Source organism: Macaca fascicularis, chromosome 19, assembly GCF_037993035.2.
Source record: "Macaca fascicularis isolate 582-1 chromosome 19, T2T-MFA8v1.1".
Taxonomy (NCBI): domain Eukaryota; kingdom Metazoa; phylum Chordata; class Mammalia; order Primates; family Cercopithecidae; genus Macaca; species Macaca fascicularis.
The window spans coordinates 55,879,188-55,951,029 of record NC_088393.1 but is presented as its reverse complement, the minus strand read 5'-3'; the positions used below and the strand labels follow the sequence as shown (position 1 = coordinate 55,951,029).

At 46.6% G+C, this 71,842-nt stretch overlaps 1 protein-coding gene and 1 long non-coding RNA gene across 2 annotated transcripts; both read left to right on the top strand.

The window, feature by feature from the left end:
* The first annotated feature begins 13,571 nt into the window (after nucleotides 1-13,571).
* On the top strand, nucleotides 13,572-20,674 carry LOC102130726 (uncharacterized). The gene is made up of 4 exons (XR_006694503.2): nucleotides 13,572-13,719; nucleotides 14,578-14,610; nucleotides 17,896-18,036; nucleotides 20,533-20,674. It is a non-coding gene; the product is annotated as an uncharacterized lncRNA (long non-coding RNA).
* Nucleotides 20,675-53,823: 33,149 nt separating this feature from the next.
* On the top strand, nucleotides 53,824-70,331 carry SULT2A1 (sulfotransferase family 2A member 1). Its single transcript, NM_001319603.2, is given in 6 exon segments — nucleotides 53,824-54,087; nucleotides 56,262-56,470; nucleotides 58,393-58,519; nucleotides 61,243-61,337; nucleotides 66,408-66,585; nucleotides 69,364-70,331. Coding segments are annotated over 6 exon segments (858 nt in total). The 5' UTR covers nucleotides 53,824-53,951; the 3' UTR covers nucleotides 69,477-70,331.
* The last annotated feature ends 1,511 nt before the right edge of the window (nucleotides 70,332-71,842 follow it).

Sequence of the window (71,842 nt, the reverse complement as noted above, 5' to 3'; positions counted from 1 at the left end):
TCTTAATCTTTCACAAAGAATAGGAAATCTTTTGTAAAGAGTAAGGCTGACTTGTTTTTTCGGTCTAGGAATGCTAGCAGAAAGCAATGCTTTTTGAACTGGGCTTCAGGGTTTCAGTGGAGACACGCAGAGCCTGGTGGGATTGAGCCCAGGTGGTGGCAATGAATCCCTAAGAAGCAAAGTGATGCTGGTTATTATGCCAGGCAGCAGGGTGTCATTACTAATCAGATCGTAGGGAATGGCTGGTGCAAGAGCGACATCTGGTGGTGGTAAATTAATCACAGGTTTTTCAGAAATGAATTCAACGGGCAGCTCGCTTAAAGACATTCATTGTGGCTGGGTGCAATGGTTCACACCTGTAATCCCAGCAATTTGGGAGGCCGAGGCGGGCGGATCACGAGGTCAGGAGATCGAGACCATCCTGGCCAACATAGTGAAACCCCGTCTCTACTAAAATACAAAAAATTAGCCGGGCATGGTGGCACACACCAGTAGCCCCAGCAACTTGGGAGGCTGAGGCAGGGGAATAGCTTGAACCCGGGAAGGGACGGTTTGAGTGAGCTGAGATCACACCACTGCACTCCAGCCTAGCGACAGAGCAAGACTCTGTGTCAAAAAAAAAAAAAAAAGACATTCATTGCACAGAAGATCCACAGTATAACGGCCAGACTGGAATCATCACGTTGGAGTCATGGCTTTTGTCCCAGTTCCAGGCATGAGTCAGTTCACCAGCTCAATGCCCCTTGAGTGAAGGCAAGGCTGTGTAACCAGGCACTGCTATAAGGCCATAGGTAGACACAGTAAGAAAATGCAAAGGAAAGGCCGGGTGCAGTGGCTCACGCCTGTAATCCCAACATTTTGGGAGGCCGAGGGGGATGGATCACCTGGGGTCAGGAGTTTGAGACCAGCCTGGCCAACATGGTGAAACCCCATCTCTACTAAAAATACAAAAATTAGCTGAGCATGGTGGTGCATTCCTGTAATCCCAGCTACTCCGGAGGCTGAGGCATGCCTGGCCTAGACCCATAAATCCTATCTTATACCCATTAGGTATCCTAATTCTTACCTATGTGGGGTCCAATTTGAGATGTCTTGCACTGAGAGTGTTGTGTTAAAATTTCCTATTGTTGGAATGTTTCTGTGTCTCCTTACATCCTCTGTAGTTTTTGCTTTACAAAATGATCACTCTGGGCCGGGCATGGTGGCTCACGCCTGTAATCCCAGCACTTTGGGAGGCCGAGGCGGGTGGATCACCTGAGGTCGGGAGTTGGAGACCAGCCTGATCAATACAGAGAAACCCTGTCTCTACTAAAAATACAAAATGACCCAGGTGTGTTGGCACATGCCTGTAATCCCAACTACTCGGGAGGCCGAGGCAGGAGAATTGCTTCAACCCAGAAGGTGGAGGTTGCAGTGAGCTGAGATCGTGCCATTACACTCCAGCCTGGGCAACAAGAGCGAAACTCCATCTCGAAAAACAAAAATCACTCTGTAATTTGATAATTTGATGCAGAGATGCATATAGCTCATACCTTCATTGTGAACAGCAACTCCTGTCATTGAAAAGTGACCCTCTTTGTCGTGCTTAATGCTTTTTGGCTTGAATTCAACTTTGATGCCAAAATTGCAAGCCCTGCTTTCTTTGTTTTTATTTGTCTTGTATTCTTTCTCCTAGCCTTTATTTTTTTAATTGGCAACTTAAAATTGTATGTGTTTATGGAGTACAACCTGATTTTTGATGCATGTATACATTGTATAATGGCTAGATCAATATTTGTTTACAGTTTTAGTTTCTTCAAACTGCTACATTATTCTTGCCTTGCTTTTGAGGAGTTTGAGGCCAGCCTGATTATCTTGTTCCTTTAAAGTATGCTTTATTTTTGTTTTGAGGCCCTGAAGACTTTTTTCTTTACTTTTGAAGTCTAATAATTATATTAGTTCTATGACTAGGAGTTGTAATTCCCAGGTAAAATTTTCAAAGTAATTGGTGGGTCTTTTTAAGATATAGACTCAGTCTTCTTTTATTTTTGGAAAGTTTTCTTTGATTACAGTTTCAAATATTATGTTTCTTCCTTTGTTTGATCTTCTTTCTCAGGAACACACATGATGTATGCAATCTCCCATTGCAGCTACAGTGTCTATGACTCTTTCTGTTCTTTTCCTTATTGCCTTATCTTTGTTGTTTTGGTGCCTTTCTTAAATGCACCTTCTTAGCCAGATGCAGTGACTCATGCCTGTAATCCCAGCACTTTGAGAGGCCCAGGCAGGTGGATCACCCAAGGTCAGGAGTTTGAGACCAGCCTGGTCAACATGGTGAAACCCTGTCTCTACTAAAAGTACAAAAATTAGCCGGGCGTCATGGCAGGTGCCTATAATCCCAACCACTTGGGAGGCTGAGGCAGGAGAATCGCTTGAATCCAGGAGGCAGAGGTTTCAGTGAGCCAAGATTGCGCCACTGCACTCCAGCCTGGGCGACAGAGGGAAGCTATGTCTAAAAAAAAAACTCTTTTTTAATTTAGTCTTCACTTCTGATATGACTTTCTATTTTTTATTCATTTTCTGCCTGAGTTTATTATTGTTCCTTTTTTAACTTAAAAAAAATACATTTCTGGCCGGGCACGGTGGCTCAAGCCTGTAATCCCAGCACTTTGGGAGGCCGAGGTGGGCAGATCACGAGGTCAGGAAATCGAGACCATCCTGGCTAACACGGTGAAACCCCGTCTCTATTAAAAATACAAAAAATTAGCTGGGCGTGGTGGCGGGCGCCTGTAGTTCCAGCTACTCGGGAGGCTGAGGCAGGAGAATGGCGTGAACCCGGGAGGTGGAGCTTGCAGTGAGCCAAGATCGCGCCACTACACTCCAGCCTGGGCAACAGAGCAAGACTCCGTCTTAAAAAAAATTTATAGGCCGGGCGCGGTGGCTCACGCCTGTAATCCCAGCACTTTGGGAGGCCGAGGCGGGCGGATCACAAGGTCAGGAGATCGAGACCACGGTGAAACCCCGTCTCTACTAAAAATACAAAAAAATTAGCCGGGCGCGGTTGTGGGCGCCTGTAGTCCCAGCTACTCGGGAGGCTGAGGCAGGAGAATGGCGTGAACCCGGGAGGCGGAGCTTGCAGTGAGCCGAGATCGCGCCACTGCACTCCAGCCTGGGCGACAGAGCGAGACTCCGTCTCAAAAAAAAAAAAAAAAAAAAAAAAAAAAAAAAAATTTATAGATATATATACACACACACATTTCTGTACTTTTTGAATTTCTGTTTCAAGGTGTTTTTCCTATCTCCAAATGCTTATTTGAGGATATTTCATTTCCCCTTGGTTCATTTCTTCTGGGGTGTGTGTGTGTGTGTGTGTGTGTGTGCGCGCGCGCGCGCCGGTGCACGTGTGTACCTGGGTCTCATTTTCTACTTTCTTCCTGCAGTACCTTGTTTATAGGAGATCGACTTCGCTACAGAGGCGAATGGGTTGAGTAGTTTCCGAGATTCGTAGCTCAAGCGCGCCCTCTTCTGTCTATGCAGTGAAGGGCAGCTTTTTGCATGCATGGCTTTTTGTTGGCAAGGAGGAATATGCAGTGGCCGATTTGTTCCTTCCTTGTTGTTGTTGTTGTTCTATTTTATTTTGTAGCATCCTAAAGTGTCCCCTCCTTCTATTTCTCATCCTTATCCAAGTAGGGTTTAGAAAAGCTAACTTAAGGGGCAAGGGAGAGAGAGAAAGAGAGGAAGAGAAAAGGAGAATGAATGACAATACATAAACCCATGGGTCAACCTTTATTTCAAGGCAGCCCAAAAGGGCAGCTCTCCCGTCTCTTTTACCCTCTCCTCTAGGTGTGAAGCTGATGCAGCACAGGCGAGCCCCAAAACTGAAGATTGCCCCGGGAGGGTTTTTGGCTTCTCCTAGAAAATAATTCAAGGGGCCAGGCGCAGTGGCGCACGCCTGTAGTCCCAGCACTTTGGGAGGCCAAGGTGGGTGAATCACCTGAGGTCAGGAGTTCCAGACCAGCCTGACCAACATGGTGAAACCCCGTCTCTACTAAATATACAAAAATTGGCCAGGCATGGGGACAGGTCCCTGTAATCCCAGCTACTCAGGAGGCTGAGGCAGGAGAGTCACTTGAACCCGGGAGGCGGAGGTTGTAGTGAGCAGAGATCGTGTCACTGCACTCCAGCCTGGGTGATAGAGTGAGACTGTGTCTCCAAAAAAATAATAGTAATAATAATTCAAGGGCAGGTCAGTGGTGTCAGACAGCAACTTTTACTGAAGCCTCGGTGCACAGCCACAGCAGAGGAACACACACCTCTATCTTTTCTAAGACTGGGAGAATTTTACAATTGCTCGAAGAATTGAACAGGGGCTCGAGGATGTTAGAGTAGGTTATAAATAAATTCCTGCCGTGTTTAGCTGAGGCATGAACGCAGTGCCCACTCACCACTCCCACTTTCCTCGAGGGCCATTCTTTATAAAGGGCTGTAGGAGTTCCACGGCATTGTTGATTCCTGGATTCTCCAACTCTCTAGAACTCAAGAACTACTTAAGTTCAGAGTTGCTAATGTCCATTTTATACTACTACAAAATGGTACTATGTATACTTTATTTATGGTACTATTTACACTTTATTTTATACAGACTCTGTCTCCACAAAAATGTTACGAAATTAGCCAGGAGCAGTGGTGCATATCTGTGGCCCCAGCTACTCAGGAGGCTGAGGCAGAAGGATTGCTTGAGCTCAGAAGGTCAAGGCTGCGGTGAGCTGTGATCACACATCACACCACTGCACTCCAGCCTGGGCAACAGAGTGAGATCCTGTCTCTAAAAGAATAGGAGAGGCCGGGCGTGGTGGCTCACGCCTGTCATCCCAGCACTTTGGGAGAACGAGGAGGGTGGATCACTTGAGGCCAGGAGTTCAAGACCCACCTGGTCAACATGGTGAAACCCCATCTCTATGAAAAATACAAAAATTAGCTGGGCCTGGTGGCGGGCGCCTATAATCCCAGCTACTCAGGATGCTGAGGCAGGAGAATCACATGAACCCAGGAGGTGGAGGTTGCAGTGAGCTGAGATCGCACCACTGCACTCCAGCCTGGGTGACAGAGCGAGACTCCGTCTAAAAAAAAAAAAAAAAAAAAAAAAAAAATGGAAGAGATAAGAACGAAATGCCCATCCACTTCCTCTTTCCAGCTTCTCCATGTGCCAGTGATTGCCCCATCGCAATTTGTCTCCTGAAACTCTCAATTCCATGAGAGCTATAGGTGAAAATTAACGCCAGTCATCTACATGGGGACACGCTTCAACTCTCCCGTGAATTGAAACATCTCTACTTTCTATGTTGACTTCACTTTTCATGTTTCATCTTTACTTTTCATGTTGCTTTTTATGTTCACTCTCATGCCCAAGCTCTCAGCTTTTCCAATGACATAAGCAAGGCTGAGACCAAAATCTCATTTTGCAGAGATACATCAGCGTGTTACCGACTGAACCGGGTCTTCTCAAAACTTACATGTTAAAGCCCTAACCCCCATTGTGGCTATATTTGGAGACAGGTTCTATAACAAGGTAGCAAAGGTTAAGTAAGGGCCAGGCGGGGTGGCTCATGCCTGTAATCCCAGCACTTTGGGAGGCTGAGGTGGGAGGATCTCTTGAGCCCAGGAGTTTGAGACCAGCCTAGGCAATATAGTGAGACTCCATCTCTACAAAATAAAAAATAAATAATTAGACAGGCATGGTGGTGCTCACCTGTAGTCCCAGCTACTCAGAAGGCTGAGGCTAGAGGATTGCTTGAGACAGCGGGGGTTCAGGTTGCAGTGAGCCATGATCGTACCACTACACTCCAGCCTGGGTGACAGAGTGAAATGTGAGATACTCTGAAAGGAAGAGAGGAAGAAAGAAAAAGAGAAAGAGAGAGAGAGAGAGAGAGAAAGAGAGAGAGGGAGAGAGAGAGAAGGAAGGAAGGAAGGAAAAGGAAAAGAAAAGAAAGGAAGGAAGGAAGGAAGGAAGGAAGGAAGGGAAGGAAGGAAGGAAGGGAAAGGAAAAGAAAGAAAATAAAGGAAGGGAGGAAGGAAGGAAGGAAGCAAGGAAGGAAGGAAGAAAGAAAGAGAAAGAAAGGAAGGAAGGAAAAGAAAAGAAAAGAACTGCCAATGCTCTGGGAGGGGAGGGAGGGAGGAGGAAAGAAGGAAGGAAGGAAGGAAGGAAGGAAAAGGAAAAGAAAGAAAAGAAAGGAAGGAAGGAAGGGAAAGGAAAAGAAAGAAAATAAAGGAAGGGAGGAAGGAAGGAAGGAAGCAAGAAAGGAAGGAAGAAAGAAAGAGAAAGAAAGGAAGGAAGGAAGGAAAAGAAAAGAAAAGAACAGAACTGCCAATGCTCTGGGAGGGGAGGGAGGAGGAAAGAAGGAAGGAAGGAAGGAAAGAAAGAAAGAAAGAAAGAAAGAAAGAAAGAAAGAAAGAAAGAAAGAAAGAAAGAAAGAAAGAGAAAGAAAGAAAGAAAGAAAAGGTTAAGTGAGATCACAAAGGCAAGGCCTTAATCCCATAGGGATGGTGTCCTTTTAAGAAGAGACGGAGTTATTAGATCTCTCTCACCCTTGTAATTACTCCTGCAATCCCAGCACTTTGAGAGGCCAAGGCAGGAGGATTGTTTGAGCCCAGAAGTTCGAGACCAGCCTGAGCAACATAGTCAGACCTTGTCTCTATTAAATATATATATATATATTTAAAATTAATTTTTTTGAGATGGAGTCTCGCTCTGTTTCCCAGGCTGGAATGCAGTGGCAGTTTCGGCTCACTGCAACCTCTACCTCCTGGGTTCAGTCGGTTCTCCTGTCTCAGCCTCCCGAGTATCTGGGATTACGGATACTCTCTTTCTCTTGCCCCCCTCTCTCCATGCACACAGAGAAAATGCCTCATGAGAACACAGTGGAAAGGCAGAAGCCAGGAAGAGAGTCCTCACCCGAAACTGAGCTTGCCAGCACCTTGACCATGGAGTCCCAGCCTTCAGAACTATGAGAAAACATCCCCAGCCTGTGGCATTTTATGGCAACCCTTGCAGATGCACCGGGTTCAGGAAGATCTGTGTCTCTTCACTACAATTATTCAACTCTTTTTTTTTCCCTGAAGATAGAGTCTCGCTCTGTTGCCCAGGCTGGAGTGCAATGGCACGATCTCGGCTCACTGCAACCTCCACCTCCTGGGTTCAAGCGATTCTCCCCTCTCACCCTCCCGAGTAGCTGGGATTACGGGTACCCACCACCACGCCTGGCTAATTTTTGTATTTTTAGTAGAAACAGGGTTTCACCATGTTGGCCAGGTTGGCCTCGAACTCCTGACCTCAAGTGATCCGCCCACCTCGGCCTCCCAAAGTGCTGGGATTACAGGCCTGAGCCGCCACGCCCGGCCTTATTCAACTCTTAAAAACAACAAATACTCGTGAAGCTTGAATACCTGCCACTGGTCTTGTGCCATGCCTCTGTGAAAAAGGACATTCAACAACCGCTGTCACAGATAGAGGTCAAGGCATTTAGGTAACGTCCCCAACTAATAAGTGGAAAATCCAGGATTTGAACGTGAGTCTATCTGATGTGAATGCTCCTCTATTTTCCTCTAGTCCTAAAGCCGGCATTGCAGCTAGCTGTTCTGAATCCAAACCCAATGCCATCCCTCTTCATGTTTGTGGAAGATAACAACGGAGGGCCTGAGTGATGTCCTCTCTCTTAGAATCATCGGGAATTTCTGTGTGCCTGTGAGGAGCGGCAATCCCAGGGAAGCTCTAGAATCCAGATACCATCCTGACACTTCATGACCTCGGGAAAGATTTTTCTTTTGTCCCCGCCCCTACCCACCCAGTACCGTTGGCTAGATACCAACTGTGGTTCTGAAAAAATGTTTCATCACATTTTTTATCCAGTGCCTTGGGGTATAGTGACTCTTCCGTTGAGCAGGAAAAGAATAACGAGTTCTCTCTGGTGTTCACGTCAGTCCTTCCAGAGGGTACGGTGTTCTGGCTCCGGCTCAGCGTCCTGAGCGTGCCTTTGATGTGCGGTGAGGGGTGAATCTCCAGAATGTTCCCCACCAGCTCTGTATGGATTTATCATAGCCTCTATAACCTCACCAATATTCAGCAATATCACTGCCCATTGTCTTTAAGAGAAGTTACGACTAGAATTAAGAGTGTTAAAAGAGTGTTCAAAGAAAGCAAGAAAGAAAAGAAAATCAAAGTCAAAGGTGCATTATCAGCCAGATGCAGTGGCTCATGCCTGTAATCCCAGCATTTTGGGAGGATGAGACAGAAGGATTGCTTAAGGCCAGGAGTTCAAGACCAGCCTGGGCAACATAGCGAGATCTTGTCTCTACGAAAACAAAACAAAACAAAAATTAAATCAGCCAGGGTCTGGACATGGTGGCTCAAGCCTGTAATCCCAGCACTTTGGGAGGCCGAGGTGGGCAGATCACATGAGGTCAGGAGTTCGAGACCAGCCTGGCCAGCATGGCGAAACCCTCTCTATACTAAAAATACAAAAATTAGCCGGGCATGGTGGTGGGTGCCTGTAGTCCCAGCTACTCAGGAGGCTGAGGCAGGAGAATGGCTTGAACCCTGGAGATGGAAGTTGCAGTGAGCCAAGATCACGCCATGGCACTCCAGCCTGGGCAACAGAGCAAGACTCTGTCTCAAAGAAAAAACCAAAACGACATTCCCAGGTGGATGCTGCCAGTTTTTCTGAGCACCTTGAGATTGAAAGCAGGGGAGAAAATGCTGTCAAGTACATCTGTGAGAGCAGCTGGGGTGGGAGGGGCAGAAATGGGAGAGTATAAAATCAGAGGTGACGCTGGCTGCGGTGCATGACACTTGCAGCAGTTGGAGGTGATGCAGAACCTGGTGGGATGGGTGTCGCTGGCTGGCTGCATGTGTGGGCTGAACGCAGGTGAGGCAGCAAGGTGGGCGAGCGACGGGAGGAGCAGGGGACAGAGCAGGGTTTGAGACAGGCAGGAAACAGATTCTGTTCATTGTCCATGATCTGTTTTGAACACAGCACAGTGTTCTGTGCAGAAGAGAGGACTTGGGGAGTCCCGGGTTCCACCCCTAGTTCTTCCTCTTGTTAGTTGGAAGATCATGTGTGATCGTGCCTCTCTCTAAGCCTTGGCTGTCTCATCTATGGAATAGTAATAATCATCTTTAAGAAAGAAAGAGCTGGGTGGGGTGTGGTGGCTCACTCCTGTAATCCCAGCACTTTGGGAGGCCAAGGTGGGTGGATCACCTAAGATCAAGAGTTCAACACCAGCCTGGCCAACATAGTACAATCCTGTCTGTACCAAAAATGCAAAAATTAGCTGAACATGGTGGTACGCGCCTGTAATCCCAGCTACACGGAAGGCTGAGGCAGGAGAATCACTTGAACCCAGGAGGTAGAGGCTGTAGTGAGCTGAGATTGCGCCACTGCACTCCAGCCTGGGTGACAGAGTAAGACTCTCGAAAGAGAGAAAGAGAGAAGGAAGGAAGGAAGGAAGGAAGGAAGGAAGGAAGGAAGGAAGGAAGGAGGAAAGAAGGAAGGAAGGAAGGGAGGGAGGGAGGGAAAAAGGAAAGAAAGAAGAAAGGAAAGGAGAGGAAAGAAAAGGAAAGGAAGAAAGAAAGCTTTTGATGTATTGTTTTGGGAAGTTCTTCAAAGTCTGTTGTTAAGAAAGTAAGTCACAAAATAAACAGTATATACACTAAGCTATCTTTTGTGTTTAAAAAAAAAAAAAAAAGGAGTAAATGCTTGTTTGGCTATTCAAAAAACCTATCTAGATTTCACAAGAATTACATCAGTAACCAGCAGGGAAGATGACAGTGTGACTGAGGTCAGACATGGCTCAGGGAACTTTGATGTTCTCCCTTGCATAACTCACTTGAAATTCGAACCGTTTGAATCACCTCTCCGGAAAACAAATCTACTGACAGCAAAAACAAGTGATCTTTGTTTCTCATGGTCATTGTAAGGATTAAAGTAGGAAAGAACTGCCAAGGCTCTGCAGCCAGCCTCCAGCAGGAGCATGCTGGAGTTGACACTGATCTATCCCTCACTGCAGCCAGGGAGAACATGCACCAGGAGGGGTTGCAAGCAACAGGGTGTTAGAAAGAACCTGTTCTATCATGTGGAGTTTGCTTGGGTGATTTGGGATGGGAGGCTTAAGAAAGCAGAGATTCACTCAAGATTGGATGCTGGCCGGGCGTGGTGGCTCACGCTTGTCATCCCAGCACTTTGGGAGGCCGAGGCGGGCAGATCACCTGAGGTCAGGAGTTTGAGACCAGCCTGGCCAACATGGCAAAACCCCATTTCTACTAAAAATACAAAAATTAGCCAGGCGTGGTGATGCACGCCTGTAATCCCAGGTGCTTGGGAGGCTGAGGCAGGAGAATCGCTTGAACCCAGGAGGCAGAGGTTGCAGTGAGCCGAGATCTCACCACTGCCCTCCAGCCTGGGCAACAGAGCGAGGCTCCATCCAAAAAAAAAAAAAAAAGATTGGTTGCTGTTGGAAAGAGGGCAAAGGAGGGACTTTCTATGAGTGGGTCTCTCAATAAATCTTGTCTATAGGGAAGACAGACTAGAACAAGAACATTTAATCAGTAAAGAAGTAGCAATCAGTCACTTTAGCCATGACGGAGGAGGGGTTGGGTTTTGTGTTAAGTTGCGCAGGCAACTTGTTTTTGCCTGTGCTTATACAAATTTCTGAAGTCATTGTCCTTTATCTCACGGTACGAAGATCTCAGAGCAAGGTTGAGATTATTAATATAGGAGATAATGTCTGATAGGAGAATAAACTGGCCAGCTCTGAGTGCCACGTCAGCTTTCAGATGTCAGGCACTGCCTTCTATTTTGTCCTTCACAGAACACAGCAGGCACACTGCTACGTCCTCACACACATGAAAGTAATTCTCAGTGTTGGTGGTGGTGGTGGCAGCGGCGGTGGCAGTGGTGTCTCTTCATCAGTTGATCAGTTGGAAAAGAAGGAAGATTAAGTGGTAAAAATGCTCAAGCTGGCCGAGCACGGTGGCTCATGCCTGTAATCCCAGCACTTCGGGAGGCCGAGGCGGGCGGATCACCTGAGGTCAGGAGTTCCAGACCAGACCAGCCTGGCCAACATGGTGAAACCCTGTCTCAACTAAAAATACAAAAATTAGCCGGGCTTGGTGGTGGGAGCCTGTAATCCCAGCTACTGGGGAGGCTGAGGCAGGAGAATTGCTTGAACCCAGGAGACGGAAGTTGCAATGAACCGAGATGATGCCACTGCACTCCAGCCTGGGCAACAGAGCAAGACTCCATCTCAAAAAAAATAAATAAATAAATGCTCATGTTTGTCCAGCGACATGATGGAACATGAGGCTTAAATCACAACAACCGTAAGGACTTAGTTGTGTTCAGCAATATTCATAGATGGAATGGCAAAGGCCTACTTCCGGGGCCACCGCAGTCTGAGAGAAACAGCCCAGTCTCTGAAATCAGACAGAGCGGAACCTGAGTCCAGGCTGCACCTGGTTTTGGTTATGTGGACAAAACACACATAAAAGTATTTCTCTGCTCTTTCATCTGTAAAACTAGGAGAAGATGATAGAGATTAAAGACAATAAGGGTGAAAGATTATCAAGATGAGTTGTCGGCAGAGCCAAGAGCTCTGTGACTGGACAAAGTAGAAGAGTTACCCAGTAGCACCTCGAATCCTGGGGTTTAACACAAAATATTAGCACCTGTGGTTTTAACCTAACATGACAGTCACTCACCAGCTGCACTTGGAGGAGGTTCAGGTTTGTGACAATGACTCCACGAGGCAAGACTGTTGTAGAGACTCTGTTATACCTGCACTACTTCCTAGTTCTGTGGCTTCGAACAAGCAATTTCCCTCTCCAAGCCTCCGCTTCTGTGCACAATGGTAGATCACGACCATACACGTATATTACAAATATATATCATTATACACTTTGGGAGGCCAAGGAAGGAGGATTGCTTGAGGATGGGAATTCAAGACCAGCCTGGCCAACATTGCAAGACCCCTGTCTCTACAAAAATAACAAATAAAAATAAATTAAAGATGAAAATATGTATTATTGGCCAGGTGTTGTAATTCCTGTATTTACGGGCTGTAATTCCGCCTGTAATTCCAGTATTTGGGGAGGTCAAGGTGAGAGGATCACTTGAGCACAGGAGTTGAAGACCAGTCTGGGCAACATGATGAAACCGCATCTCTACAAAAAATACAAAAATTAGCCGGGTGTGGTGGCACACGACTGTAGTCCTAGCTACTCAGGAGGCTGAGGGGAGAGGATCACTTGAGCCCAGGAGGTCAAGGCTACAGTAAGCCATGGTTGCAACACTGCATTCTCCAGCCTGGGCTACAGAGAGACCCTGTCTAAAAAATATATATATACACACACATAAAAATATATGTATATGTATATAAATATAAATATATGTATATACATACACACACACATAAATACACACACATATATATACATATGTATAAAATATAACAATACCAACAACCTATGAATTAGCATCTTTTTATCAAAGGTAAAGAAAGTCAGGCACAGCATTTTGGGAGGCCGAGGTGGGCAGATCACTTGAGGCCAGGGATTCGAGACCAGCCCGGCCAACATGGCAAAACTCCATCTCTACTACAAATGCAAAATTAGCCAGACATGGTGGTGGACGCCTGTAATCCCAGCTACTTGGGAGGCTGAGGAATGAGAATCGCTTGAATCCGGGAGACAGAGGTTGCAGTGAGCCAAGATCACACCAATGCACTCTAGCCTGGGTGACAGAGCAAGACTCCATCTCAAAATTAAATAAAAATAAAGAAAAGTCAGCTGACTCTGGGCACACTGCCTATGAGTTAGCCCTGCTCCGTAAGGAGCAGGAAAAAAGGAGAGGAGAGAGGAAAGGAGAGGAGAAGGGAGGGGAGGAGAGGAGAGGGGAGGGGAGGGGAGGGGAGGGGAGGGGAGAGGAGAGGGGAGAGGAGAGGAGAGGAGGAGATGGGGAGAGGGGGAGGGGGAGAGGGGGGAAAAGAGGGGAGTGGGGAAGGGGAAGAAGGGGAGGGGGAGGAAGGGGAGGGGAGGGAGAGAAGGGGGAGGGGGATGGGGAGGGAGGAGGGGAGGAGGAAGGAGAAAGGGAAGTTTATTCCCTTGCACAGAAAACTGGCACTTCTGAGGTCAGATCAACATCTCCTGAACGCCTGCAGTGCGCCCCGACAAAGACTGACTGTGCAGAACAGTCTGTGAAGTCAGATTTCTTGAGCTTATGCCTGATTCCTACCAGTCGACTGTAGACTTTCTGGCAAGTTGTCCCTTTATAGCACGTTTTCGTATCTGTCAAACTTGGGAGGTGGGGCTGGGAGGGAAGGGAGTCATAAATCCGCATCTCCCTCCTGAGGCTGTTGTGAAGATGAAATGAAGGCGGCAACAGGAACGTGGTGATGACCAAGTCAGCCTGAGTCACTGTTATTAGACAGAGGCTCTGTGGGAGGTGTTGATACAACAGACACTTAAACGCCCTAAAATAGGCTCAAGGATGATGAAAGAGCCCAATTTTCTAGAAGAAAAAGAAAAAAAAACACACCACTGAGGCTTCTGGGAAAATGCAGTCTCATGCAGTGAATCGACACGTTGTTTTCCTGAAACGTGGACATGGGGGTGAACGCTAGAGGATTCCCTCTGACCTGGAGAATTGCAGAATTTCAACAAATAGGCGGACGTTGACTAACATTGATAGAGTGAGTTTACTGTCACCTAACCCTAGAAAAGCCTTTGCAGGAGCCAGGTGTGACAGCACGTGCCTATGGTCGGAGCTACTCAGGAGGCTGCAGCTGGCAGATCTCTTGAGACCAAGAGGTCAAGATCAGCCTGGGCAACGTAGCAAAACCCCATATCTACCAAATAAAAATACAAAAATTAGCTGTGCATGATGGCTCATGCCTGTCCATCCTAGAGGGGACAATGGTTTGAGCCCAGAGGGTCGAGACTGCAGTGAGCCATCGTCGTACCACTGCACTCCAGCGTGGGCAACAGGGCGAGACTCTGTCCCTCTCAATAAATTAAATAAATAAGCAAATGTTTCAAAAATGAAAAGAAAGCCTTTGGAATGCTCAGAGTTCCTTGTCTGAATAAATGGGCTTTTAGACCGGGTGCAGTGGCTCATGCTTGTAATCCCAGTACTTTTGGAGGCGGAGGCAGGAGGATCACTTGAGGCTGGGAGTTCGAGACCAGCCTGGCCACGATGGTAAAACCCCATCTTTACTAAAAATACAAATATTAGCCGGGTTTGGTGGTCAGCACCCATAATCCCAGCTACTCGGGAGGCTGAGGCACAAAAATCGCTGGAACCTAGGAGGCGGAGGTTGCAGTGAGCCGAGATCCATCTCAAAAAAATAAAATAAAATAAAATAAATAAATGGCTTTCGTGAGTAGATGCACAGTCTCCCAATTAGAAGTGTTCATGGGTATGATACCGTAGGTGTTTTACAACAGAACAGTTGGCTGCTTGAATGTTGAGGTACTTTTCACAGCCATTACTCTGGGAATAGAGTAACTTAGGAGGCAATCTAAATGTTACCCTTGCTTTTCTCTTTCAGAGCTGATTGCACATTTGCACCCTCCGACCCAAGGTAGGGAGACCATCTCTTAATTTGTTTGCGTCTCACATGCTCACAATAAGCAATATTATATTCCTGAAGTCCCTTGCCCTTTCTTGCCATCTCACGCTTTCCTCTGCTGTTCTTGTGCCGTGAAGGGCCCTCCGTTGCCAGGTCTGGGGACTCACGCCTGTAATTCCAGTACTTTGGGAGACCAAAGCGGGAGAATCACTTGAGCCCAAGAGTTCAAGACCAGCCTGGGCAACATAGCAAGACCCTATCTCTACTAAAAACACAAAAATTGCCGTGGTGTGGTGGTGCGAACCTGTAATCCCAGCTACTCGGGAGGCAGAGGTGAGAGGATCACTCAAGCCCAGGAGATTGAGGCTGCAGTGAGCCGTGATCACGCCTCTGCACTCCAGCCAGGGCAACAGAGTGAGATCCTGTCTCAAAAAAAAAAAAAAAAAAGACCATCCGTGGTCACAGCAGCCAAACCATGTTTCAGGATCCAGTTCAGTTCACTATTCAAGATTTCTTCCCTTGCCCCTCCAAAAGCTGCTCTCTCCTCCATTGTAACTAGCATCAGCATTTGTGCCACAGCTTTTTGTTTGTTCATTATTTTATTTTATTTTTAATTAACAAATAATAATCGTATATATTTGTGGGGTAGAATTGGATATTGTGATGTATTTTTACACTGAGGAATGGTTAAATCACCTCACCTCACATACTTATTTTTGTTAAATAAGTTATATAAGTTATTAATAAGTTATTTTGTTAAGTAAGTTAAATAAGTTTTGTTAAATAAGTTATTTTTAAATAAGTTAAATAAGTTATTTTTAAATAACTTAAGTTTTGTTAAATAAGTTTTGTTAAATAAGTTATTTTGTTAAATAAGTTAAATCACCTCACCTCACATACTTATTTTTGTTAAATGGTTAAATCCATCACCTCACATACTTATTTTTTTACGGTCAGAACACTTAAAATTTAATTTTTTGGCCGGGCGCAGTGGCTCACGCCTGTAATTCCAGCACTTTGGGAGGCCGAGGTGGGCAGATCATGAGGTCAGGAGTTCGAGAGCAGACTGGCCAACATGGTGAAACTCTGACTCTACAAAAAAAACACAAAAATTAGCCGGGCGTGGTGGTGGGCACCTGTAATCCCAGCTACTCGGGAGACAGACAGGAGAATCATGGGAACCTGGGAGGCAGAGGTTGCAGTGAGCAGAGATCACGCCATTGCACTCCAGCCTGGACAACAGAGCGAGACTCCAGCTAAAAATAAATAACCAATAAAATCAAATCTAATCTTTAGCAGCTTTGAAATTTAATAGTCACCATGCTGTCCAATAGATCTCTAAAACTTATTTCTCCTGTCTAACTGAAACTCTATCATGCTTAACATCTCCCTAGTCCCCATGCCACACCCCCAGCCTCTAGTAACCACCATTCTACTCTCTACTTCTATGAATTAAACTTCCGAAAAAAGCATTGGTAGTTTTTATTGTTTGCTTGCTCGTTTGATAAATTGAACAGCCTTATCGAGGTACAATCTACATTCCATCAAATTCATCCATTTTAAAGTTTACCATTCAACAATGTTTAGTAAATTTACAGGCTGGGCGCCGCGGCTTGGCCTGTAATCCCAGCACTTTGGGGGACTGAAGCAGGAGGATCACTTGAGCCTGGAAGTTCAAGACCAACCTGGGCAACATAGCAAGACCTTGCCTTAACAAAAAATAAAAAAATTAGCCAGGTGTGGGGGCACACACCTGTAATTCCAGCTACTCAGGAGGCTGAAACAGGAGGATCGCTTAATCCCAGGAGTTTGAGGCAGCAGTGAGCTGTGATCATGCCACTGCACTCCAGCCTGGATGACAGAGTGAGATCCTGTCTCTTTAAATTAAAAAGAAAAACAAGAGAGAGAGGCCGGCACTGTGGCTCACGCCTGTAATCCCAGCACTTTGGGAGGCCAAGGCAGGCGGATCACGAGGTCAGGAGATCAAGACCATCCTGGCTAACACGGTGAAACCCTGTCTCTACTAAAAATACAAAAAATTAGCCGGACGTGGTGGCAGGCGCCTATAGTCCCAGCTACTCAGGAGGTTGAGGCAGGAGAATGGCATGAACCCGGGAGGCGGAGCTTGCAGTGAGCCGAGATCGCATCACCGCACTACGGCCTGGGCAACAGAGTAGGACTCGGTCTCAAAAGAAAAAAAAAAAAAAAAAGATTAGAACAAAATGCTTGTCCACTTTGTCATCATGACTTCTCCATGTGCCCATGATTACCTCATCTCCATTCCTCTCCTGTCTCTAAAAAGAAAAAGAAAAAAGGACTCCAGAGTTTTGGCTTAGGGAAATCAGGTGTGCAGTTGCTAGAGGACTTCCGTGAAAAGGAAACCAGCAACTCCAGTCTGCTTCCAGCCCTGGGTTGAATTAAGGCTTCCTTTGATATTCACTTGTATCTTCCACCACACACAGGAAAGGGCAGTTAGTGAGACCAGCTAACTGTCATTACTTTTAGTGGCAAAAACCACGATTACTTTTGCTGCAACCTAATACATGCAGATATGGAGGGATGTATGAGAAGCACGGTGCAGATCATCGAGATGGACATTTAAAAGTCAATTCCCTTTGTCCGGCCGGGCGCAGTGGCTCATGCCTGTCATCCCAGCACTTTGCCAAGATGGATGGATTCCCGGAGTCCAGGAGTTCGAGACCAGTCTGGGCAACATGGCAAAACCTTGTCTCTACAAAACATATAAATATTAGCCAGGCATGGTGGTATCCACCTGTAGTCCCAGCTACTTGGGAGCCTGAGGCAGGAGGATCACTTGAGCCTAGGAGTCTGAGGCTGCAGTGAGCCATGATTGTACCACTGCACTCCAGCCTAGGCAACAGAGCTAGATCCTGTCTCAAAAATAAAAAATTAAAATTAAAAAAAAAATCACTTTGTAAGCTGGCCCTACATTCAGCATGTCTTGTCTTTTTCTTTTCTTTTTCTTTTTTTTTTTTTTGACAGAGTCTTGCTCTGTCGCCCAGGCTGGAGTACAGCAGTATGATCTTGTCTCACTGCGACCTCTGCCTCCCGGATTCAAGAAATTCTCTGCCTCAGCCTCCCGAGTAGCTGGGATTACAGGTGCCCGCCACCACACCCAGCTAATTTTTGTATTTTTAGTAGAGACGGGGTTTCACCATCTTGGCCAGGCTGGTCTTGAACTCCTGACCTTGTGATCCACCCGCCTCGGCCTCCCAAAGTGCTGGGATTACAGGCATGAGCCACCATGCCCAACCCAACGTGTCTTTTCTTTTCCAGTGATCTCCCGTAAACCCTGCGTCTTCCCGTTTACCTATGGTGATGTCACCTACTACAGCTGCATCTCCACCCGCAGTGACTTTGACTGGTGTTCTCTTGACAAGGAATTCCAAGGCAGGTGGCGCTACTGCACAGGGCTGGGTGAGTACCCTGGGTTGGACTGTCCTAGATGCCCAGGACCCAAGAAGTAGTGAATAGCAGCTGGCCACATGGTTTTTGGTGTCAGACAGACTTGAGTTCAAATCCTGACTCCTTTACAAAATTTTAATTGCTTTGAAAATAGCTCAGTGTGGTCAACAAAGCATGATTTGGCCAGGAGCAATGGCTCATACCTATAATCCCAGCACTTTGGGAGGCCGAGGTGGATGGATCATCTGAGGTCAGGAGTTCGAGACCAGCCTGGCCGACATGGTAAAACCCCATCTCTACTAAAAATACAAAAATTAGCCAGATGTGGTGGTGTACGCCTGTAATCCCAGCTACTCAGGAGGCTGAGGTAGGAGAATCTCTTGAACCCAAGGGGAGGAGGTTGCAGTGAGCCAAGATCATGCCACTGCACTCCAACCTGGGTGACAGAGTGAGACTCAGTCTCAAAAAAACATGAAAAGTAGCATGGTGTGCCATTAGTTCAGCAATGATTACACTTAAAACTCTCAGGAAGGCCGGGTACAGTGACTCACACCTGTAATCCCAGCACTTTGGGAGGCCGAGGTGAGTGGACCACAAGGTCAAGAGATCGAGACCATCCTGGCCAACATGGTGAAACCCCATCTCTACTAAAAATACAAAAATTATCTGGGCGTGGTGGCAAGCACCTGTAGTCACAGCTACTCGGGAGGCTGAGGCAGGAGAATGACTTGAACCCGGGACTTGGAGGTTACAGTGAGCTGAGATCACGCCACTGCACTCCAGCCTGGTGACAGAGCAAGAATCTAGCTCATAAAAACAAACAAACAAACAAGTCTCTCGGGAAATGTGAGTTAGTACAACCACTGTGGAGAACAGTTTGGAGGTTCCTCAAAAAACTGAAAACAGAGCTGCCGTACTGTTACCAGATGGAAGGTCTTGACGGTCAGTTGTCCAGGTTCTTGGCGTGTTGAACAAAGAATCAAACAAAACGCACAAACAAAGCAACAAAACACAAACAAAGCAGCAAAAGAACGGAGTAATGACAGCACAGATTTATTGAAGCAAAAGTACACTCCACAGAGTGGACGCTGGCTTGAGCAACAGGCTCAAGCACACCAATTACAAGGCTCTCTAGGGTTTTCATTAGGCTAGAAGAATTAGGTAACACCCCTAGGTTATCCTTTAGAGGCCTCCAATTGGTTACGCCTTATGAAGGATTTGCCCGTGACCAATCAGAGGCTGACGTGGAGATTTGGCCCACAGTCAATCAGAGGCTGGAATGGAGACTTCTGTCTTGTTATCATAGGAGTGAGGATGTGACCTGGATGCTGCCTAATCTTGCCTAAAACTGGCTGCACCTGCTGTTCTTTTACTTATACCTTAACCCTTGGTTACCCTATATCCCTGTTCTACAGCCTCAATACGAGCCAGCAATCCCACTCCTGGGTATATTCCCAAAAGAAAGGAAACTCGTATGTCAAAGAGACAGCTGCACTCCCATATTTACTGCAGCTCTGTTCTCAATAGCCGAGATTTGGAAGCAACCAAAGTGCCCATCAACAGACGAATGGATAAAGAAAATTTGGTACATATGCACAATGGAGTACTATTCAGCCATAAAAAAGAAGATCCTGTCATTTGCAACAACATGAGTGGAGCTGGAGGTCATTTTGTCACGTTAAATAAGTCAGGCACAGAAAGAGAAACTTCTCATGTTCTCACTTATTTGTGGGAGCTAAAAATAAAAACAATTGAATTCATGGAGACAGAGAGTAGAAGGATGGTCATGAGAGGCTGGGTAGAGGGAATGAGGTGGGGAAGTGGAGAATGACTAATGGGTAAAATAAATAATTAGAAAGAATAAACAAGATGTAGGCCGGGCTCAGTGGCTCACACCTGTAATCCCAGCACTTTGGGAGGCCGAGGCGGGTGGATCACCTGAGGTCGGGAGTTCGAGACCAGCCTGGCCAACATAGTGCAACCCCATGTCTACTAAAAATACAAAAATTAGCTGGGCGTGGTGGTGGCACCTGTAATCCCAGCTACTCGGGAGGCTGAGGCAGGAGAATCACTTGAACATGGGAGGCAGAGGTTGCAGTGAGCCAAGATCGCGCCACTGCACTCCAGCCTGGGCAACAAGAGCGAAACTCTGTCTCCAAAAAATAAATAAATAAATAAATAAATAAATAAATAAATAAATAAAAGAATAAATAAGATCTAGTATTTGATGGCACAATAGGGTGACTATAGTCAATAACAATTTATACATTTTGAAATAACTAAAAGAGTATGATTGGATTGTCTGTAATACGAAGGATAAATGCTTGGGGTGATGGATACCCCATACACTTTGATGTGGTTGTTATGCATTGTATGTCTGTATTAAAGTATCCCATATACTCCATAAATATATATGCCTACTAAGTACCCACATAAATTAAAAATTAAACAATCCTTTAGAAACTGTCTGTGTTCATAATTCTCCCTCTGCCCCCATTTTCCCTGCAGATTCTCCTCAGTGTGTCTTCCCCTTCATCTTCAGACAAAAAGCCACTCACAATTGCACCAAGGAAGGCTATATTCTGAATCGGAGTTGGTGTTCATTGACAGAAAATTACGATAAAGATAGGAAATGGAAGCAATGTTCTCCTCAGAAGTAAGCTGGTTGGGAACGGTGGAATGGGGGATCCTACAGATCTTTTTTTTTTTTTTGGAGACGGAGTTTCGCTCTTGTTGCCCAGGCTGGAGTGCAATGGCGCGATCTTGGCTCACTGCAACATCCGCCTCCCGGGTTCAAGCGATTCTCCTGCCTCAGCCTCCCAAGTAGCTGGGATTACAGGCACGCGCCACCACACCCGGCTAATTTTGTATTTTTAGTACAGACGGGGTTTCTCCATATTGGTCAGGCTGGTCTAGGAACTCCCGACCTCAGGTGATCCACCCACCTTGGCCTCCCAAAGTGCTGGGATTACAGGCGTGAGCCACCGCACCTGGTCCCGTATAGATCTCTTAAAGTGAGAATCCTCTGGCGTAAGGGACTGGGGAGCTTGCAGCTTAGATTAACTGGTAATGGCTTAGACCAGCAGCTGGCAAACATTTCCTGTGAAGGGCCCAATAGTAAATACCTTAGGCTGAGCAGGTCATGTGGTCTCTGTCACAAATACTCAACTCCGCCATTGCAGCACAAAAGCAGCCACAGGCAATACAAAAACAAATGAATGGGCCGGGTGTGGTGGCTCACGCCTGTAATCTCAGCACTTTGGGAGGCTGAGGCAATAGGATTGCCTGAGGTCAGGAGTTCGAGACCAGCCTGGCCAACACGGTGAAACCCCATCTCTACTAAAAATACAAAAATTAGCCGGGCATGGTGGCACGTGCTTGTAGTCCCAGCTCCTCAGGAGGCTGAGGCAGGGGAATAGCTTGAACCCAGGAGGCAGAGGTTGTGCCACCGCACTCCAGCATGGGCAGCAGAGCAAGACTCCGTCTCAGAAAAAAAAAAAGAAAAAAGAATGTGGCTGTGTTCCAATATTTTTTTTTTAAACAGGGACTCAGTCACCCAGGCTGGAGTGCAGTGGTGCAATCACAGCTCACTGCAGCCTCAACCTCCCAGGATCAAGCGATCCTCCCACCTCAGCCTCCCAAGTAGCTGGGACCACAGCCACATGCCACACACAGCTTGTGTTCATCGACAAAATTTTACAACAAAGATGGAAACATCTTCGGCTAATTTTTTCATGTTTAGAGACCGGGGTCTCGCTGTGTTGCCCAGGCTGGTCTTGAATTTCTGGGTTCAAGTGATCCTCCCTCCTCAGCCTTCCAAATTGCTGAGATTACAGGCATGAGCCACTGTACCTGGCCCAAATAATATTTATGTATCCTGAGATTTGGATCTCATATAATTTTTAGGTATGGAAAAGTATTAGTTGCCTTTTCTTTTTTTTTTTTTTTTTTTTTTTTTTTTTGGTCAACCATTTAAAAATGAGAAAACTATTAGCTCATGGCATGGGCTATACAAACACTGACAGTGGGTTGGGTTGAAGTTGGCCACTGGGCCCTACTAAAATGACCTCTGACCTCTGGCTTGGATGATCAGTCCTTGATCCCAGGCTGGTGAAGAAATAAGTTTAGTTTCCATTGAAAAGAGGCCAGGCACGATGGGTTCACACCAGCAATCCCAGCACTTTGGGAGGCCAATGTGAGAGGATCACTTGAGTCCAGAAGTTGGAGACCAGCCTAGGCAACACAGTGAAACCCCCATGTCTACAAAAACCAAAAAAAAAAAAAAATTAGGCCAAGTACAGTGGCTCATGCCTGTAATATCAGCACTTTGGGAGGCCGAGGCAGTAGGATTACCTGAGGTCAGGAGTTCGAGACCAGCCTGGTCAACATGACAAAACCCCATCTCTACTAAAAATACAAAAATGAGCCAGGTGTGGTGGTGGGCGCCTGTAATCCCAGCGACTCAGGAGACTGAGACAGGAGAATCACTTGAACTCTGGAGGTGGAGGTTGCAGTGAGCCGAGATCACGTCATTGCACTCCAGCCTGGACGACAGAGCAAGACTCCATCTCGAAATAAATAAATAAATAAATATTAGCTGAGTGGGCATGATGGCACTGCACTCCAGCCTGGGTGACAGAGTAAGACCCTGTCTCAAAAAGAGAAAAGAACCCAGTCTCTACTAAAAATACAAAAAAAAAAATTAGCCAGGCGTGGTGGTGGGAGCCTGTAGTCCAGCTACTCGGAAGGCTGAGGCAGGAGAATGGCGTGAACCCAGGAGGCGGAACTTGCAGTGAGCCGAGATTGCGCCACTGCGCTCCAGCCTGGGCAACACAACGAGACTCCGTCTCAAAAGAAAGAAGGAGAGAGAGAGAGAGAGAGAAAAAAAAAGAGAAGAAAAACACAAGAGAAAGAGAAAAGCAGAGTCAGGAGACATGGGAGAGTCCACGCATCCCTATGCTCTGTGTTATTTAGTGAGGATTTGATTGATCACAATAAGTTCTGGCCACCATGCTGAGTAATGCCTGCCCAGCACCTCATTTAACCTTCACTATGACCTCAGGAAGGGACTATAGGAATCATCACGCCCATATGCTAATGAGGAAACAGGCTTGGGAGTGTTCGGTTCTGCCCAAACCCAGGTGTCAAATCCCGTCACCTTAATGAGATGTTATTCAAAGACCACTCACGAATAGGCACCATTAAATGAATCCCTACTATAAACTCTATTATAAGCGTCTCACTCATTACCTCTCTCCCCATCAAAACTGCCATTTTATGTATATGAGAATGGATGTGGCAAGCCCGGATGCCTTAGCCCATTGGCCTCTAAGAGATGAAGCCTCGGACAGAACCCAGGGTCAGGGGTGGTTAAAGTCAGTGTTCATCCTTCCCAACAGCAAGATGCGCTTGTCAGAACTCAGAGCCATTTATTCAGAAACATCTTTGGAGTCATTATTCATAACATCAGTGGCACAGAGACAAAGATTCCTGTGGGGCATTTCGGTTTCGGGGGTTTTTTAATTTTTATTTTATTTTTTTTGTTTTGAGACGAGTTTCGCTCTTATTGCCCCAGCTGCGGTGCAATGGCACAATCTCAGCTCACTACAACCTCCCCCTCCCAGGTTCAAGCGATTCCCCTGCTTCAGCCTCCTGAGTTACTGGGATTACAGGTGTGCACCACCACGCCTGGCTAATTTTGTATTTTTAGTAGAGATGGGGTTTTACCGTGTTGGCCAGGCTGGTCTTGAACTCCTGACCTCGGGTGATCCACCTGCCTCAGCCTCCCAAAGTGCTGGGATTACAGGCATGAGCCAACACGCCTGGTCTCATGTTTGAAATTTTTTATTTCCATAGGTTATTGGGGAACAGGTGGTGTTTGGTTATATGAGTAAATTCTTTAGTGGGGATTTGTGAGTTTTGGTGCACTCGTCACACGAGCAGTATTATCCCTCACCTCCTTCCCATCCTTTCCTCCTGAATCCTGTGGGGCATTTCATTCGAATCAAGCTGAGTGACTGCTTTTCCCTGTTTGCACTGTGAGGCTGGAAAGTGACTGTGTTCACCTTTCTGTTGGGGACTCCAGAAACATCACAGCACTATTAGGGACTTGGGCGTAGCCACTGTGTTGTTTGATATGCGCAAAGCGTCTCGTTTCCCTACCTCCTCCTGACCCCTTACTGGCTTTGTTGAGCCTTGAACCTTCTCTGGAGTTGGGCCAGAAGTTAATTATTCCTAGGCTGGTCTGCAGCTTTATTCACTTTCTTTTTTTTTTTTTTTGAGACGGAGTCTCACTCTGTCGCCCAGGCTGGAGTGCAGTGGCCGGATCTCAGCTCACTGCAAGCTCCGCCTCCCGGGTTCCGCCATTCTCCTGCCTCAGCCTCCCGAGTAGCTGGGACTACAGGCGCCCGCCACCTCGCCCGGCTAGTTTTTTGTATTTTTTAGTAGAGACGGGGTTTCACCGTGTTAGCCAGGATGGTCTCGATCTCCTGACCTCGTGATCCGCCCGTCTCGGCCTCCCAAAGTGCTAGGATTACAGGCTTGAGCCACCGCGCCCGGCCACATTCATTTCCTTGGTAAGACGCCAGGGAGCTGCTCAGGTTTCCACACCTGACTTTCCATTGACTGTTGCTCACCTGCAGCTTTTCATTACCTTAGAGTATCAGTGGTGCTTGGCCAGCGCCCTCCAGTCCCACTGTTCATACAGCTACTGTTTCCTCGGGACTTTTCTTTTTTTCTTTTTTTTTTTCTTTTTTCTATTTATTTATTTATTTATTTATTTATTTATTTATTTATTTAGACAGAGTTTCAGTCTTGTGGCCCAGGCCAGAGAGTAGAGGCACGATCTCAGCTCACTGCAACCTCCGCCTCCCGGGTTCAAGTGATTCTCCTGCCTCAGCCTCCTGAGTAGCTGGGACTACAGGCACCCGCCACCACGCCCAGCTAATTTTGTAACTTTGCATTTTTAGTAGAGACGGGGTTTCACCATGTTGGTCAGGCTGGTCTCAAACTCCCGACCTCAGGTGATCCACCCGCCTCGGCCTCCCAAAGTGTTGGGATTACGGGTGTGAGCCACTGTGCCCGGCCTTCCTCGGGACTTTTCAAGTCCCTGAAACCTCGTACGAGCTAGCACGTGCTCCTCCGTGAGAATAGCATCTCAATGCAACACCATATAAATATAGGGAGCAAAATGTTAGTAGTATTCCCTCTCACATTCCCGTGTCTCTTCCTATTCCCTTCCACAGCAAAAAAAAACAAAAACCAAAAAAAAAAAAAAAAAAACCACACACACACAACAATTTAGGGTGTGTTCTTCCAGGTTTATTGTATGCATTTACACATACATAAGCATTTTAAGGCCTCTTAAAACATCAATGAATAATACCATCCACTTTGGTGTGAGACTTGATCTTCATTTAACATGCTTCATGGGGATTTTCTATGTGAATGTAGAAATATACCTTATTCTCATTACCTTGTTACATTTCATAATATGGATATACCATTCCCATATTAGAGCATGATTTGATTGTCAAATATTTCGACCCTACCAGGACCAAGGGAATACCTTCTATATTCATCTTTGAGGAAGTGTTTGCATTGGTGGTTTCTTTTGTTTTACTCCCATTGGAATAGTTGAGTAATTATTGAGTCAAAAGATATGTACATGTTAATTGTACGTGTGTGTGTGTGTGTGTGTGTGTGTGTGTGTGTGTTAAATTTTAAGTCATTCCAAATTATCTTCCATCAGCTTTAGGAGACTGCCTTTTTTTTTTCTTTTTTTTTTTTGGAGACGGAGTCTCGCTCTGTCACCCAGGCTGGAGTGCAGTGGCCGGATCTCAGCTCACTGCAAGCTCCGCCTCCCGGGTTTACGCCATTCTCCTGCCTCAGCCTCCCAAGTAGCTGGGACTGCAGGCGCCTGCCACCTCGCCCGGCTAGTTTTTTGTATTTTTTAGTAGAGACGGGGTTTCACCGGGTTAGCCAGGATGGTCTCGATCTCCTGACCTCGTGATCCGCCCATCTCGGCCTCCCAAAGTGCTGGGATTACAGGCTTGAGCCACCGCGCCCGGCCTTTTTTTTCTTTTTTTAACATTTGGTTTTAGAGACTGTCTCCCTCTGTCACCCAGGCTAGAGTGCAGTGTCATAATCACAGCTCACTGCAGCCTCGAACTCCTGGGCTCAAACAATCCTCCCACCTCAGCCTCTCAAAGCACTGGGATTACAGGAATGAGCCACTGTGCCCAGCTGGGAGACTGTCCTTTTTTGTTTTTTTTTTGTTTTTTTTTTTTGAGACAGAATCTCACTCTGTCACCCAGGCCAGAGTACAGTGGCGCAATCTCAGCTCACTGAGCCTCCGCCTCCTGGGTTCAAACGATTCTCTTGCCTTGACCTCCCAAGTAGCTGGGATTACAGGCGCATGCCATCACGCCCAGCTAATTTTTTGTATTTTTAGTAGAGAAAGGATTTTGCCATGTTGGCCAGGCTGGTCTCAAACTCCTGACCTCAGATGATCCACCCACCTCAGCCTCTCAAGGTGCTGGGATGACAGGCGTGAGCTACCAGGCCCGGCCAAGACTGTCCATTTTTAACAACTTTCTTAACACTGAAAATAATCAATTTGCTACATATTTTTTTTCAAATAATAGATAGCAATGTGGTCATTAAAATAATCTATAATCGTATATTTAATTTGAAAGGCAAAGAGAAATACTTACACCCTTCTGAGGCCACTGATCTTTCATGTTCCTCTGCCCTTCTCCTGACCCATTTACCCACACCATTTAGTTTTGGAGGGTAGACCAGACCTCCCATCAGGCAGGAAAAACAGTTGTCTATCAGGGTAAGAGACTGTGACATGGATCCTTGCAGGGTGAAAAACTATGACACCATTCTAACACCTCTTTTTCCTCCACAGTACTTAGATACCTCTTGGTGTTCTTGAAGAGACAGAAGTCACACATTCATCAGCTGCCTCTCAAAATATAATTCTATCCTTTCCAGTCCTGCCCATTGTGATCAATAAAGATTTGATCTCTTTTCCGTGTTGATTACTCCTTTTATTGAAAAGAGGCACAGCCATGGCCAGGCGCAGTGGCTCTCGCCTGTAATCCCAGCACTTTTGGAGACCAAGGCGGGTAGACCGCTTGAGGTCAGGAGTTCGAGACCAGCCTGGCCTACACGGCGAAACCCCATCTCTACTAAAAATATAAAAATTAGCCAGACATGGTGGTGCGTGCCTGTAGTCCCAGCTACTTGGGAGGCTAAGGCAGGAGAATCACTTGAACCTGGGAGGTGGAGATGGCAGTGGGCAGAAATTACACCACTACACTCCAGCCTGGGTGACAGAGCAAGACTCCGTCTCAAAAAAAAAAAAAAAAGCCAGGAATGGTGGCTCACGCCGGTGATCCCAGCACTCTGGGAGGCCGAGGAGGGCAGATCACTTGAGGTCAGGAGTTCGAGACCAGCCTAGCTGGCCAACGTGGTGAAACCCTGTCTCCACTAAAAGTACAAAAATGAGCCAGGCATGGTGGCGGGCGCCTGTAATCCCAGCTACCCAGGAGGCTGAGGCAGGAGAATCACTTGAACCCAGGAGACGGAGATTGTGGTGAGCCAAGATCATGCCACTGCACTCCAGCCTGGGCGACAGAGCAAGACTCCATCTCTAAATAAATAAATACATACATACATACACACATACATACATGGAATTATATAACATATGACCCTTGGTTCCTGACTTCTTTCACTCAGCATGTTTTTCAGATTCATCCACATTGTAGCTTGTATCAGTGCTTCATTCCTTAGTCTGTCTGAGTAATATTCAATTATATGGATATACCACTGGTCTACCCACTAATATACATGCTTTTGTGACAGGATCTCACTCTGTCACCCAGGCAATGGTGTGATCACGGTTCACTGCAACCTTCGCCTCCCAGGCTCAAGCAATTCTCCCACCTCAGCCTGCCCGGTAGCTGGAATGACAGACATGCACCACCACACCCAGCTAATGCTTTAATGTTTTATGTAGAGATGAAGTCGCTATGTTGCCCAGGCTGGTCTCAAATTCATGGGCTCAAGAGATTCTCCTGCCTCAGCCTCCCAAAGTGCTGGGATTACAGGCGTGAGCCAACACGCCCAGCGACATTTTTTAAGTGCGGATGTGATTTGTGAGAGCTAGATTCATTTTCAAAACGAGAAGTAACTACACCAGACTGGCTCAACTTTATGTAACCAAGTTGTGAGTTGTTTTCCAGTTGCCATGGGCCTGCGGGTTGAAAGTCCCATAACCTGGGCATCCCCAGATGAACCAACTATGTAACCTCAGGGGGAGCCTAAGTACTAAGACCGAGGAGCAGACTGAGGAGTGGGGACTGAATTAAACATTGGAGGCTACAAAGGCAAGATCCAGGATCCAATCAGATCAAGCCCTGTTATCACCCCATCGCAGGATCCAATCAGATCATGCCTCCTGGCATCACCTCCTTGCAAGATCCAATCAAATCATGCCTCCTGGCATCACCTCACTGCAAGATCCAATCAGTTCACACTTCATTACCCTATGCTTATAAAACCTGCCCCAGTCCCCCAGCTCCAGCATGCTCAACTTCAGCAATGACTTACAGACGCTCAGACCACAGAACTGGAAGTTGACTCAAGACATAGCATAGGAACCTGTCCCCCTGGATATGGACTCATGACCCAGCTAGAGTCATGACTCTTCTAACTGATGACGGAGGTAAGGGAAGACTTTTCTGTTACCTGAAGTTTCAGGAGATCAAAGGACGATGCTTAAGCCTTGTTCCCTGCTATGAACCAAAAGCCCACATGCAGTAGGAGAGAATGAAGCGGATGCTTCTGAATCCAGTTATCTGGAATTCTACCTCCACCTTTCCCTTGGCTTGGTTATTTGAGACAACAAAGTTCCCGCATTGCTGATGTTAATTCCATGAGTCGCGTCCATAAAGTCCCAGCCTTCTTGGAATCTTCCACACAAATAATACTTCATACAAGGAGGCAGATACCCATGTGTGAAGAAGAGTGTGAAAACTTCAAGAAGAATTAAAGTTTAGACCAGAATTTTGGATAAAGCATGACGGCTTATTAAGCAACTTTGGAGCTTTCTGGAGAAGCATGCTTTCTCTGAATGCTTGTTGTTATCCTATGCCAGGAAGTAATCCTGCTGGCCAGGCACGGTGGCTCACGGGAGGCCAAGGCAGGAGGATCACTTGAGCCCAGGATTTCTAGAGCAGCCTGGCCAACATGGTGAAACCCCATCTCTACTAAAAATACAAAAATTAGCCAGGCGTGGTGGCGGGTGCCTGTAATCCCAGCTACTTGGGAAGCTGAGGCAGGAGAATCACTTGAACCCGGGAGGCGGAGGTTGCAGTGAGCCAAGATTGTGCCACTGCACTCCAGCCTGGGCAACAGAGCAAGACTCTACTCTATCTCCAAAAAAAAAGAGAGAGAGGACAAAAGGACTCTCTTTCCTAAGAGAGGAGGCTCCCACAAGTTAGGGTCGGGGGTTCAGAGCAAAGCCTTTGGACTCCCACCTCTACTTTCTGGCTGTGAGATTTCTTTCCCTGAACCTCAGTTTCTTCATCTACAAAATGGACATAAGCATCCCTGGCTCAGACAGAAATGGGCCCACAGCTTCTAGCGGGGTAAGCTTGGGCCATGGTTTTCTGAAAGTCACATAACAAAACAATATGATGCTGCTAAGAGCTGGTACTTACATAACACTTAGTATGTAGTAGTCACTACGCAATGTTTTTGTGTTTGTTTCTTTTTTTTTTTTTTTTTTTTTTTTTGAGACGGAGTCTCGCGCTGTGTCACCTAGGCTGGAGTGCAGTGGTGCGATCTCGGCTCACTGCAAGCTCCGCCTCCCAGGTTCATGCCATTCTCCTGCCTCAGCCTCCGAGTAGCTGGGACTACAGGCACCCGCCACCACGCCCGGCTAGTTTTTTGTATTTTTAGTAGAGACGGGGTTTCACCGTGTTAGCCAGGATGGTCTCGATCTCCTGACCTCGTGATCCACCCGCCTCGGCCTCCCAAAGTGCTGGGATTACAGGCTTGAGCCACCGCGCCCGGCCTTTGTGTTTGTTTCTTTAAGACAGAGTCTCTGTCGCCCAGGCTGGAGTGCAGTGGCGCAATCTCAGCTCACTGCAACCTCTGCCTCCCAGGTTCGAGTGATTCTTGTGCCTCAGCCTCCCGAGTAGCTGGGATTACAGGCACCCCCAATCACCCCCAGCTAATTTTGGTATTTTTTAGTAGAGATAGGGTTTCTCCATGTTGGCCAGGCTGGACACGAACTCCTGATCTCAAGTAATCTGCCTGCCTCGGCCTCCCAAAGTGCTGGGATTACAGGCATGAGCCACCACACCCGGCCTACACATCTATGTGTATTAACTGGTGCAGTCATCCTTTGAGGGAGGTACTGTCATTATGACCATCACACAGAAAGGGAAACTGAGGCCCGGAGATGTTATGGGACCTGCCCATGGACACATAGTCAGTGACTGGCAGTACCAGGGTTCATTCTGTCTCTGGACATTTGTTCTTAGCCAGTCAAATGCCTGTCAGTCATAATGACAGCTAATTTTATTACGTGCTCAATGTGTAACAGGTGCTGTGCTAATCACTTCTGCCATTAACTCATTCAGGTTTTTATATTTAATTAATTTTTTTATATAATTTTTTTTTAATGGAGTCTCACTCTGTTGCCCAGGCTGGAGTGCATTGGCGCGATCTCCGCTCACTGCAAGCTCCACCTCCCGGGTCCACGCCATTCTCCTGCCTCAGCCTCCCAAGTAGCTGGGACTACAGGCGCCCGCCACCACACCCAGCTAATTTTTTGTATTTTTAGTAGAGACGAGATTTCACCGTGTTAGCCAGGATGGTCTCAATCTCCTGACCTTGTGATCCGCCCACCTCAGCCTCCCAAAGTGCTGGGATTACAGGTGTGAGCCACTGCGCCCGGCCCATAAAAATTTTTTTTAAATTGAAATGGGGTCTCACTCTGTTGCCCAGGCTGGTCTCCAACTCCTGGACTCAGGCAATCCTCCCACCTTGGCCTCCCAAAGTTCTGGGATTACAGGTGCGTAATCCACTGTGCCCAGCCAACTCATTCTGTTTTCGCAGTTGATCTGGCTTTTCAGACTCATAATAACAATTTTTCTAGCCCTAACTGATGATAATCACAGCTAATGTAGAGCGAGTAATGTGAGCCAGGCACTGTGCTGGGTACTTCACAGAGTATCCTTCTCATGAATATTCTTTGGTTTGGTTTGGTTTGGTTTGGTTTTTTTGAGACAGAGTCTCACTCTGTTGCCCTCAGCTCACTGCAACCTCTGCCTCCCAGGTTCACATGATTCTTCTGCCTCAGCCTCCTGAGTAGCTGAGACTACAGGTGCGCACCACCACGCCCAGCTAATTTCTGTATTTTTAGTAGAGATGGAGTTTCATCATGTTGGCCAGGTTGGTCTCGAACTCCTGACCTCAAGTGATCCACCTACCTCAGCCTCCCAAAGTGCTGGGATTATAGGCGTGAGCCTCCATGCCCGGCCAGGAATATCCTTTACCCATCACAGTAAACTCAGGCACCAAGCAGTTAAGTCACAAAAGTGTCAGACGTTTTGGAAGACAGGTTAGCAATTCCTGAGAAAGTTAAACATATAGGTTACCCTATAACCCAGCAATCTCACTCCTAGGTAGATACCCAAGAGAAATGATACATCCACACAAAAACCTATACATGAATGTTCATAGTGGTATTATTCATAGCCCCAAAGCAGAAACAACCCAGATGTCCAAACAAAGTGCGGCCTTATCCATCCAACAGGGGATCACTCAGCCATGGAAAGGAACGCAGCTCTGCCGCTTGCCACCTGACGGGTAAGCCTGGAAAACGTCACGCTGAGTGAAGGAAGCCAGACACGAAAGCCACAGAGTACATGATTCCACTCACATGCAATGTCCAGAACAGACACATCCACAGAGACAGAAAGCAGACTCGTGGCTGCCGGGCGCTGGGGGGACGGAGAGTGACTGCTGATGGGTGGGGAGGTTTTCGGGGCAGATGATGAAAATGTTCCGGAATTAATTAGATAGTGGTGATATCAGGCGCGGTGGCTCACACCTGTAATCCCAGCACGTTGGGAGGCCGAGGCAGGTGGATCACTTGAGTCCAGGAGTTAGAGACCAGCCTGGACAACAAGGTGAAACCCTTTCTCTACTAAAAATACAAAACTTAGCTGGGCGTGGTGGCGGGTGCCTGTAATCCCAGCTACTCAGGAGGCTGAGGTGGGAGAATCACTTGAACCTGGGAGGCAGAGGTTGCAGTGAGCTGAGATCGTGCCACTGCACTCCAGCCTGTGGTAATATGGTGTTGGAGACCAGCCTGGCCAATATGGTGAAACCCCGTTCACCAATTAGCCAGGTGTGGTGGCGCGTGCCTGTAATCCCAGCTACTCAAGAGGCTGAGGCAGAAGAATCGCTTGTACCCAGGAGGCGGAAGTTGCAGTGAACCGAGATCGCGCCACTGCACTCCAGCCTGGGTGAGACTCTGTCTCGAAAAAAAAGAAAAAAAAATGCATTAAATGTTGCCTGCAAGGTGCAGGGATTTGGGGGAGAGGGATATGCTGTGTTTGTGGCATCCAGGAGGGGACTGTGGAAGAATATCCGTGAGGAAGCAGAGGACCTTTACCCCTGGAAGATTCACATAGCTGCTACCTAATGCTGAAGACAAGACCCCTATACATTTGGTAAGACAATAGTAAAATAACCTTTTGGGTCTCAAAAACCTGTAGGACTCTTGTGTATGGATGGGAATTGTCTGAATGCCGTTAAGGTTAATGATGGGAAGAACAGAGTTCAGCACTTTGTTCTATGTCTCAGGTGCCTGAACATTCTGTTCGAAGCAGAAACAGGACTCGATCTGCAAGTGCTATTAAATGGAGCATCATCGGTCCCCTGGGGCGAAGAATGTCCCCAGGACTGATTTTCCTTCCTCCCATTCCCGGCTGAAATGGTCACACTCGCTGCGGCTTCTCCAGTGAGAATATCTGCAGATTTTCTGGCAAGTTGATGAACCTGAGAGAAATATCCATAAAAATAACACAAAAGTCTGCAGATTTCTTTCAGATGCAAACGTTTGTTCGTTTGTTTTGTTTTGTTTTTTGATTTTTTTGTGTGTGACGGAGTCTCACTCTGTCACCCAGTCTGGATTGCAGTGGCGCAATCTCGGCTCACTTCAACCTCCGCCCTCCGAGTTCAAGCAATTCTCCTGCCCCAGCCCCTGGAGTAACTGGGATTACAGGAGCCTGCCACCACGCCTGGCTAATTTTTTGTATTTTTAGTAGAGACGGGGTTTTCCCATCTTGGCCAGGCTGGTCTTGAACTCCTGACCTCATGATCCACCCGCCTCGGCCTCCCAAAGTGCTGGGGTTACAGGCGTGAGCTACCGTGCCCAGCCACAAATGTTTTGCATATTAATTTTTGTTTATACAATTACAGGAGAGTACAGAATGGGAGAGAAGTTCTGGGTTCTGTGTTAAAAACTCACTGTTGGCTGGGCACCGTGGCTCACGCCTGTTATCCCAGCACTTTGGGAGGCCGAGGCAGGTGGATCACCTAAGGTCAGGAGTTGGAAGCCATTCTGGCCAACATGGAGAAATCCCGTCTCTACTAAAAATACAAAATTAGCCTGGAGTGGTGAGGCGTGCCTGTAATCACAGCTACTCAGGGGGCGGAGGCAGGAAAATCGCTTGAACCCAGGAGGTGGAGGTTACAGTGAGCCAAGATCTCACCATTGCAGTCCAGCCTGGGCAACAAGAGTGAAACTCTGTCTCAAAACAAAACAAAACAAAACAAAACAAACAAACAAACAAAAACCATAAACTCACTGTTTCTGGATTCTGTCCTCCCTAACTGGCACCTTAGAGAGCCTAGAACCCTCGAGGTCCCCTGAGGATGTATGGGATTTGAGTACTGTTGTTGGATAACTTCAGCTTTGTGCAATGGAACTGATGAACATCAACTTATAGAGAAGGCCCCCATAGCTCTGGAGGAAGCCGGTCACGTAGAACTACAGAGCACCGTGTTAGCTTCCTGTGCCTGCCACAACAAACCGCCACACACTCGCGGGTTATTCTCTCACAGCGCTGGAGGCCGGAAGTCCGCCGGAAGTCCAAAAGCAAGATATCGGCTGGGCCACCCTCCCTCTGGAGGGTCCAGAGGAGGATCATTCCTGCTCTCTTCCAGCTGCTGGTGGCTACAGGCCTTCCTTGGCTTATGGCTGCAACACTCCAGTCTCTGTCTCCATCTTCACGTGGCCTTCTACTCTGTGTGTCTTCTCCTCTTTTTTATCTCATAAGGATACTTGTTATTGGATTTAAGGCGCACCAGACAATTAATGACACTCTCATCCTGAGATTCTTCACTGGATGACATCTGCAAAGACCCTTTTTCCAAATAAGGTCACATTGGTAGGTTTCAGAGGTTGGAATGTGAACGTATCTTTTGGGCACCATCAGTCACCGATTATAAACGTAGACTTGGAATGAAACTGCCTGGGATCAAATCCCAGCTCTACCACTTAGGAGCTACGTGACTTCGTAAAACGATTAACCACTCCGAATGCCCACTTTTTTAACTCTAAAGTAGAGATAATAATAGTTCCCTGGTACGTATGAAAGCATTTATGAAACATCAAGGATCGGCGTTTTGTCCTCACTCCTACCTGACTTTGTCCATTTGATTTCAACTCATCCTCAGATTCATTCCTCAGATGTGATCCATTGAAATTTCAGGTTGTTCTATGTTAGTGAAGACATTTCCCTCCTGACACATCAAGCGCTCAGGCCTTTCTGCCTTCGCCTCACTGCAGCATTGAGAAAACCATCGGTTTAAATTAAGTGAAATTTGGCCTAAAGCTGCCTCCTTATGTGGCAAACTGTAACCTAACAATACATAAACAAACTTCAACTGAACTGAAGAGTATATGGCTGGGCGTGGTGGCTCACATCTGTAACCCCAGCACTTTGGGAGGCTGAGGCAGGCAGATCATTTGAGGTCAGGAGTTCAAGACCAGCCTGGCCAACATGGTGAAACCCTGTCTCTACTAAATATACAAAAAAAAAAAAAAAAAAATTAGCTGGGCATGGTGTCACATGCCTGTAGTCCCAGCTACTCAGGAGACTGAGACAGGAAAATTGCTTGAACTCGGGAGGCAGAGGTTGCAGCGAGCCGAAATTCTGCCACTGCACTCCCGCCTGGGTGACAGAGAAAGACCCTGTCTCAAAAAAAAAAGAAAGAAAGAAATCATTGAGGGAGTGAGGCTACAGATAATGATATATGAAGGAATCCCACTGGTTGAGCACTTAATCTCCAAAAGTGTTCATATTTTGTTTCAAAAAGTGTTTGCATATGTGGTCAGAAGATCAATCATACAGAATAAGAGAGAAATTCTGAATTCTGTGTTGAGGACTTACTGTGTTTGGTTTCTGTCCTCCCTTCCTGGCATCTTCAATAGCCTGAAACCCCAGATCCGCTAAGGACAATTTAAGATCCCTAAAACACATGCATGTTTTAGGGATCTTAAATTGAGTCTGGGCTTATATGCAGAGGGGAAATTATTGGACAAGATGGGGCCCAGCCCATAGTTAGTGTTCAAATAATTCACTGAGTATCAAATACATGAAAGGATGAGAAGAGTAAATCTGTGGTATTGGATAAGGGGACAGTGAGCACTCTCCAGGGAAACAGAATCAACAGGAAAGTGATTGATTTTAAGAAACTGGGCTGGACACAGTGGCTCACGCCTGTAATCCCAACACTTTGGGAGGCAGAGATGGGTGGACTGCATGAGGTCAGGAGTTGGAGACCAGCCTGGCCAGCATGGGGAAATCCCATCTCTACTAAAAACACAAAAATTAGCTGGGCGTGGTGGCACGTGCCTGTAGTCCCAGCTACTTGGGAGGCTGAGGCACAAGAATCACTTGAACCTGGAAGGCAGAGTTTGCAGTGAGCCGAGATCATGCCACTGCACTCCAGCCTGGGCAACATAGCAAGACTCTGTCTCAAAAAAAAAAAAAAAGAAAAGAAAAGAAAAGAAAGGGAGAGGAGTAAAGAAATTGACTCATGCAATTGTGCAGGCTGGCAAGTCCAAAATCTGTAGGGCAGGCTGGAAGTGTGGAAGCTTAGAGAGGATTTGATGCTGCAAGCTTAAGGTGGAATTTCTTCTACAGGAAACCTGTTTATGTTCTTAAGGCCTTCAACTGATTCGCTCAGGCCCACCCAGGTTATCGCCATTCATGTCCTTTATTTAAAATCAACTGATTGTAGATGTTAACTATGTCTACGAAATACCGTCACAGCAACACCTACGCTAGCATTCAATTAAATAACTGGGTACGGGCCAGGCACGGTGGCTCACGCCTGGGAGGCTGAGGAGGGCAGATCTCTTGAGGTCAGGAGTTCAAGACCAGCCTGGCCAACATGGTGAAACCCTGTCTCTACTAAAAATACAAAAATTAACCAGGTGTGGTGGCGGGCACCTGTAATCCCAGCTACTCAGGAGGCTGAGGCAGGAGAATTGCTTGAACCCGAGAGGCAGAGGTTGCAGTGAGCTGAGATTGTGCCACTGCACTCCAGCCTGGATGACAGGGCAAGATTCTGTCAATAAATAAATAAATAAAACTGGGTACTGCAGGCTAGCCAGGCTGACACAAAAGTCTAAACATCACAGATATCATTAGGGTCAACTGGTAGAAATTAAAGGACTTAAATTAGTGTTTCAGTAGGAACGCTCAAACCCGAATTTTGGGGGTGGGGGTGGGGTGCAGAGTTCTGTGCATCGACTGCTGACTGCTCAGAGTCAGGAAACAAACCATACAAATTCTGTTTGCCTCATCTAGGCTATGCTACTATGGTACCTTGCAATAAATCCTAACAATTAGGAACCCTATTTAGGTCGGTGCAAAAGTAATTGCGGATTTTGCCATTGAAAGTAATGGCCAAAACCACAGTTCCTTTTGCACCAATCTATAGATTGAAACGGGACTGATGATTTCCTCCCTGGAGACTTATAAAAAGGATGGGAGCCATCCAGGCAGTTAGAGAGATTATACTTCCTCGGGGTGGGGGACTAAAATAGAAGTCCACAATAAAACCATTTCCTGGCCGGGCGTGGTGGCTCATGCCTGTAATCCCAGCGCTTTGGGAGGCCAAGGCGGGTGGATCACCTGGGGTCAGGCGTTCGAGACCAGCCCGACCGACATGGAGAAATCCCGTCTCTACTAAAAATACAAAATTAGCCAGGCGTGGTGGCGCATGCCTGTAATCCCAGCTACTCAGGAGACTGAGGCAGGAGACTCGCTTGAACCTGGGAGGTGGAGGTTGCAGTGAGCCGAGGTCGCGCCATTGCACTCCAGCCTGGGCAACAAGAGCAAAACTATGTCTCAAAAACAAAAACAAAAACAAACAAAAAAAAACCATTTCCTATCCTTATCCAGCAGATACTAAATACAGATTGCATTCAACCTCAGGCATTCGCTTCCTTTTTTTTTTTTTTTTTTTTTTTTGAGACGGAGTCTTGCTCTGTTGCCCAGGCTGGAGTGCAGTGGCACGATCTCGGCTCACTCCAAGCTCCGCCTCCCGGGTTTACGCCATTCTCCTGCCTCAGCCTCTCGAGTAGCTGGGACTACAGGCGCCCGCCACCTCGCCCGGCTAGTGTTTTTTTTTTTTGTATTTTTAGTAGAGACGGGGTTTCACCGCGTTAGCCAGGATGGTCTCGATCTCCTGACCTTGTGATCCGCCCGCCTCGGCCTCCCAAAGTGCTGGGATTACAGGCTTGAGCCACCGCGCCCGGCCGGCATTAGCTTCCTAACTCCTACAATTTTTATCTGTTTTCTTCTACAAAAAAATTATGTGCACAGGGTCAGAAGGGCAGTGAAAAATGAAGAATGTTCCACTTCTGTTGTTGCCGGGGCGTTCCTTAATATCCTGCAAATGCAGGAGTCCTCTGCCAACTGGTGCCAGCGCTCAAGGCTTTGGCCTGGAATCGATGTGAAACTTCTGTTCTCTCTTCCTGCAAATCCAGATGGAGCCCCTGGAGCATAAAATAAAAACGGGACCAATATCCAGGAGTGGCTCCTGTTAGGTTGGGGCAAAAGTAATTTCGGTTTCTTGGCTGGGCGCGGTGCCTCATGCCTGTAATCCCACCACTTTGGGAGGCTGAGACGGGTGGATTACCTGAGGTCAGGAGTTCCAGACCAGCCTGGCCAAAAGGGTGAAACCCCGTCTCTATTAAAAATACAAAAATTAGCTGGCCGTGGCCGCAGGTGCCTGTAATTCCAGCTGCTTGGGAGGCTGAGGCAGATAATTGCTTGAATCTGGGAGGCAGAGGTTGCAGTGAGCCGGGGTTCCATGGTGAAACCCCATCTCTACTTAAAATACAAAAATTAGCTGAGCATGGTGGCACACACCTATAATCCCAGCTACTCGGGAGGCTGAGGCAGGAGAATTGCTTGAACCTGGGACACAGAGGTTGCAGTGAGCTAAGATCACGCCACTGCACTCCAGCCTGGATGACAGAGTGAGACTCCACCTTAAAAAAAAAAAAAAACATACAAATAAAGAAGCCAGGCATGGCGGCTCACGCCTGTAATCCCAACACCTTGGGAGGCCGAGGCGGGTGAATCACAAGGTCAGGAGTTCAAGACCAGCCTAGGCAACATGGTGAAACTCTGTCTCTACTAAAAATACAAACATTAGCTGGGCATGGTGGTGGGTGTCTGTCATCCCAGCTACTCAGGAGGCTGAGGTAGAGAATTGCTTGAACCTGGGAGGCAGAGGTTGCAGTGAGCCGAGATCACGCCACTGCACTCTAGCCTGCGCAACAGGGTGAGACTCCATCTCAACAACAACAAAAAAAATGAAAGTAAATGCAATGTCACAAATGTAATGGCAAAAACCGCAATTACTTTTCCACCAACCTAATGGAAGGAGATCCTGGTGCCTTGCCCAGGCATGCTGTTTATACGGAAACAGAAAGGGCAAAGGTACACAGGGAGATAACTAGATAGCATGAAGCTCTGATCTCAGCTCTTTGTCCGCTTGTGGCAGGGGGAATTAAGCCTATTTAACAGAAACTCAAAGGCACACTTGCCCTGCTGTACAGCTAACACACCCATTTGTAGAGCTTGGACCACATATATCAGTGACCCTTGACTTGACATAGCGTGCAGATGGAAAATGGGGTGAAAGTCCTTTTTCCAGAGTCTGAAGTTGACCCATGAGCTGTCTGAAGCCAGCAGGCCTGGCCAGGGCTTAACGCATCCTCCCATAATGCACACACATTAGCCAGACTACATGTTTATTTCTCAACCTACATATCGACTCTCCACTCTGTGTAGTTTACAACAGTGAGCATCCAAAAATCTATCAAATAACCACTATTCTTACAGTCAAAGTGAATTTTTATCAATAGCATTCTTTTCAGATTTCTTCAGTAAACTATCTACCAAAGGGAAGGTATAAACCCTTCTGCTATGAACAGTTATCACATAAAGATATGTATTTCCATCCTGGTCATGTTATTTGGGTTTGTGTGATCTTTATTGGGCCACAAGAATATTAGCATCTGGAAGTCAGCAAGTTCTCTGAAAAATCAAACTGGTGACTTGTTGCCAAAGATGGTACCCAAAGAGCTATTTATCCAGCATTTATTCCCTGTGTCATTCCTTCCCCTTGAATCAGGACTGGACCCGTGACTAGGTTTTAACCAATAGAATAAAGCAGAAGGGATGCGTGTGACTCCTAAAATCAGATCCTAAGGAACATCGAAAGTATCACCCTAAGTCTCCTGGAGCATCCTCACTGGGAGACGGCCATGCTGTAAGGAAGCCCAAGCTAGTCACATGGAGAGGCAGCTTTTAATCTGGGGTTTTTTAGAAATCGGAATGGGGGGAAAAAAAGAAATTGGAATAGGAGTATGAGAGGGATCTTTAAGATACAGATGTCCAAACAGCCCCAAGCTGTTCCAACCTTCAGAGCCCAGGTGCAAGCCGTGTGAGTGAAGCAGTCTTCAAACAATCCCAGCCCTAGATATTCTCTGGCTGCAGTGTCATGATGGACTTCAAATAAGAACCACTCAACTGAGCCCAGGAAAGCCTTAGAACCACAGAACTCTGTGTTAAGCCGGGAGTCAGCAAACTACCTGATGCAAACCAAATCGGGCCCACTACCTTGTTTGCTAAGCAAAGTTTTATTGGCACACGGCCACACTCATTCATCGATGTATTGTCTATAATGCTTTCATGCTGTAATGGCAGAGTAGTAGAAACACGGCCTTCAAAGCTGAAAATATTCATTCTCTAGCCCTTCTCAAAAAAAAAAAAGTCTGCCCCAATTGAGTCAGAGAACACAAAACAGTTCTTTACCCTCCCTTTGCAGGTAGGATGGTGGTGAAGGAGGTCGTGGAAGACCTTGGGTAAGGGAGCCGCCTCACTCCCTCCCTCCACCAAAAACAAACAAACAAACAAAAAAAGTTTGCCAAATCTGTGTTTTAAGCCACTAAGTTTGGGGGTGGTTTGTTAGGCACCAGTAAAGAAAACAGAACATTGATAATTTCACAATCTGTATTTTGCAACTGAAGGATAATGAAAAACCAATTTCTAAACTAAGTACTATAAAATGTTGCCAAGGCCACTTGTTCCTTTGCCCACATTCTTTCCTGGAGCAAATGTTCTAAGTGTTCCAATTCCATTAGCAGAATGATGACTCAGCACAAATTCAAAGGACTAAACCCGAGTTTGAATCACAGCTAGGTCACTTTCTTTTTTTTTTTTTTTTTTTTTTTTTTTTTTTTTTTTTTTTTTTTTGAGACAGAGTCTCACTCTATTACCCAGGCTGGAGTGCAGTAGCGTGATCTTGACTCACTGCAAACTTTGCCTCTCGGGTTCAAGTGATTCTCCTGCCTCAGCGTCCCAAATAGCTGAGACTACAGGAGTGCACCACCACGCCCAGCTAATTTTTGTGTTTTGAGTAGAGACGGGGGTTTCACCATGTTGACCAGGCTGGTCTCGAACTCTTGACCTCAGGTGATCTGCCCGCTTTGGCCTCCCAAAGTGCTGAGATTACAAGCATGAGTCTCCATGCCCGGCCACAGCTGGGTCACTTTCTAACTCTGTAACCAAGGATGAGTTAATTAATCATTTTTTTTCCTGCTGGAGAAAAGGGAGCCTCACAAGTGTTGTGATTAAGAGCACATGTTCTGGGTTCCAATCTGAGGTGGGAACTTGTTTGCTGTGTGTTCTTGAGCCCATAACCTGACCTCTCTGTGGCTCAGATCCTGCATCTGTAAAATGAGGAAAGTAATATTAACTGCTTCATAGAATTCTTAGAAGCATTCAAATCATTTAATGTTTTGTAAAGTACTTAGAGTGCCTGGCACAAAATATAATCATCTAAATGTTTATGGGTGAAAAAATACTGACTTTAGACCAGGCGCAGTGGCTCACACTTGTAATCCCAGCACTTTGGGAGGCCAAGGTGGGCAGATCACTTGAGGTAAGGAATTTGAGAGCAGCCTGGCCAACATGGTGAAACCCTGTCTCTACTAAAAAATACAAAAATGGCCGGGTGCAGTGGCTCACGCCTGTAATCCCAGCACTTTGGGAGGCCGAGGCGGGCAGATCACGAGGTCAGGAGATCGAGACCATCCTGGCTAACACTGTGAAACCCCGTCTCTACTAAAAATACAAAAAATTAGCCAGGCGAGGTGGCGGGCGCTTGTAGTCCCAGCTACTTGGGAGGCTGAGGCAGGAGAATGGCGTGAACCTGGGAGGTGGAGCTTGCAGTGAGCCAAGATCATGCCACTGCACTCCAGCCTGGGTGACAGAGCGAGACTCCGTCTAAAATAAAGAAAAAATACAAAAAATACAAAAATTAGCCAGGCATGGTAGGGGATGCCCACCATGTAATCCCAGCTGCTTGGGAGGCTGAGGCAGGAGAATGGTTTGCACCAGGAAGTGGAGGTTGCAGTGAGCCGAGATTGCATCACTGCACCCCAGCCTCAGCAACAGAGCAAAACTCTGTCTCAAAAACCAAAACAAAAGAAAAGAAAAGAAATACTGACTTTAAAAGTTCAAAAGCACCCTTCAAGATCTGTGTGTCTCAGTTTCATCATCTGTGAAATAAAGTAAAATAATTTCTCACCCTTCCCGTGGTCATTGTGAAAACTAAATAACATAATCTTGTTGTTGGCAGTATTATCATAATTGTCATAATACATGATTGCTTATGATATATGATTGCTTTTAGAATTTTATAATCTAGCTTGTTTTTTTTGTTTGTTTGTTTTCTTTGTTTGTTTGTGTTGAGACGGAGTCTAGCTCTGTCACCCAGGCTGGAGTGCAGTGGCGTGATCTCGGCTCACTGCAAGCTCCACCCCGGGTTCACACCATTCTCCTGCCTCAGCCTCCTGAGTAGCTGGGAATAACCACACGCCCGGCTAATTTTTTGTATTTTTAGTAGAGATGGGGTTTTACTGTGTTAGCCAGGATGGTCTCGATCTCCTGACCTCATGATCTGCCCACCTCGGCCTCCCAAAGTGCTGGGATTACAGGCGTGAGCCACCGCGGCCGGCCTATAATCTAGTTCTTTTAGAAAGAATGAATGTGAAATGGAAATATTTGCCCATGTGAAAGATGGCATCTATTCTAAATGTGCCTCCAGGAGATGAACTCTACCCTTCTCTCTGCTGATGACACCAGCGTTCACCTGATGTATCCGTGAGATCATCAGCTTTTACATCCAAGACAGTGGTTCTCAACTGGGGGCAAATTTTTTTTTTTTTTTTTTTTTTTTTTAAGACAGGGTCTTACTCTGTCACCCAGACTGGAGTGCAGTGGGATGATCTCGGCTCACCGCAACCTCCACCTCCCGGGTTCCAGTGTTTCTCCTGCCTCAGCCTCCCGAGTAGCTGAGATTACAGGCACCTGCCACCAGGCCTGGCTAATTTTTTGTATTTTTAGTAGAGATAGAGTTTCACCATGTTGACCAGGCTGGTCTCGAACTCCTGACCTCAAATGATCCACCCACCTCGGCCTCCCAAAGTGCTGGGATTACAGGTATGAGCCATCACACCTGGACAACCAGGGGCAATTTTTTTGGTTGTCACAGCTGGAGAAGGTGCTGCTAGTGGCATCTGGTGGGTAGAGGCCAGGGATGCTGCTAACCATCCTACAGCGCCCAGGATAGCCCCCGACAAGAAAGAATCATCCAGCCCCAAGTGTCCACAGTGCTGAGGTTGAGGTAGAAGATTTGGTCTAGGATAGGTGCCCTCTCCTAGGCTTGGGTAGAGCTTCTTGGGTAGAAGCTCCTTGAGCTTCTTCCAGTCCTTCCGTGTCCTCATCCACTACTTTGAAATAGCCTGGGTTCTCATCTGTCTCCCCAGGAAGTTTGGGGGTTGGGGGGCCTCAGGGACTGGGTCTGTTTTTATTATCTCTGTCTCAGCAGTACACTAGGTTTTAACCAATAGAATAAAGCAGAATGCTTTAGCAAACTAACACAGGAACAGAAAACCAAACACCGCATGTTCTCACTTCTAAGTGGGAGCTGAACTGTGAGAACACAAGGACACAGGAAGGGGAACAACACACACTGGGGCCTGTTAGGGGTTTGGGGGAGGGAGAGCACCAGGATAAATAGCTAATGCATGCTGGGCTTAATACCTAGGTGATGGGTTGATAGGTGCAGCAAACCACCATGGCACACATTTACCTAGGTAACAAACCTGCACGTCTCACACAGGTATCCCAGAACTTAAAATAAATTAAAATAAGAATAAAGCCGAATGGACCCTTTTCACAAGATGGTGCCGAAAGCAAAGGAAGCTCCTGCCCTTCTAAAGCCCAAGCCAAAGAGAAGGCTTTGAAGGACAAGAAGGCAGTGTTGAAAGGCATCCACAGCCACACACACACAAAAAAGATCCACATGTCACCCACCTTCCAGCCGCCCAAGACATCGTGACTCTGGAGGCAGCGCAAATATCCTCGGAAGAGCGCCCCCTGGAGAAACAAGCTTGACCACTCTGTGATCATCAAGTTTCCGCCAACCAGAGTCGGCCATGAAGTAGACAGACGACAGCAGGACGCTTGCCTTCATTATAGATGTTAAAGCTAACAAAGCACGAGCTCAAACAGGCTGTGAAGAAGCTCTGATTCGGCCTGACGGAGAGAGGAAGGCTGATGTTCAACCGACTCCTGGTTACCATGCTTTGGATGTTGCCAACAAAATTGGGATCATCTAAACTGAGTCCAGCTGGCTGATTCTAAATATACGTATATCTTTTCACCATAAAAAAAAAAAAAAAAAAAGGCCGGGTGCGGTGGCTCACTCCTGTAATCCCAGCACTTTGGGAAACCGAGGCAGGCAGATCACGAGGTCAGGAGATCGAGACCATCCTGGCTAACACGGTGAAACCCCGTCTCTACTAAAAATACAAAAAAAATTAACCTGGCGCAGTGGCGGGCACCTGTAGTCCCAGCTACTCAGGAGGCTGAGGCAGGAGAATCACCTGAACCCGGGAGGTGGAGGTTGCTGTGAGCCGAGATCACGTCACTGCACTCCAGCCTGGGCAAGAGAGCAAGAATGTTATCTCTGAGAGATAACATTAGACGTAGCCTGTTTCATCTTTCTCCCCTAAAAGTACGAAAAGGTCAACAAATGAGAGAGACTCAGATTTATGGATTATCAGCGCAAGGTGTGACACACAAGTGCTCAATCTATTCACCCAGTCTGGGACTGATGGGAAAAAGGGATGGTAACTGTTTTCTTGGATCATCAATTTTTTTTTTTTTTTTTTTTTTTTGAGACAGAATAATGCTCTGTCACCCAGGCTGGAGTGCAGTGACATGATCCTGGCTCACTGCAAAAAAAAAAAAAAAGAAAGAAAGAAATGCTGATGCTAAGAGCAGCTTCACACAGAAATGCTTAGGTATCTGGCGTGTGTTTCCCTGGCACAGGTTTCCACATTGTTTCCTGTTCACTATCCCATTAATGGGGCCAAACATGTCCACTTCCCATGCACTATCCCTAGATATTATCTGACCTTTAAACTCCATGAGGTTATCTATATCTATACCTGTATTTATTTCCATGTATTATTCCTATGCTCTTTCAAGGTTGTTTTTTGTTTTTGTTTTTGTTTTTCCTGAGACGGAGTCTGGCTCTATCGCCCAGGCTGGAGTGCAGTGGCCGGATCTCAGCTCACTGCAAGCTCCGCCTCCCGGGTTTACGCCATTCTCCTGCCTCAGCCTCCCAAGTAGCTGGGACTACAGGCGCTGCCACCATGCCCGGCTAGTTTTTTGTATTTTTTAGTAGAGACGGGGTTTCACCGTGTTAGCCAGGATAGTCTCGATCTCCTGACCTCGTGATCCGCCTGTCCCGGCCTCCCAAAGTGCTGGGATTACAGACTTGAGCCACCACGCCCGGCCTCAAGGTTGTTATTGAGGTAGAGGTTAACACTATTGCTTTGTGAATGTTCTATTTCTATTGAGCAACTATTATAAGTTGAATCGTGTCCCCAGCAGTATATATCTAAAGCCTGAGTAAACCCAAGTATTTGTGAAAATGGCCTTATTTGCAGAAAGGGAATTAGCAGAAGTGATCAAGATGAGGTCGTTAGTGTGGGCCCTAATCCAATATGGCTGGTGTCCCTATATGAAGAAAAGAGGCACAGAGACCGACACACAGAAAGGCCACATAAGCCGGGCACGGTGGCTCAAGCCTGTAATCCCAGCACTTTGGGAGGCTGAGACGGGCGGATCACAAGGTCAGGAGATCGAGACCATCCTGGCTAACACGGTGAAACCCCGTCTCTACTAAAAAATACAAAAAACTAGCCGGGCGAGGTGGCGGGCGCCTGTGGTCCCAGCTACTCCGGAGGCTGAGGCAGGAGAATGGCGTAAACCCGGGAGGCGGAGCTTGCAGTGAGCTGAGATCCGGCCACTGCACTCCAGCCTGGGCGACAGAGCCAGACTCAGTCTCAAAAAAAAAAAAAAAAAGAAAGGCCACATAATGACAGAGACAGAGATTGGAATGGCCTATCCTCAAGCCAAGGAACACCAAGGATTGTCAGTAACACCGGAAGCCAGGAGAAAGGCATGAAAGAGATCCTCCCTTCCAGACATCAGAGAGAGCGCAGCCCTGGTGACACCTTGATGTCAGACATCTGGCCTCCAGAATGGTGAGAGAACAAATTTCCATTGTTTGGAGCCACCTTGTTGGTGGGTCTTTGTGACAGCCTCGCTGGGAAATGAATACAGCAACCCTCTAAGCTGCAGTGCGTCTTTCAGATGGTCGGAGAACCATGGAGTAGTAAACCCTGCTTTCTAATTCCTGAAACAGGTGGGTTATCACAAAGAAAATGTAAGAAACTTTTCTCTATTCCAAAATTACCTTCGCCCGGTGCTGGAAGCAGTGACTGGTTTTCAGCACCTCGTATTGTTGCAGCCTTTTTTTTTTTTTTTTTTTTTTTTTGAGTCTCGCCCTGTCGCCAGGTTGGAGTACAGTGGCGTGATCTTGGCTCACTGCAGCCTCTGCGTCCCAGGTTCAAGTGATTCTCCTGCCTCAGTCTCCCGAGTAGCTGAGACTATAGGTGTGTGCCACCATGCCCGGCTAATTTTTGTATTTTCAGTAGAGATGGGGTTTCACCATGTTGGCCAGGATGGCCTTGATCTCTTGACCTTGTGATCCACCTGCTTCGGCCTCCCAAAGTGCTGAGATTACAGGTGTGAGCCACCGCACCCATCCCTGTTGCAGCTTTTTCACTATTGATGTTCAGTAAGTGGGAGAGAGTATTTGTTATAGCTCTTTTACTCCCACCGCCAGCAAGCTCCAGGTTCTTGTCCCACAACCAAGAAGAATAAGAAACATCAACACTGGAGACTGAGTAAGGCAGAGTGGGATTAATCAAGCAGAAGTGACAGAAAAGCTCTCAACAAGGGGAGGAGACCTGACAAAGTCTAAGTTCTCCTTAGAACTTAGAACTAAGCAGGGCTAAGTTCAGTGGTTTTATGAACTGGGAAGTGGGAGGAGTGTGCTGACTGGTCTGTGGGCCACTCAGGAAGACACACAACAGTGAAAAGAGTCGGCCGGGCGCGGTGGCTCACGCCTGTAATCCCAGCACTTTGGGAGGCCAAGGCGGGCGGATCACAAGGTCAGGAGATCGAGACCACGGTGAAACCCCGTCTCTACTAAAAATACAAAAAAATTAGCCGGGCGCGGTTGTGGGCGCCTGTAGTCCCAGCTACTCGGGAGGCTGAGGCAGGAGAATGGCGTGAACCCGGGAGGCGGAGCTTGCAGTGAGCCAAGATCGCGCCACTGCACTCCAGCCTGGGCGACAGAGCGAGACTCCGTCTCAAAAAAAAAAAAAAAAAAAAAAAAAAAAAACAGTGAAAAGAGTCAATTAGAGGCTGAGGTGAAGGCTTGGCCTGCAACCAATTAGGGGCTGGAGTAATGTAAAACTTTATGCAAATGAGGATTTGGCCCACAGCCAATCACACAAAGATAGGTATATGTAAAATAGGTGAAAGGTAAGGACCAATCCGGAGGAAGCATGTGAAATGAGACAAAGGTGCATCAAAGGGAGGAAAATGTGTCCAAAAAAGGAGTGGAATTTGTTCATCTAGGTTCACAGAGTAGACGTTTCCATTCAAGGACACGGGCTGTTTCTTATCTAGGGGCTGCCGCTTGATATTCAGGCTGTTCTTGGTCTGAAGAAATTTTGCTGATGTGAGCTCTTTCTTATCTGGGGCCTGCAGCCGAATTTTCAGGCTGTTCTTTGTTTGAAGGAGTTTTACCAAGGACTCATCCTAACTGCCTGTCTGACCACTTTCTTCCTACATCCTCTTTCACTATCCACGGCCCTGGTCCCAGCCCTTGGGGGACATTGACATCTTCTCCCAGGTCAGCTCCTCAGAGGTCTCACTCTGGGCCACAGTGGCCGTGATTCTTCCAGCTCCAGAGATTCCTGCCAGACAGGGAAAGAACCCAAACCAGATGCTGGAGATAAGATCTCAGGAACCAATCCCAGCCAATCTGCCAGTGCCCATGTGGAGCCATGTTTAGGTTTTATCTATTCATTTTATTATGAAATGTCTCACACATATAGAAAAGCATGTAAACAGGCTGGGCACGGTGGCTCAGGCCTGTCATCCTAGCACTTTGGGAGGCTGAGGTGAGCAGATCACTTGAGGTCAGGGGTTTGAGACGAGCTTGGCCAACATGGCAAAACCCCATCTCCACTAAAAATACAAAAATTAGCCAAGTGTGTTGGTGCCTGCCTTTAATCCCAGCTGTACTCCAGCCTGGGCAACAGAGTGAGACTCCATCTCAAAATAAAATAAAATAAAATAAAATAAAATAAAATAAAATAAAATAAATAATAAAAAATTTTAAAAAAAGATGTAAGTATTTAAAGCTAAACTATTATCTCTAAGATTTGTCTGTGTTCCACAAATGTTGATATGTTGTGTTTTTATTTTTATTCAGTTAAAAACCCTTCTTAATTTCTTTTTTTTTTTTTTTTTTTTTTTTTTTGAGACAGAGTCTCGCTGTGTCACCCAGGCTGGAGTGCAGTGGCCGGATCTCAGCTCACTGCAAGCTCCGCCTCCCGGGTTTTTACGCCATTCTCCTGCCTCAGCCTCCCGAGTAGCCGGGACTACAGGTGCCCGCCACCTCGCCCGGCTAGTTTTTTGTATTTTTTAGTAGAGACGGGGTTTCACCGTGTTAGCCAGGATGGTCTCGAACTCCTGACCTTGTGATCCGCCCGTCTCGGCCTCCCAAAGTGCTGGGATTACAGGCTTGAGCCACCGCGCCCGGCCAAAAACCCTTCTTAATTTCTAATTACTTCTTTGACCCATGGGTTATTAAGATATGTGTTGTTTAATTTAAAAGTATTTGGAGTTAGGCACAGTGGTTCACGCCTGTAATCCCAGCACTTTGGGCAGCCGAGGCAGGTGGATCACTTGAGGCCAGGAGTTCGAGACCGGCCTGGCCAACATGGTGAAACCCTGTCAGTACTAAAAATACAAAAAATTAACCAGGCATGGTGGCAGGTGCCCAGCTACTCTGGAGGCTGAGGCAGGAGAATCACTTGAACCCAAGAGGCAGAGACGGCAGTGAGCTGAGATTGTGCCGCTGCACTCCAAAGTGGGTGACAGAGAAAGATTGTCTTAAAAAAAAAAAAAAAGGCCGGGCGCGGTGGCTCAAGCCTGTAATCCCAGCACTTTGGGAGGCCGAGACGGGCGGATCACGAGGTCAGGAGATCGAGACCATCCTGGCTAACACGGTGAAACCCTGTCTCTACTAAAAAATACAAAAAACTAGCCGGGCGAGGTGGCGGGCGCCTGTAGTCCCAGTTACTCGGGAGGCTGAGGCAGGAGAATGGCGTAAACCCGGGAGGCGGAGCTTGCTGTGAGCTGAGATCCGGCCACTGCACTCCAGCCGGGGCGACAGAGCAAGACTCCGTCTCAAAAAAAAAAAAAAAAAAAAAAAAAAAAGCTACATTATAGGATATTAATCACGACTTAGTAAAATACTAACTGCAGAGCTTTATACAGGTACTAAATTAGCTTTTCTAGTGGAGAACAAGTATAGCTATAATCCAGGACAGAGCATGAACTTGAGCATCAATACGAAGGATTGTAGTCCAGCAGTGAGCACAGCCTCTCATGTATCTATAAATGCTACAGTCCCCTACAGAGCATGAACTCGGTGTCACCTGGGTTAACTCTCCTCAAGTACAGAGGGTTCAGAATGTTACTGACACAGGGTAGCTGTCGATAATTTTTGTTTATTCACTGTGTCATAATTGTTATCACTATCTAAAGTTATTTGGTAATACTGAGGAATGAATCCCCTTAACTATTTGCTAAAGTTTAGCCATTTGATCTTGTTGTAGAGATCATTCTATCTGCCTAGATAGAGCACATGTGCACCCTCAGGTCTTTGCTGGCGAAATTCTGCTCATCTCTGAGAGATAACATTAGACGTAGCCTGTTTCATCTTTCTCCCCTAAAAGTACAAAAAGGTCAACAAAGGCGTGAGACTCACATTTACGGATTATCAGCACAAGGTGTGACACACAAGTGTTCAATCTATTCACCTAGCCCGGGACTGATGGGAAAAAGGGATGGTAACTGTTTTCTTGATCATCAAATGTTCTTTTTTTTTTTTTCTAAGACAGAAATGCTCTGTGCCCCAGGCTGGAGTGCAGTGACATGATATCGGCTCATGCAACCTCCGCCTCTGGGGTTCAAGCGATTCTCCCGCCTCAGCCTCCCGAGTAGCTGGGATTACAGGCACCCGCCACCACACCCAGCTAATTGTTTTGTATTTTTAATAGAGATAGGGTTTCACCATGTTGGCCAGGCTGGTCTCGAACTCCTGACCTCAAGTGATCCGCCCACCTCAGCCTCTCAAAGTGCTGGGATTACAGGCGTGAGCCCCCACACCTGGCTGATCATCGAATATTCTAATTTAAACATTGCTACCTTCAGATTTGGGGGTTAGAGCATTCATTCGATGATACTCATTTTAGCTTAGGGAAGCCCATGGGGAAATGGTGGAAACCAGATGGTTCTATAAGTCCTCCCAGCATCCGGAGGCCACGTATTCAGTGGGCACCCTCCCTCTGGCTTGCTGTTTGAACATGTGCAGCCATAGGCCCTCTGAGCTCTCAGAGCCCTCCGCCGGGAAATAAAAGAGCTGGACCAAGGAAATAATCGTACTTGTTAGGATTTTTCAGTGTGGTCAATATGAGAATTTTCTTAACTCAGTCCCTAACACTGAAAGTATGTAGTGAATGCCCGGTACGTTAATGGCCATACAGAAAATCAGACTGGGTCCTGTCGTCCAGTTATGGCTGAATATAAATCCACTCTCCATCTGTGTGGCAACAGCAAGTTCTTGACGTTCTTACTCAAAGAGGGTACAGTCCACACTTTCTCAGTTTCCTTGCAGCTTGTTATGATTACAGGATACCTGTTGTTTACTTTTATATTAAAATATCTTCAAACTTAAAGACGTCTTACCGAAAACAAACAAACAAAAACAACAAAAGATTCTTGTAGGCAAGTCACACAGACTAACCAATTGTAAATTTTTTTTTTCCCTGTTTGGGAAGGGTTTAGAAACTGGAAATACTAGATTCGGGAGAACGGCAGACTTGCTTGATAAGGGACCAATGTTTGTGCAGTAACTTGGAGTGTGGTTTGTTTCTGAATCTTTAATTAAAACCTGGAATTGGCCGGGCTCAGTGGCTCACGCCTGTAATCCCAACATTTTTGGAGGCCGATGCAAGTGGATCACGAGGTCAGGAGTGTGATACCAGCCTGGCCGACATGGCGAAACCCCGTCTCTACTAAAAATACAAAAATTAGCCGGGCATGGTGGCACACACCTATAATCCCAGCTACTCAGGAGGCTGAGGCAGGGGAATTGCTTGGACCAGGCAGTCAGAGGTTGCAGTGACCTGAGATCATGCCATAGCACTCTAGCCTGGGTGACAAGAGCAAGATTCCATCTCAAAATAAATAAATAAATAAATAAATAAATAAATAAAATTTAAAAAGTAAAACCTGGGATTATATATCCCCAATAGATATTCATACTTGAACCACAATCACAAATGCAAAAATTCTTAATATGTAAAATGCAAAAATTCTTAATACTATTCTTTGCACTGTATTGTAATCATTTTATATATATGAATATATATGTGTGTGTATATATATATTGCTTACATTGTTTGTACAGATGTGGACCACCATTGCAACAAAATAAATTCTTTTTGCTCTAAAATATTTATAAAGAAAATACTTAAATGCTATGTATAGGGTGGTAATAAGGGAAAAATCAAGTATTATAAACAAGAATGAAGGTTTTTGTAAAGATTTCTCTTCAGTGTTTTGCAAGGTATAATTCCAGGCACATTTTCCCTGAAGTTATGTGTATGTGAGTATTCTCATTCTTCCCAACTTGCCTTTGAAGAGTGAAAAACCATTATTATCAAGTAGATTTCTATTCAGCTTCTATTCCTGCCCTGCTGTTTGTCCCTTAAGAATGAGTTTCTTGGATGTTTCCAATATGTGATTTTTAAAAAAAAAATCACCATTTTTTAGAATGGTGATTTTAAATGTGTGAGTGCATGCTTTTTTTTTTTTTTTTTTTTTTTTTTTTTTTTTTTTTTTTTTTTGAGGCAGAGTCTCGCTCTGTCGCCCAGGCTGGAGTGCAGTGGTGCAATCTCGGCTCACTGCAAGCTCCGCCTCCCGGGTTCACGCCATTCTCCTGCCTCAGCCTCCCCAGTAGCTGGGACTACAGGCGCCCGCCACCTCGCCCGGCTATTTTTTTGTATTTTTTAGTAGAGACGGGGTTTCACTGTGTTAGCCAGGATGGTCTCGATCTCCTGACCTCATGATCCGCCCGCCTCCGCCTCCCAAAGTGCTGGGATTACAGGCGTGAGCCACCACGCCCGGCCGCATTATCTTATCTCAATTATTTGCACCCCCAGTCCACCCCCATCTCCCTAAAGCTAGAACACTGCCAACTGATCTGTTGCAGAGGTCCTTTGGAAACACATAACTAACACTTAAGGTTGGGTGCTGCTAATTTCTTTTTTTTTTTTTTTTTTTTTTGAGACGGAGTTTCGCTCTTGTCACCCAGGCTGGAGTGCAATGGCGCAATCTCAGCTCACTGCAACCTCCGCCTCTCGGGTTCAAGCGTTTCTCTTGCCTCAGCCTGCCAAGTAGCCACACGCCCGGCTAATTTTTTGTATTTTTAGTAGAGACGGGGTTTCTCCATGTTGGTCAGGCTGGTCTCAAACTCCCGACCTCAGGTGATCCGCCTGCCTCGGCCTCCCAGAGTGCTGGGATTACAGGCGTGAGCCACCAAGCCCGGCAAGTGCTGCTCATTCTTTGTGAAAATCCAAATATTGTTAAGGAACCAGGGAGCTGCCACTACCTCTTGATTTTCCATCTAAAAATATACATGTTTATGTAAACAAATCTTTCCATATTCATAGTGACTTTTCAAGTCTTTGAGCCTAAAGATTTTGATCTCACTTTTTTATACCTATTTAAATTGTTCACAATGATTACATACACGTCAGTCATCAACTAAAGCTGTACTTTAAAAATTTACTACAATATGTACATTGCTGATATTTGTACTTACTCTTTTTTTCTCTAGAGTGGAGGTATAATTATGTGATATTTCAGAAGTACAGATACATGATTCAAAAAGACTCAGAAAGGGAGAATAATGTATCTTTGATCATGAATAACTGATTAGTAATTCTTGCCTATATTTTCCTGATAGCATATGACAAATGTTTCTAAGGTAACAAGATGAGAACAGATAAAGATTACGTGGTGTTTTCGATTTGGAGAGAAATATTTTAATTTTTCAATGCAGTTACAAATTATAATGTATTCATATTTGTGCTTTCTGTTAGAATACACGATTGCAGGGTTGTTTAGATTTTGTGTTGATTCTTGAGGAAAAGCTTTGTTTTTCAGTTTGCACTCAAACCTTAAGAAATAAATTCACCCATATTATCAAAAAAAAAATATTTGTCCTTGTGTTTCTTATTGAATTTGTAGTTCAGTCTCATGAACGCAAACTCAGATGACCCCTAAAATGGTCTCTAGATAAGTTCGTGATTGCTCAATATCTTCAATCTTTTGAGTATAGGTCACACTATACCTCTCTTTATCAGCAAGTAAACTTTACAACAAACATGTGACAGGCTGGGACAAGGTTAAAGATCGTTTTCTCCTTGCTGTAAAAGCTGATCTGCCTGCAGCCGCCACAGCCTCCAGCGGCGTCCACAGCTGGAACCCACGCAGGAAGAAGTCATCGTGATGTCGGACGATTTCTTATGGTTTGAAGGCATAGCTTTCCCTAATATGGGTTTCAGATCCGAAACCTTAAGAAAAGTACGTGATGAGTTCGTGATAAAGGATGAAGATGTAATAATATTGACTTACCCCAAATCAGGTAAGGAGGCAGAATCGTGAACTGAGAAAGGCGGTCCATTCGGTGCATGACTGGAGTGCTTGCTTTATGTCAGACAGTGTACCATGCTTTAAGGGGAAGGGAAGAATGCGTAATACCACTGACAATCAGAGAAAAGGATTTAGTCAGGAAATTACGCAGTAGGATGAATGTTCAGAGGGGTAATCGAAGGTATTAGGAGCATCCACAGGAGTGAATCCCAAGGCAGATTCAGGTGTTTGTTTGGTGGCAGGGGGAGGAAGGATGACTGAGGATGACCAGTGATTTCCTGAAAGAAGAAATAGCATTTAAATGGAAATGGGAAGAATGAGTATGAAATTACTTGGTGGGGAGGGATATTTTCAGATAGGAGAATCATCAGGGACAATGGCCAGGAACCACAAAAGAGCCTGGCAATCTCAAAGGGCTTAAAGATGAGGATCGTATGTCTCTGGGAGTGGGGCTGTGGGTGGAGGGTGGTAGGAGCACTGCGGATGGGGTGAGGATTGAGGCTGAAGACATTGGAAGTGGCATGGCCCTGAGAGGCCAAGAGCAATGGAAACTTATTAAGAGGATTTCAGCAAATAGCCAAAAGACGGAAGCAACTGAGATACCCACTGACAGGTGAGTGAATAGGCAAAATGTGGTTTATAGATATAACGGAATGTTATTCATCCTTGAGAAGGAAGAAAATTCCCATGCATGCTACAACAGGGATAAACATCAAGGACATTATGCTAAATGAAATAAGCCAGTCACAAAAATACAAATACTATGTGATTCCACTTACATAAGGTACCTAGAGTCATCTAGTCCATAGAAACAGAAAGTACAGTGGTGGCTGCCAGGGACTGAAGGGAAAGACAAATGGGGAGTTGGTGCTGGCTCTGCATAGAGTTTCGGTTTTGCAACACAAAGATCCTCTGGAGATTGGTTGAGTAACAATGGGAATATACTTAACACTTAACACTACGAAACTGTAGGCTTAAAAGCGGTTGACAGGCCGGGCATGGTGGCTCATACCTGTAATCCCAGCACTTTGGAAGGTCAAGGCAGGCAAATCGCCTGAGGTCAGGAGTTCAAGACCAGCCTGGCCAACATGGCAAAACCCCGTCTCTACTAAAAATACAAAAATTAGCCAGACGTTGTGGCACACGTCTGCAGTTCCAGCTACTTGGGAGATTGACCAAGAGAATCACTTGAACCCAGGAGGTGGAGGTTGCAGTGAGCCAAGATCGTGCCACTGCACTACTCCAGCCTGGACGACAGAGCAAGACTCTGTCTCAAAAAAAAAAAAAAAAAAAAAAACAGGGGTTCATAGCTGGCTGCAGTGGCTCACGCCTGCAATCCCAGTGCTTTGGGAGGGCAAGGTAGGCAGATCGCTTGCGGTCAAGAGTTCAAGACCAGCCTGGGCAATATAGCAAGGCCTGGTCTCTACAATAACATTTTTTTTTTTAATTAGCCCGGCCGGGCTTGGTGGCTCACGCCTGTAATCCCAGCACTTTGGGAGGCCGAGGCGGGCGGATCATGAGGTCAGGATTTAGAGACCATCCTGGCTAACATGGTGAAATCCCGTCTCTACTAAAAATACAAAAAATTAGCCGGGCATGGTGGTGGGCGCCTGTAATCCCAGCTACTCAGGAGGCTGAGGCAGGAGAATAGCATGAACCCGGGACACGCAGCTTGCAGTGAGCCGAGATCATGCCACTGCACTCCAGCCTGGGCAATAGAGCAAGACTCTGTCTCAAAATAAATAAATAAATAATTTTAAAAATTAAGGTTGAGATGGTACTTTTTCGTTGGATTTTTTTGTTTTTGTTTTTGGTGTTTTTTTTTTTTTGAGATGGAGTCTCGCTCTGTTGCCCAGGCTGGAGTGCTGTGGCACAATCTCGGCTCACTGCAAGCTCTGCCTCCCAGGTTCAAGCAATTCTCTGCCTCAGTCTCCCAAGTAGCTGGGATTACAGGCGCCCGTCACCACACCTGGCTAACTTTTGTATTTTTAGTAGATACGGGGTTTCACCATCTTGGCCAGGTTGGTCTTGAACCCCTGACGTCATGATCACCTGCCTTGGCCTCCCAAAGTGCTGGGATTACAGGCGTGAGCTACCGCATCCGGCTGAGATGGTACATTATATGTTATGTATATTTTACTGTAACTTTTTTCCTTCTTTCTCCAGGAACAAACTGGTTGATTGAGATTCTCTGCCTGATTCACTCCAACGGGGATCCCAAGTGGATCCAATCTGTGCCCATCTGGGAGAGATCACCCTGGGTAGAGACTGAGATGGGGTATAAATTACTCAGTGAAGAGGAGGGCCCACGTCTCTTCTCCTCCCACCTCCCCATCCAGTTATTCCCCAAGTCATTCTTCAGTTCCAAGGCCAAGGTCAGTGCATAACGGTTAAGACATGTTTGATCAATGACTTTTTTTTTTTTTTTTTGGAGACGGAGTCTGGCTCTGTTGCCCAGGCTGGAGTGTAGTGGCCGGATCTCGGCTCACCGCAAGCTCCGCCTCCCGGGTTTACACCATTCTCCTGCCTCAGCCTCCCGAGTAGCTGGGACTACAGGCACCCGCCACCTCGTCTGGCTAGTTTTTTGTATTTTTAGTAGAGACGGGGTTTCACCGTGTTAGCCAGGATGGTCTCAATCTCCTGACCTCGTGATCCGCCCGTCTCGGCCTCCCAAAGTGCTGGAATTACAGGCTTGAGCCACCGTGATCAATGACTTCTAAACATTGATGTGCCTAAAAGTCATCTGGAGATCTTGCTGAAATGCACTCTCCTTCAGCAGGCCGGTGTTGTTGAGACCTGAGATTCCGTGTCAGGTGATGCCTATGAGGCTGCTCCCAGAACGGTCCTTGAGTTCAAGGGTGTAGACCATTCCACAGATTACCCCAGCCAGATTTAAACCAGGGATAGGGTGAAACAATAATGCCAGAATCTTAGAAAACCAGGTTCTACACCCAACCAGAATGTATAGCCATATGATATTGCTAGATAACCACCTTTGGTTGCCCTAAAAATTAATTAGCCAATCCAAATTCAACAAATGCCTCCTGCCACATAAAAGACACAGAGGTGTTCCCATGGGAAGCAGCGCATTCATCAATCAATGCCTGTGTCCAGGGTGACTGCTCTGGGGCCATGCTGAGCTCTGTACCCACTTCGTCTTACTGTGTTTAGCTATGTGTTGATATCAGCAGCCACATGCATCTCCCATGGGGCTGAGGGGTGATCGCAAGAGGGACTAGGCATAGCCCAGACCTTGCATGGCTCAGACTGCTTCTAGAATCATACTTTCCTGGAAGGTGTTTATTGGTGTGTGAAGTTTTTTTTTTTTTTTTTTTGAGACGGAGTCTCGCTCTGTCGCCCAGGCTGGAGTGCAGTGGCGCGATCTTGGCTCACTGCAAGCTCCACCTCCCGGGTTCACGCCATTCTCCTGCCTCAGCCTCCCCAGTAGCTGGGACTACAGGCACCCGCCACCACGCCCGGCTAATTTTTTGTATTTTTAATAGAGACGGGGTTTCACCGTGTTAGCCAGGATGGTCTCGATCTCCTGACCTCGTGATCCGCCCACCTCGGCCTCCCAAAGTGCTTGGATTACAGGCGTGAGCCACCGCGCCCGGCCTGTGGTTCGATCTTATCTCACTGCAACCTCCGCCCCCGCAGGTTTAAGTGATTCTCCTGCCTCAGTCTCCTGAGTAGCTGGGACTAGAGGTGTGCGCCACCATGCCTGGCTAACTTTTGTATTTTTAGTAGACACAGGGTTTCACTATGTTGGCCAGGCTGGTCTCGAACTCCTGACCTCAAGTGATTTGGCCTCCTGAAGTGCTGGGATTACAGGCATGAGCCACCATGCCCAGCCAAAGTCTGACTTCTTTCACTCAAAGTAATGTCTGTGAGATTTATCCATGATCTTGGGCATTGTACATGGATAATATTGCTACATATCTATGAATGTAGCTTAACTTATGAATTTATTCTCCTGTTAATGATCTTTAAACCATAGTACACAAATATACATCACTCACCTTTGGAAATCTTCCATTTGCTTCCCATTGTGAGCGGACTGTAATATCCCAGAGGGAAGGAACAATGCTTCCTTCTTCCATTGTTATATTCCTAGTGCTGTGACTGCTTCACAGGCACGTTAAATTCGATGAGTGAATGCAGTAAGTAATTTATTAAAATAATCCATTGATATTATCAGGCATTATCCAGGAATTGGCATTTTCTCCATTTTTATGAAGATACATAAGAGTGAGGAATGACTGTACTGATTTTTCATTCTCCCATTTTTCCGTGTAAGGTGATTTATCTCATGAGAAATCCCAGAGATGTTTTCGTGTCTGGTTATTTTTTCTGGAATAGCGTGAAGTTCGTTAAGAAACCAAAGTCATGGGAACAATATTTTGAATGGTTCTGTCAAGGAAATGGTGAGTGTTTTGCAAAATATGGGGGTGTCTGGAGTCTTCTATCCGACCTCATTTAACATCCAGCCTCACATCTCTAGGTCTCACCAACCCATGGGTTGAAGGGTCCACCACCTCTGGAAGCCAAATCTGCTAAGTTTGCTTACTCTCCCGCATAGCAGCAGAACTCTAGTCACCCCCTCAGCTTGCCCCATGATAAACCATCCTAGCTATTTTCTAAGTCTCTAGAACCTCCAGTACTAGCACAGGAAACTTACATTCTCCTCTACTCTCCTAATGCGTAGATTTCTGGAAGTTAGTTTTTCACTGGCTTCCGGGACGACACAGTCCTGACCTTCCGCCATATTTTTCTGATGCCTCTTTCCAAAACCCCTCTAATGTTCTGTTTCTATCTGTCTCAGAACTGTTTGCATGACTCTGGGATCGCTACATAAATGTTATGCAGAATTCCTGGGCTTTTTCACTACTTTCCAATTGATCTCAAAACTCTATGGGCCTGCATCTCAGCTGTGATGTGTCTCTCAGCAATACACCAGCTACAGATATCTCCATTAGAGAGAGCCACCGATGCCTCTATTTCAGTACACTCAAATTTGCACACCTTTCTGGCCGGGTGCGGCGGCTCATGCCTGTAATCCCAACACTTTGGGAGGCCAAGGCCGGTGGATCACCTGAGGTCAGGAGTTCGAGACCAGCCTGGCCAATATAATGAAACCCTGTCTCTACTAAAATTACAAAAAATTAGCCGGGCATGGTGGTGGGCACCTGTAATCCCAGCTACTCTGGAGGCTGAGGCTTGAGAATCACTTGAACCCGGGAGGCAGAGGTGGCAGTGAGCCAAGATCATGCCACTGCACTCCAGCCTGGGCAACAAAATCGAAACTCCATCTCAAAAAAAAATTTTTGAACACCTTTCTCCTATGGGCGAAATGGTTTCTAGTGCACCTTTGCCTTACTCCACCCCTCACCCAAAGGCTAGCATGAGCCTAATATTTCATAAGCATCCTCTTTTCCCATCCCACTCCCCTGGACCCGTCACCACTTTCCTTTCTCTAATTATTAATCAAGTCCTACCATCTTGATTAATATCTTCATTCTGCTCTCAGCACTTTGGGAGGCTGAGGCAGGCGGATCACCTGAGGTCAGGAGTTCAAGACCAGCCTGGCCAACATGGCAAAGCCCCATCTCTACTAAAAATACAAAAAATTAGCCAGGTGTGGTGGCGTGTGCCTGTAGTCTCAGCTACTCGGGAGGCTAAGGCAGGAGAATCGCTTGAATCTAGGAGGCAGAGGTTGCAGCGAGCGGAGATCGCTCCATGGCACTCCAACCTGGATGACAGAGTGAGACTCTGTCTCAATAATAATAATTAATAACAATAATAATAATGTATTCCATACTTGACAATTTCTAAAAGAGACCATCTTTTTTTTTTTTTTTTTTGAGATGGAGTTTCGCTCTGTTGCCCGGGGCTGGAGTGCAGTGGCCGGATCTCAGCTCACTGCAAGCTCTGCCTCCCGGGTTTACGCCATTCTCCTGCCTCAGCCTCCCGAGTAGCTGGGATTACAGGTGCCCGCCACCTCGCCCGGCTAGCTTTTTGTATTTTTTAGTAGAGACGGGGTTTCAGAGAAACCATCTTAAATGTTGTCACCGCCCCGACAAAAAATGGTAAGTATATGAGGAAATGAATATGTTAATTAGCTTGCTTCTGTCTGATATGGTTTGGCTGTGTCCCCACCCAAATCTCGTCTTGAATTGTAATCCCCATAATCCCTACGTGTTGTAGAAGGGACCTGGTGGGAAGTGATTGGATCATGGTAGTGATTTCCCCCATGCCGTTCTCATGATAGTGAGTGAGTTCTCACGAGATCTGATGGTTTTTTTGTTTTTTGTTTTTTGTTTAGAGTTTTAGGGTTTTTTTTTTTTAATTTTTCTTTTATACTTTAAAAAGGTATAGGGTGCATGTGCACAATGTGCAGGTTTGTTACATATGTATACATGTGCCATGTTGGTGTGCTGCACCCATTAACTCATCATTTACATTAGGTATATCTCCTAATGCTATCCCTCCCCCTCCCCCTCCCCCACGACAGGCCACCGTGTGTGATGTTCCCCACCCTGTGTCCAAGTGCTCTCATTGTTCAAGTCCCACCTATGAGTGAGAACATTCGGTGTTTGGTTTTCTGTCCTTGCGATAGTTTGCTCAGAATGATGGTTTCCCACTTCATCCATGCCCCTACAAATGATATGAACTCATCCTTTTTTATGGCTGCATAGTATTCCATGGTGTATATGTGCCACATTTGAGATCTGATGGTTTTATAAGTGTCTGGCATTTCCCCTGCTGGCACTCACTTCTCCCTCCTGCTGCCTTGTGAGGAAGTAACCTTGCTTCCCCTTCCATGATTGTAAGTTTCCTGAGGCTCCCCCAGCCATGCTGAACTGTGAGTCAATTAGACCACTTTCCTTTGTGAATTACCCAGTCTTGGGCAGTTTTTCATAGCAGTGTGAAAACTGACTAATACACTGTCATTTCACAATGTATACATATTTCAAAACATTGTGTTATATACTGTAAACATATACCATTTGTTGGTACCCTTTGACCAAGTTTCATTCAAGTTTTGTCAATTATACGTTAACAAGCTGGTGGGGGAGTGAACATAATAGATTGGATGCTTGCCCTCATAAAATGTGTAACCTATCACTCTTTCTGCCACTCCATGCAGTGATCTATGGGTCATGGTTTGACCACATTCACGGCTGGATGCCTATGAGAGAGAAGAAAAACTTTCTGTTATTGAGTTACGAGGAGCTGAAACAGGTAACCCCATCATTTTTAGAGTCAGTGCACACCCTCTCACCACCATCCTTACTTTCCCTAAATTCCCTCCATCGCGCTGTGTCTTCATGCCACCCTCTCAGTTAAAGTGGAGGCTGGTGAAGAGTCACAAAGAGTGGGATTAACTCCCTGGTCTTCATTGCCCTGTTTCTGGTTGACCCTTGCCCAAGCTTCATGCTCCTTATTTTATCTTAAAACATCTAAGCCAGGCACTTTGGCTCACTCCTGTAATCCCAGCACTTTGGGATGCTGAGGCGGGTGAATCACGAGGTCAGGAGTTCAAAGCCAGCCTGGCCAAGATGGTAAAACACCATCTCTACTAAAAATACAAAAATTAGCCGGGTGTGGTGGCAGGCACCTGTAATCCCAGCTACTCAGGAGGCTGAGGCAAGAGAATAGCTTGAACCTGGGAGGTGGAGTTTACAGCGAGCCCAGATTGTGCCACTGCACTCTAGCCTGGGCGACAGAGCAAGACTCTGTCTCAAAAAAAAAAAAATCTAGAGAGCTTTTTTGGCACTGGTGCAGTGGCTCACACTTGTAATCCTGTAATCCCAGCACTTTGGAAGGCCAAGGTGGGAGAATCACTTGAGGCCAGGAGTTTGAGACCAGCAAGATTCCAGTCTACAAAAGAAAAAAAAATTAGCCAGATGTGGGGGTGCACACCTCTAATTCCAGCTACTCGGGAAGCCGAGGCCAGGGGAATCACTTGAGCCCATGAATTCGAGGCTGCAGTGAGCTATGATCACACCACTGCACTCCAGCCTGGGGCAGCAGAGCAAGACTCCAGCTCTAAAATTTAAAATAAGGAGCATGTTCCATGCATTGAGGCAGAGTATGATGTCTCCTGCTAGCACTGGTGTATGTAAAACTTTCTCTGGGCGAGACCTATGGTGCTGCTGATAACCAAGCATTGAGAGGGCACTGGAAGAGAGGATGGGACTGGGTAGAAGTGGTTTATTTCTAGAGATGGTTCCAAGTGTCTGACATCTCAGCTTGGCTGGTATGAACAGAAATGAAGGCATGCAATCAATTTATCTCACTATTCTGAGATCCAAGTACTGGAGTGAATAGTGACCTAGGGGAAAAGCTGTCAAATGATACTCAGAACCATTGAGTGATTAGGCCATTGAAAGAACAACTTGAGGCCGGGCTCAGTGGCTCACGCCTGTCATCTCAACACTTTGGGAGGCCAAGGCAGGTGGGTTGCTTGATTCCAGGAGTTTGAAACCAGCCTGGCCGACATAGCAAGACCCCGTCTCTACTAAAAACACAAAAAATTAGCCGGGCTTGGTGGCGGGCACCTGTGGTCCCAGCTATTCAGGAGGCTGAGGTAGGAGAATCACTTGAACCCGGGAGGAAGAGGTTGCAGTGAGCCGAGATAATGCAACTGCACTCTAGGCTAGGCGACAGAGTGAGACCCTGTCTCAAAAAAAAAAAAGAAAAAGAAGGTTGGGCACAGTGGCTCATACCTGTAACCTCAGCACTTTGGGAGGCCGAGGTCAGGAGTTCAAGACCAGCCTGGCCAACGTGGTGAAACCCCATCTCTACCAAAAATAGAAAAAATTAGCCGGGCGTGGTGGCGCACACCTGTAGTCCCAGCTACTGAGGAGGCTGAGGCAGGAGAACTGCTTGAACCCGGGAGGCCAAGGTTGCAGTGAGCCAAGATCATGCCATTGTACTCCAGCCTGGGCAACAGAGCAAGACTCTGTCTCAAAAAATAAAAAATAATAATAATAATTTTTAAAAAATAAATAAAGAAAAAAGAACTTGACCTATTAGTGGTATCTTACAGAAAAGAGAAGATAACACCAACATTGGATTTTGTTCTACCTGAGGGACATCACATCCCAACACCTTCCTCTGGCTCCTACTGTCCAATGCTCTATGGCCTATGGCCTGAGAATGAATTTCTTTTTTTTTTTTTTTCTTTTTTTTTTTTGAGACGGAGTCTCGCTCTGTTGCCCAGGCTGGAGTACAGTGGCACAATCTTGGCTCACTACAACCTCCGCCTCCCAGGTTCAAGCGATTCTTCTGCCTCAGCCTCCCGAGTATCTGGGATTACAGGCGCCCACCACCACGCCCAGCTAATTTTTGTATTTTTAGTAGAGATGGGGTTTCACCATGTTGGCCAGGATGGTCTCGATCTCCTAACCTTGTGATCCGCCCACCTTGGCCTCCCAAAGTGCTGGGATTACAGGCGTGAGCCACCACGCCCAGCCTTTTTTTTTTTTTTTTTTTTTTTTAAGAGATGGAGTCTCACTCTGTCGCCCAGGCTTGAGTGCAGTGGCATGATCTCGGCTCACTGCAACCTCTGCCTCCCGGGTTCAAGCGATTCTCCTGCCTCAGCCTCCTGAGTAGCTGGGACTACAGATGCACGCTGCCATGCCCAGCGAATTTTTTTTGTATTTTAGTAGAGACAGGGTTTCATTGTGTTGCCCAGGCTGGTCTTGAACTCCTGAGCTCAGTCAATCTGCCCACCTCAGCCTCCCAAAGTGCTAGGATTACAGGCATGAGCCACCGCACCAGCCTTTTTTTTTTTTTTTTTTTTTTTTACACAGAGTCGTGCTCTGTCACCCAGGCTGGAGTGCAGCAGCGCAATCTCAGTTCATTGCAATCTCCGCCTCTCGGGTTCAAGTGATTCTCATGCCTCAGCCTCCCAAGTGGCTGGGATTACAGGCATGCACCACACCATCCGGCTAATTTTTGTGTCTTTGGTACAGATGGGGTTTCACCACGTTGGCCAAGCTGGAATGAATTTCATTTCTATTAAGAAGCCCTTTGTAGGCCGGGCACGGTGGCTCAAGCCTGTAATCCCAGCACTTTGGGAGGCCGAGACGGGCGGATCACGAGGTCAGGAGATCGAGACCATCCTGGCTAACACAGTGAAACCCCGTCTCTACTAAAAAATACAAAAAAAAATAAGCCGAGCGAGGTGGCGGGCGCCTGTAGTCCCAGCTGCTCGGGAGGCTGAGGCAGGAGAATTGCGCGAACCCGGGAGGCGGAGCTTGCAGTGAGTGGAGATCTGGCCACTGCACTCCAGCCTGGGCGACAGAGCCAGACTCCGACTCAAAAAAAAAAAAAAAAAAAAAAAAAGAAGAAGCCCTTTGTAACAAGTTTGGTTGGCTACCTCAGATACATGATCCCATACTTTCCTGGGATTTTCCTTTCAGATCACACAATGAACTTATTTTAGTTATTTCCACAGTTGTGTCTCTTCTTATTAGATAACCAAAGTTTGTGAAATAGAGAAAACAATTAAAGCATGATAGATTCTAAGAGTAAGGCCTACGATTCAAATAAAGTCCTTCTGGTTACAATAATCCATTTTGTTGGCCAGGTGCGGTGCGGCGGTTCACGCCCATAATCCCATCACTTTGGGAGGCTGAGGCGGGCAGATCACCTGAGCTCAGAAATTGGAGCCCAGCTTGGCCAACACGGTGAAACCCCCTCTCTACTAAAAATACATAAATTAGCAGGGAGTGGTGGTGCATGCCTGTAACCCCAGCTACTCAGGAGGTTGAGATAGGAGAATTGCTTGAGCCTGGGAGGCGGAGGTTGCAGTGAGCTGAGATCACGCCACTGCACTCCAGCCTGGGCGACAGAGTGATATCTTGTCTCTAAATAAATACATAAATAAAATCTTACAAATAAAAATCTATTATCTTAATCTCCCAGGATCATGAACCTAGTCCAATTATTGAGATGAAATATAAGAAGATATTGTAAATCTCTGTATGTTATTCAAAAGCTAGTTACGGGAAACAGTACTATCTGACGGCGCAGCTGGGATTTGAAATCTAAGCCCTTAAGTCTCTGTCAGATTCTCCCTGAACCTCTCCTTGCTAACCCTGATTACTGTCTAGAAGCCTCTCTAAACGTCTCTTAGGAAACCCGAGGCTCTGTGTTTTATTGTTAAGTTGTCCTAAGTTCTACCACACAGGAAAATCCACAATGATCCTTGCATCTTTTGTGGTTTTCCGGTTGGTTTTGTTTTGTTTTGTTTTCGAGACAGGGTCTCACTCCACTGCCCAGGCTGGAGTACAGTGGTGCAATCACAGCTCACTGCAACCTCAACTTCCTGGGCTCAGGTGATCCACCCACCTCAGCCTCCCAAGTAGCTGGTACCACAGGTGTGCGCCATCATGCCTGGCTAATTTTTGTATTTTTTGTAGAGACAGGGTCTCACTATATTGCCCAGGCTGGTCTAAAACTCCTGGACTCAAGTGATCCGCCTGCCTCAGCCTCCCAAAGTGCTGGAATTACAGGCAGGAGCCACGGCGCCCAACCCATCCTTGCGTCTTTTACATACTTCATGCCCTCTCTTCTTTACCTTTTTTTCTTTCTTTCTCCTAATTGCATTCAACTCAATCCATTCTCATGTCTGCATCTTGTTCCTCTCTTCTTCTTCCTCCTCCTCATTCTGCAGTTCCCTCCTTCTCATCTTCTTTTTTTTTTTTTTTTTTGAGACGGAGTCTCGCTCTGTCACCCAGGCTGGAGTGCAGTGGCCGGATCTCAGCTCACTGCAAGCTCCGCCTCCCGGGTTCACGCCATTCTCCTGCCTCAGCCTCCCGAGTAGCTGGGACTACAGGCGCCCGCCACCGCGCCCGGCTAATTTTTTGTATTTTTCGTAGAGACAGGGTTTCACTATGGTCTCGATCTCCTGACCTCGTGATCCACCCACCTCAGCCTCCCAAAGTTCATCTTCTTTTTTTTTTTTTTTTTTTTTCTGACAAGGTCTCACTCTGTCACAAGGCTGGAGTGCAATGGCATGATCTCGGCTCACTGCAGCCTCCACCTCCTGGGTTCAAGCAACTCTCCTCCCCCAGCCTCCCGAGTAGCTGGGATTACAGGCACCCACCACCATGCCCTGCTAATTTTTGTATTTTTAGTAGAGACGGGGTTTCACCATGTTGACCAGGCTGGTCTCGAACTCCTGATCTCAAGAGATCCACCCACCTCAGCCTCCCGGAGTGCTGGGATTACAGGCATGAACCACCACGCCCAGCCTTGTTTTTCTCTTTTGTATCCTCTCTCTTGATTTTTCTTTTTTAGGACACAAGAAGAACTGTAGAGAAGATCTGTCAGTTCCTGGGAAAGACGTTAGAACCCGAAGAACTGAACTTAATTCTCAAGAACAGCTCCTTTCAGAGCATGAAAGAAAACAAGATGTCCAATTTTTCCCTCCTGAGTGTTGATTTTGTAGAGGAGAAAGCACAACTTCTGAGAAAAGGTAAAAGAAAATCCTTTCGTTTCCAAATATACCAGAATACACGGCACACATGCCTATGGTCACAATTGGGTGCTAACAGTGGAGATGAAAGAGTGCTTTTTTTTTTTTTTTTTTTTTTTTTTTCTGAGATGGAGTCTTGCTCTGTCGCCCAGGCTGGAGTGCAGTGGTGCGATCTCAGCTCACTGCAACCTCCGCCTCCAGGGTTCAAGTGATTCTTCTGCCTCAGCCTCCTGAGTAGCTGGGATTACAGGCACACGCCACCGTGCTGAGCTAATTTTTGTATCTTTAGTAAAGACGGGGTTTCACCATCTTAGCTAAGCTGGTCTCGATCTCCTGACCTTGTGATCCACCCTCCTGGGTCTCCCAAAGTGCTGGGATTACAGGCATGAGCCACGGCGCTCGGCTAATTTGTCAGCTTTATTTGCTCATCACCCAGAATACTTGTCCCGTGGCTTCATCAGGGAGCCTCTTCTCGTGGTACCGATGTGGGCTGTAGGCGCGTAGGGAAAGTTGGTTCCGCCTGGGAAGGTTATCTGACTTACGTGAGGTCATTCAGATTCTCTCTCCTCCGAATGTGACATGAGCATTATCCATTCTACAAACAGTGACCAGGTAAACGAGCAACGCTTGCCAGACCTACGAGCTGTGATTCACCTGAGAAACGAGGACAAGGACGGGGTTGGGGATGGCTACAGTGCGGCTGCCCCACTGATGAGTAAGGGTAGAGATCTCTGTCCTGGACAAAGAAATGTGTGAAGGAAGGCTTCATCTGGAAAAGGGAGAGAGGGGAGACTTTGCTGTCAGACACTGTAAGGTGCCAAGATGAATGGAAATGTCTATTGCATGCGGTGAAAGAATCCATTTTTCCAGGGCCAGGTGCGGTGACTCACGCCTATAATCCCAGCACTTTGGGAGGCCAAGGCGGGTGAATCACCTGAGGTCAGGAGTTCGAAACCAGCCTGGCTAACACGGTGAAACCCCGTCTCTACTAAAAATACAAAAAATTAGCCAAGCGTGGTGGTGGGTACCTGTAATCCCAGCTACTCAGGAGGCTGAGGCAGGAGAATCACTTGAACCTGGGGGGAGGAGGTTGCAGTGAGCCGAGATCATGCCATTTGCACTCCAGCCTGGGCAACAAGAGTGAAACTCCGGCTCAAAAAAAAAGAATCCATTTTTCCAAAATCCTACAGTTCTAATACATCTGGGACAGTGCTCCACGGAGGAAAGAATTAAATCCTTCAAATGACCCAGATTCTTGGGCAATTGTAAAAGTAAACGTTGGTCGGGTACGGTGGCTCACGCCTGTAATCCCAGCACTTTGAGAGACCAAGGTGAGTGGATCACTTGAGCTCAGGAGTTTGAGACCAGCCTGGGCAACATGGTGAAACTCTGTCTCTACTAAAAGTACAAAAATTAGCCATGCGTGGTGGCGCACACCTGCAGTCCCAGCTACTTGGGGGAGCTGAGACATGAGAATCACTTGAAGCCAGGAGGCAGAGTTTGCAGTGAGCCGAGATTACAACACTATACTCCTGCCTGGGTGACAGAGCGAGACTCCGTCTCAAAAAAAAAAAAAAGTAAACGTTGAAATGTTGAGACTTCGTATAACTTATCTATATTAGGGATACATGCCATACACGTACACCACAGAAAGAAAATACACAGAGCCTGTCCTACATGATATGTGTTATGAGGTGAAAGACAGCAAGGATGGGGAGTGAACTCTAAATTGGGTGGTGAGAGAGAACCTCGCTGAGAAACTTGAATTGGAACAAAGACTTGAAAGAGGCAAATAGGCAAGTCATGGGCCAGTCTGAGACAGCAGTGTTCCAAGGAGAAGGAGTGTGGGACACTAATTCTCTGAGGAATGGGGATGCCTGTCATGTTTGAGGCGGAATCAGAAGTCCCCGTGTGAGTAGAGTGATGGAGAGGGTAGTTTTAGGGGATGAGCTCAGAAAAGCCACAAGGGCTGGATCACCTGGAACCCCGTAAGTGCCTCCAGCACTTGTACTTGAGTGAAACTGAGAGTCCTCGGAGAATCTGAGCAGAGAAGTGACATGATCTGGGATCATGAGGGCTGCCATGCGGAGACTAACTTATGAAAAAGAACGATCAAAAGCAGAGACCAGGCTGGGCACAGTGCCTCACATCTGTAATCCCAGCACTTTGAGAGGCCGAGGCAGGCGGATCACCTGAGGTCAGGAGTTCGAGACCAGCCTGGCCAACATGGCAAAACCCCATCTCTACTAAAAGTACAAAAATTAGCCGGGTGTAGTGGCAGGTGCCTGTAATCCCAGCTATTCAGGAGGCTGAGGCATGAGAATGCTTGAACTCAGGAGGCAGAGGTTGCAGTGAGCCGAGATGGCGCTACTGCACTCCAGCCTAGGGGAAAAAGAAGACTGTCTCCACAAAAAAAAAAAAAAAAAAAAAAGAGCAGAGACCAGTTATAAGTGTACTGCAATAATCCAGGTGAAAAATGATGTTGGCTTAGGTCAATGTGGTAGAAACAGAGGTGGTGAGACGTGACTCGATTCTGGACATACCAGATGATATACTGACATTATTGCTGAGGAATTGTACACAGGATGGATGGGAGAGAGGAGAAGGTAGGAAATCGTTTCCAGCTAGGTGAATGACTATGTGACCAGGCAGGACAAAGGCCCACCATGAACCATCGGCCATTCTGCTGTGTTATCGACAGTGTCCATGTCAGGTGCCTGGTGGGAACGGACCAAGGAGATGTGTGATGTGACCTGAGTTTCTGCTTCATGTTTCCAGGCATATCTGGGGACTGGAAAAATCACCTCACAGTGGCCCAGGCTGAAGCGTTTGATAAACTGTTCCAAGAGAAGATGACAGATCTTCCTCGAGAGCTGTTCCCCTGGGAATAGCGTCCAAAACACTCTGGATCTTATATGGAGAATGACGTTGGTTCTCCTGTCCTTGTACATGTACCCAACTGGGGGTCATTGCATAAGACTTATTATTTTATCCTGAAGCCTTAAATATCAAACCTCTGCATCTCTGATCCCTTCCTTGTTAAAAGTTACCAGGCTTCCTGCCGGGCACGGTGGCTCACGCCTGTAATCCCAGCACTTTGGGAGGTCGGGGGGTTGGGGGATGATCACGAGGTCAGGAGATCGAGATCATCCTGGCCAACATGATGAAACCTCATCTCTACTAAAAATATATAAATTAGCTGGGTGTGGTGGTACGTGCCTGTAGTCCCAGCTACTCAGGAGGCTGAGGCAGGAGAATCGCTTGAACTCAAGAGGCGGACATTGCAATGAGCCAAGATCGTACCACTGCACTCCAGCCTGGGTGACACAGTGTGAGTCTGTGTTAAAAAAAAAAAAAAAAAAAACGAGCAGGGTTCAGAGAACCAGGGTTCAAAGCCCAGGGATGCAGAGGTTGCAGTGAGCTGAGTCACGGCATCCCAGACTTTTTTAAATGCTTGCAATATTTCCAACTTACAGAATGCTACAGGAATAATGTATGTACTACCTAAAAGGATGTCTAAACATTTTTTAATAAAAATAAATCGCTACAGTGACAGATTTTAGAGCAAAAATTAGTAATAAAAATAAGAAATAAAATTACAGAAGCACTTAAGGTTCCATTTATTTTCGTCACATGTATCTCCACAATTTATTATTACTCTAACCTTAAGGAGGGTAATTTCAATCTAATTTTATCCTCTTACTCTGTGTTGTTACACCATATACAAAAAAATGGTGTTTATGGAGGCTTTTAAAACTTACATAAGGCCAGGTGCGGTGGCTCACACCTGTAAACCGAGCACTTTGGGAGGCCGTGGGCAGATCACTCGAGGTCAGGGGTTAGAGGCCAGCCTGGCCAACATGGTGAAACCCCGTCTCTACTAAAAATACAAAAATTAGCCGGACGTGGTGGTGGGCACCTGTAATCCCAGCTACTCAGGAGGCTGAAGCAGGAGAATCGCTTGAACCCGAGAGGCGGAGGCTGCAGTGAGTTATGATCACACCACTGTACTCCAGCCTGAGCAACAAAGCAAGACTCTGTCTCCAAAAAAAAAAAAAGTATTATATTTTCTAGCTGTTTGGCTTTAGCTTAAATTACACAAGTGGAAAGAAATATAATGTTGCCTCTGTGTCTTATCCATGCTTTTCTCCTACTTGAATGTGGGGTGTCTCTCCCCGATCCCACCTGGAGGTCTCCTGTGTGGAAGGAACCAGCTGGTCTAGGTGGCTCCTGGGGACACCCCAGGGCCAAGCTCTGGCTGGCCGCTCCCTGGGCTGGAACAGTGATGTACTGTTGTCCCCTGGTGGCCATGGAGCATCACAACAGGTAAGTGGAAGCCTAGGACTCTCCCAGTTCTGGGGGTGCCCCTGAATGAACCCCATCTCTGATCTGACCCCACTGTGTCTCTAGGGACACAACTGCATCTCGAAGTAACAACAATAAAAACCCACAATATCCTTAAGTTATTTCCTGTCAGGCATTTTCTTTAGAAGAATTACAAGGAAGCAGTCTGGGGTTTTTTGTTATTTTGGGGTTTATTTTTTTGAGATGGAGTCTTGCTCTGTCGCCCGAGCTGGAGTGCAGTGGCACGATCTCGGCTCATCGCAACCTCCACCTCCCGGATTCAAGTGATTCTCCTGTCTCAGCCTCCCAAGTAGCCGGAACTACAGACGCCAGCCACCATGCCAGGCTAATTTTTGTATTTTTAGAAGAGATGGGGTTTCATCATGTTAGCCAGGCTGGTCTTAAACCCCTGACCTCAAGTGATCCGCCCACCTTGGCCTCCGAAAGTGTTGTGATTAAAGGCGTGAACCACTGCACCCGGCAGAAACAGTCTGTTAAAATGGGAGTTTGGGAAAGAAATTTTTTTGAGACAGGGTCTTGCTGTGTCATCCAGGCTGGAATGTGGTGATACCACCACAGCTCACTGCAGCTTCGACCTCCCAGGCTCAAGGGATCCTGCCGCTCAGCCTTCCGAGTAGCTGGGACTACAGGTGGTGCCACCACACCTCGCTAATGTTTTAATTTTTTGTAGAGACGGGCTCTCACTATGTTGCCCAGGCCAGTCTCAAACTTCTGGGTTCAATCCATCCTTCCACCTCGGCTTCCCAAAGTGCTGGGATTAGAAAGCGTGAGCCACCTCACTTGGCCTTGAAAATCCTTTTTGGTTTTTTTTGTTTGTTTTTTTTTTTTTGAGACGGAGTCTCGCTCTGTCGCCCAGGCTGGAGTGCTGTGGCCGGATCTCAGCTCACTGCAA